This window comes from Emys orbicularis, chromosome 4 (genome assembly GCF_028017835.1).
Source record: "Emys orbicularis isolate rEmyOrb1 chromosome 4, rEmyOrb1.hap1, whole genome shotgun sequence".
In the NCBI taxonomy this organism is placed as follows: Eukaryota; Metazoa; Chordata; order Testudines; family Emydidae; genus Emys; species Emys orbicularis.
In genome coordinates, this window is record NC_088686.1 from 2,055,705 (window position 1) to 2,127,793 (window position 72,089).

Genomic DNA, 72,089 nt, shown 5'->3' on the forward strand with positions numbered 1-72,089 from the left:
CTGGTATGACAAATGTGCTTCTTAAAAAGCTGGAAGATACGGGAATTGTGCTAGCTGACATGAGAGGTCAAGGCTACGATAATGGAACCTTTTGGGAAAGGAGGAGCCTGTACAGGAGGGGTGCGCTCCACCTAAACCAAACAGAACCAGATTTCTGGCAGGTAAAATTAAAAGGTTGTAGAGGTGTTTTTAAACTAAGAGCTGGGGGAAAGTAGACAAGTGTGAAGGAGCACTCAGTTTGGACAGGCACATCACTTAGAGGAGGATTTAGTTAAAGGGGTACTCTTTAGCCTACTAAAGAAATTAGGATAGAAGTTGACAGAGTACAGGGAGGAACTGAAGAGAAATAGTCAAACAAAAAAGAATCCCATTCAATTACATCATATTAAGGCAGACAGCTAAATATTGACAGACTTTATAAGTGCTTGTATAAATGCTAGAAGTCCAAATACTAAGATGGGTGAACTAGAGTATCTGGTATTAAATTAGGATATTGATTTAATAGGCATTACAGAAACTTGGTGGAACAATGACAGTGAATGGGACACAGTAATACCATGGCACAAAATGCATGCGTGAATAAATGAAATGAATGCTTGAATAAGAAGAGTATAGCAGTAGCCATTGATGGCCCTATCTTCCATGAACTTATCCGTATTCTTTGGGCCTTCACAACATCCCATGTCCAGGATGGTGACAGTGACTGTGAAATGCTCAGGGAGATCAGAGAGGCTACAAAAAACAGAAAACCCAACAATAATGAGGGATTTCAATTATGCCCATATTGACTGGGTACATGTCACCTCAGGACGGGATGCAGAGATAAAATTCCTTGACACCTTAAATGTCTGCTTCTTGGAGCAGCTGGTCCTGGAACCCACAAGAGGAGAGGTAATTCTTGATTTAGTCCTAGGTGACGCACAGGATCTGGTCCAAGAAGTGAATATAGATGAACCACTTGGTAATACTGACCATAATGTAATTAACTTTAACAGCCTTTTGGGGAGGGAAATACCAAAGAAATCCACCACAGTAGCATTTAACTTCAAAGGGGGAACTACACAAAACTGAGGAGGCTAATTAAATGGATATTAAAAGGAGCAGACACAAAAGTTAAATGCCTGCAGGCTGCATATCATTTAAAAAGAACCCAAAACACCATAATATATGCTTGAAATTTGTGTATTCTGAAAATAATAATAATAATAAAAAAGAGGAGCAATAAATAAATAATATGTCACCAACGCTAAACAGAGTAAAGGAGACCGAGACAGAAAGACATCCTTTAAAATTAGAAGTCAAATTCTACTGAGGAAAATGGAGAGGAGCATGAACTCTGGCAAGTCAAGCGTAAGAGTATAATTAGGCAGACAGAACAAAATTGGAAGAGTAACTAGCAAAAGACACAAAAACTAACAGCCATCTTTCTTTTAAGTAAAAAGAATGAGGAGTTCTTGTGGCACCTAAGGTCTCTAAGGTGCCACAAGGACTCGTTCTTTTTGCTGATACAGACTAACACAGAGACCACTCTGAAACCTTTAAGTGCATCAGAAGCAGGAAGCCTGGCATAAAATCAATGGGGCCATGGCACAATCGAGGTACTAAAAGACCACTCATGGAAGACACGGTCGTTGCCAAGAAGTTAAATGAATTCTTAGCATCAGTCTTCACTGCGGAGGATTTGAGGGAGATTCCCACACCTGAGCCATTCTTTTTAGGTGAAAACTCTGAGGAACTGTCCCAGATTGAGGTGTCATTAGAGGAGGTTTTGGAACAAATTGATAAAACAAACAGTAATAAGTCACCAGGACCAGATGGTATTCACCTAAGAGTGCTGAAGGAACTCAAATATGAAATTGCAGAGCCACTAACTGTGGGATGTAACCTATCATTGAAATCAGCCTCTGGACCAGATGACTGGAGGATAGCTAATGGGACACCCATTTTTTAAATGTGGCAATCCTAGCAAGTACAGGCTAGTAAGCCTAACGTCAGTACGAAGCAAATTGATTAAAATGATAGTAAAGAACAGAATTATCAGACACATCGCTGTACATGATAGATGAACACAGGGAAGAGTCAATACTGTTTTGTACAGGGAAATAATGCATCACCAATCAATTTTTTGAGGGTGTTCACAAACGTGGACAGGGGTTATCCAATGGATATAGTGTAGTGCATTTGGACTTTCAGAAAGCCTGCAATAAGGTCCCTCACCAAAGTGCTCTTAAACAAGGTAAGCTGTCATGGGATAAGAGGGAAGGTCCTGTCATGGATCAGTGACTGGGTAAAAGACAGAAAACAAAAGGCTAGGATAAAAGGTCCAATTTCACAGTGGAGAGAGGTAAATAGCAGGGTCCCCCAATGATACGTACTTGGACCTGTGCTATTCAACATACTCATTAACGATCTGGAAAAAGGGGTAAACAGTGAGGTGGCCAAGTCTGCAGATAATACAAAATTACTCAAGACAGTAAAGTCCAAAGGTGACTGTGAAGAGTTACAAAGGGATCTCACAAAACTGGGTGATTCATCAAGAAAACGGCAAATGAAATTCAAAGTTGATAAAAATGAAAAGTAACACACATTGGAAAACAATCCCAATTATACGTACAAAATAATTCCGTCTAAATTAGCTGGTACCGCTCAAGAAAGATCTTGAAGTCATCAGGGAGAGTTCTCTAAAAACATCTGCTCAATGTGCAGCAGAAGTCAGAAAAGCCAACAGAATACTAAGCAGCATTAGAAAAGGAATAGATGATAAGATAGAAAATATAATGCCACTCTATAAATCTATTGTATGCCCACACCTTCAATACTGTGTTCAGCTCTGGTCATCCCATCTCAAAAAAGATCTCTAAGAATTGGAAAAAGTACAGAGAAGGGTAACCAAAATGATTAGGGGTATGGAACAACTTCCACACGAGGAGGGATTAAGGAGAGTGGGACTGTTCAGGTTGGAAAAGATATGACTGAGGGGCGACATGATGGAGGTCTATAAAATCATGACTGGTGTGGAGAAAGAGAACAGGGAAGTGTTATTTACCCCTTCACTGAACTTATGAACCAGGGGTTACTCAATAAAATTAATAGGCAGCAGGTTCAAAACATACATAAGGAAAGATTTCTTCACACTATGCACAGTCACCCTGTGGAATTTGTTGCTGGGGATGTTGTGAACGTCCAAAGAATAATTGGTTCAAAAATAATCAGATAAATTGATGGAGGACAGGGCCATCAGTGGCTATTAATCAACGTGGTCAGGGATGCAAACCCAGGCTGTTGCTGTCCCTAAACCTTCAACTGCTAGAAGCTGGGAGTGAACATTAAGGGATGGATCACTTGATGAATTGACCTGTTCTGTTCGCTCCCTCTGACACCTGCCATTGTTGGAAGACAGGATACTGGGCTGGATGGACCATTGATCTGACCCACTGTGCTTCCACTTTAACTGAATTGTCTCGTTAGAACTGCCCCCCCACTTGGTAAGGCAACTCCCATCTTTTCATGGACTGTGTATATATAGCCGTCTACTGTATGTTCCACTCCATGCATCTGATGAAGTGGGTTATAGCCCACGAAAGCTTATGCCCAAATAAATTTGTTAGTCTCTAAGGTGCCACAAGGACTTCTCGTTGTTTGTGCTTCTTATGATGTTTATAGGTAGGTATTTCCATTAAGATGAGTAGATCTGTTCATATTTGTCATGCTAAACAGTATAGCGTTTCTCTGGAGTTCAGCAGGCTGTTGGATTGGGCCCAAACCTTTTTGGGGGTGGGGTAGGGTGGGATTGGCAATATTTCCATACCAAAGAGGTTGGACAGATACAATTACAAGAGTGTGACACACTTTTGCCATTTTCAGGGAGCGGTCCCATTATGAGTTAATGCAATAGTTCTATTTGTTGGCCTGTGCTTTTTACAGATCCTCAGTTCGTGTAAAACAGTGTCACTCCCCCGATGTCGCTAGATCAGTGCGAATTTACACCAAGGGATGAGGGTCTGGTCCATAAGACATTTCACAGTTGTTCACTATTTTCATAGAAATCACCCATTTACATGGGGTGAGCCCTTAGCAGTTCCGTCCAAGTCAGAACAGCTACCCAGGCAGGCTGAGATCAGAAGCAGGACCTTCACCTGGTGAACTGTGTCCCAGAGACCAGAGAGAACAGTGAAATCAATGCTGAACAAAAACCAAAACCAAAAAAACCCATAAAAACTAGAACCACACACACTGATCCCCATACTGATTGGCATTAAAATGTAGCAAAAAATATAACAAATCTGAATATACTTGGTGACCAAACCGGAATGTTAACTCATGTGGTTGTTTGTCTGGGTACAGGACCAGCCGTGTGGCAGCCTGAATCATGTTTCCAATGGGCACAGGGGACAATGAGAGAAACATTGCAGTCTAGTCTGTTGCAGGGCTAAGTTCAGCAAAGTCAGAAGCAGCATAATCTCCCTGTGATTATCCGCTTGAATAAGGTGGGAGCGGTGGCACTGGAGCACGCTGTGAGCACGTCGGTATGGTCTCACCTCCCACCTTAGGACTGTGTCACAAAGAAGGCTCCCTTAGGAGGTGTTATTGTTCTGGCCCTTAATCTGCAGAAAGTAATCGTGTGGAGAGCAGCCAGGCAAGCCACTGCATTTCCTGAGCCCAGCGCGGGAGCCGCCTTGCTTCCAGAACACGGCCCTTTGGTACTCGCCTATGGCAAACCCAGGGGCGTACACGTACAGTCTCTGAGCTGACCTGCCAATATGTCATTACCAAGACGCTCCCAGAAGAGTCCTGCTTCCTTTTCTCCATCCTCAATTTCACATCCTGCCCCACCCACATCAAGGCTCCCAGTTACCGCTTCCCAGCATTCACCTTGGTTGTGATGTCACAGCTAGACTAGCCACCATCAGAAAGCCAGCAGCTAGCAGGCATTGACTGCAGAGCCCTCCTGGGGGGCCCCACCCTGCAATGAGAGTATTGCTCAGAGTTCCTGCTGGGCCCCACTGAGCACTGGTCACCGTGACCGAGTCCAGCCTGGATCAGACCCGAGGCCCATCGGGCCCAGGATCCTGTCTCTGAGAGTCGCCAACACGGAATACTTCAGAGGAAGGTGCCAGAAACCCCCTCACTGGCAGTGAAATAGCTACCTGCAGGTTTGCCTCTCACCTCAGGAAATGAGCAACAGGGTTGTACCTTGAAGCAGGAGTGTGGATTATAGTTATTAATGTATATCTAGATCATTTCTTTATTTTGGATTCCTACAATCTACCCCGGGCTGTAGGCGTCTCTGTCTCTGACATAGATTCTAAAAAATACAATAGAATGTGTGTGTCGAGGATGCACTTATACTTACAGGCTGAATCTTGCCAGCTCATTGCCCTGCGGCTAGTGCAGAGAAGTGGCCATTGCTGAATGAGTTGGGGATTATTGTCAGTTTTTTAAAGTGAGGATGGTTGTGGAACGAATAGCAATTGCTCCAAGCTCCAGACCCAGCCTTTCCACTCTGTCAGAGCTTGTGCGCTCATTTCCGATAGTCATAGGCTGTGGGGACTCAACACACTTCGGCTCACATGAATCTCTCCTGGAGGTTGGTCTTCTAAGCCTGAGACCAGATGCAAAAATATGGCCACCTTAGCTCCTGCTGGGCTCATGCTTAACGGAGTACCCAGTCTCAATAAGCTGTGCCAACACAGCGTTTGCAGTCAGCCTGCTACCCGGGGTTCTTTCAACCCAAAGCTCTTGGTAACTTTTACTTTGTGCGAGGTGGTGTCAGGAAATAAATCAGGGGAGACACGGCTGTCCGACCGATTGATGGCTGGCACAAACAGGACAACACAAGAGTGCTTTCACTTAAAGCTACACTTGACTTAGACTCAAGCACTTACACATGTCCGCAACAAGATTAGTAAAACACCCCCAACCCTCGATAATTACCGAAGCTGAGTGTGGCTCTCAAGTGGCACAGTGGCAGCCCGTCTGCCGGTGGGGAAGACAAGATGCATCCAGAGGGAGAGACCAGTCCCGAAGAGTCCCCCCATCTCAAGCTTTTCCCCCTTATTTATACATTAGTAATAGAATGACATGTCCCTTAAAGAAAATTTCTCAAGGAAGCAGTTCCAATGGGCAAGCAAGAGGCTCCTTCTGATTATTGATTAACCAGGTGTGGGTCTTTCCAGAGTTTGCAGCCTTGAGACCCCAATAGACATTCCTGGGGCACATCAGCAACTTCAACACACTTCTTATCAGGAAGGACACGGGGTCGAGCTGCCCTTTCTGTGGCACCCAACGCCCCTCGCCTCCTGCCTTAGTCAGGCTGCATGGCCACTTTACAGCCTGCTGACTAGGCTGCCTTTAGCAATAAGTCATAGTGGTTTCAAACACTTTACTGGTTTGCCAAAGTCTCCCCGTACAAGCCCACATGCCATGGTAATGGAGACAGGAGCGCGTGCTGCAACCGTCATCAGACCATAGCTCATGGAGTTCATGAGAGTGACCGTCTGTGCAGTAAACAAGAGCGGAAGGAGAATCTATACTCACTACTGCATCCTGAGATTAAGCCAATAATGAGCTCAGAAGTGCAGATAAATGACAGGCAGCTGCTGTTCTCTTAGTTAACAGCCTGTTTCCAACTAGCTGCCCCAAACCAGTATCCCCAGCAATCATGGATCTCACCTTGCTGATCCTCAGAGCCCCCAGTCTGCAATGATCTGCCATCCCTTGGCTTCCATTAGCAGGTGCTGCAGCTGGGAACCCAAGTAGCAGGCTGCAGAACAGAACGCATTGGGCATAACAAAAACCAACTCCCCAGACAAACAAGCCAATCCCTCTATGACACGTGGGAGACTCTCTTCATGTGCCATCTGCACCCCAGGTGCTAGGCAGGCCGTCTAGCTATCCCCTCCGTGCACTGCCACTCATAGAAAAACATGCATCCCACACACTGCCCACCGGGCACTGTCCCGCTCCCGCCTTGCCTGGGCATAATGGGCAGGTGTTTCCAATTGGCTACTCTGTTGCGGAAGCCATGATAGGTGGGAGAAGGCAGGAGATCAGGTCACCACCCAATACTCCCCCTCTCTCATGGGAGTTCACAGGGACACTGTGAACAAAGTCAGACCAAGCCCAGGTTGCTCACAGCTCAGACCAAGGCATAAAACCCACCTTCTTGGTGCAGCCCTCCCTTAGCACCAATGTGCTGCCGAGAGATAAGCACCGACCCATGTCAGGCTTCTTTGCCCAGAGCCATGGAAAGAAACAAAGCCCTGCTCCTTCTGGGCTCGTTAGGCACTGAACAGAACGGGATGCTCCAGTGACAGGGGCCACATCAAACTGAGGGACAGACCGACCCTAATGTAAGGGCCTGAAACCAGCCTGTCTAATACTTGCTCTACAAAAGTAAAGCCAGGTTTCCATTTCCAGGCTGCCCTCTGGAGCCCCGGAGAAGGGAATGGGGGTCAGGCAGATCTCTGAAGAACAACCCAAGTGGCTCAGCTCCCTAAAGCTAACCAGCCAGAACCCCACACCACCCACAGGGGGGAGGGCAACACGGGAACAAATGCATGCACCCACCTGGCGACTATGGCTGCAGTCCAGCAAACAAACACACCAGCAGCATGATGGCAGCATAACAAAGCTCCCAGGGCAAAATCAACCTGTTCCCTCAACCCTGACAACCCTCAGCCTGCTGGCTAAGGTACTCCCTACAGTGTGGGGAGCATCTGGTCAGTTACCTCTGCCCCCCCCCCCAAAGCAGGGACTTAAACAGGCTGCTGCTAGCTCTCAGCTAAGTGCCCAAACCACTGGGCTATAGGACAGGCTGATGTAGGGTTTTCTTGTTGAAGCTGTTCCACTGTGTATAAATAATTCAATATTAATTGGGCTAGAAAAGGAATGAGAATAACACTATGGTTCAGGAGCTAGGAGTGGCACCTGACAAGGGGCAGATCCCTGTTCAAACACTTTCTCCCTAGCAGGCAGAGGAGGGAATTGAACTAGGGTCTGTTAGCAGCCTACATGAGCAATGGGGGAATACCAGACCCTCCCACAGCTGTTAGGTGTGTTCTGAGTACAACTAGTGGATCGGGCCCTGCAGGCAAGAGAGGTGTTACCCTGTCTATCTTCTTCTGCTCTGAGGGTTGCACAGGGGCATCGCTGTGAGTCAGATGCAGCAACATGGGGGCAAGGAACCTTTTGCAGCAAAAATGTTGGCAGCAGCTGAATGGGGGTTTGGTGGATTGCAGCAGCACCTACGTCCCTTTGTCCATCAAGCCCTAACTCCTTCCAGTCACTCTCACCCTAGCAAGATTCAAATTGGTCATCTGCAAAAGAAACAGCCCATTACCCAGCCCCAGAGCCACCCAGCCCCCTAAGAGCAAATACATGTTTTGCTGTGCTTGGGTGTATAATCTCCAGTCAGCTACTGACGGGGAGAGAGGGAGGATCACAACTATATGCCATTGGTGCAGAGGTCAAAATACCTGCTAATGAAGTCACTGTGGGTGGATGCAGCTGTAGTGAATAATGTAATTCCACCAGGACACTGTAAGAGGGATATATACTCAGGGCAGTCTGTTTTAGCTCTGGCTGAGGGATAGAGCCTTCTATGGGGAAAGAGAAACTGTTAACTAGAGAGAGATTGGTAGAACAAACCCAGTCTTTGATTGATTTAGTATGGGCTGGAGGAAGCTTTCTTGGAACAGCTGATTTGAAGCTCTAGCTGAGAGCCACTCTTTTCTGTTCAGCACTTGGGCTATTGGGTCTCTAATATCCCTACCTTAGATAATGTGTCAGACTGTAGCTAGACAAATAAATTGTTTCTATCTATCTATCTAGCCCCCTGCCTGATTCATGCAGATGAATGTATCTGGACAGCCAGCTCGAACTATTTCTAACAGAAGAAATATCACACACACACAAGGAGACATAAAATGTCCTAAACTATATTAGAGAATTTAGCCTTTCACTTTCAGAATGATTCATGAGTTATAATCCAAACTGCAGGTTAAAGATACTTTAGAGTGCCTTTTATATATTTACCACAGTATAATCACCAATATAAACAGCACTTAACTAAAAATATCTTTGTTTATGCTCTTTGATAGTGAATTAGAGTGGGCTGCATTATTTAAATAGAATCACTCCCATAAGTACCAGGAATACAAGCTGCCATTCTGGCACTAGTTTGTGTCATTAAACACACATTCCTTTAAAAACCCACCCATGCAATTGGCTCTGGAGTCATTCTGCAGGGGAGGTTGCTGCTTGCCTGAGTTTATGAGGTGACAGCTGTTTGACTAACAGATGTCTGTGCTGGAGTCACGGGGGTGTGTGTGCGCTTTCATTCTGATGAAGCAAACGCTCCTAAAAGGAACTTATTCAGATGTTTAAATAGAATTAACCACATAATTATTTTAAAGGTTTTAAGGCTTTTACTCAATGAGCCACCCACTCTATTAACGTGAAACAAGCCAATGCCAGATGAACATGTGATAACAGCATTAGTTGCTGTTTAGGAGATCTGTGCTCAGGAGCAGAATCAGAACATCTGTTCTCTAGGCCGGGGACGGGTGGCACAGACTTAGCTCCTGAGCACCTCAGGGGGTGTTGCAGGAGCTCTGGATGTATCAGGATCCCACCCCTAAATACCTACTCAGTGGAAAGAGCATCTGGAGTCAGCTTGGTGAACTGCTAATAAGAGAGTGTGTGTGTGTGTGTGTGCGCGCGTGCACATCTGCCTGGATTTACTGCCCAACTGTGACATAGACAAGGCCTCAGCTGCCATGAAGAAATTTCCTGATGTTTTGCCACGATTAAGGTGAAGCTTAGAATTGTTCTGAACTTTGAAAGAGGTTCCCCACATGCACAGCTCTGATCACATGATCTGCTGCTGCCATATATCTGTGTTTGAGCTGCTAGAAAGATCTAGTCATAACAAACCTGTGAAAGTGCAGACTCCCGCTTCACAGCCACGAGTCCTGCCAGTGGCTGTTTCCGAGAGGGGGAGCCAATAGCGAAAGGGAATAAGAAGTTGGTGAAGTGAGAGGCCGAACCTGCAGCTCTGCTTTAGAGTCAGCCGCTGATACAGTTTGAAGACAAAGGTTCCACAGTATATAGGGATAGCAGAGTTTAGAAACAACATGCCCTCCAGGTAACAAAGGAAATAGTGGATAGTAATGTTGTTGAAGAAACGGAATCATAAGCTGATAATTATATTGTTTCATTTAACACCTTAGGTGACACTTGGGTTTTCATGACAAAGATGAAAGTGGAGGCTGGTTCTGATACTACACTGAACTATATTAGACACTATGGCTGCATGGCAGGTCCCAGTAACACCGGGCAGAGAGTCTGCCTGTTGAGTTGGGAAGTGTTAAGCCGTTCTTTAAAAAAGCTTCAAATCCCTTTGCAAGGTAAAGGGAGAGAAGAGACAGAGCCGTAAAGCAAACAAGGGGATTGGGAAGTATATTTAACTTCTCAGCAGGTGAAAACTAAACTACACATTTTCTTCTGAATGCTTTATAGCCTCAAATTCTCAGTATAATCTACAACCTAAATACACTGAAAAGATACAGAAGGAAGGGTCAGGAGGTAGGTGCTAAATTTAAGATCATGGGTCAGAGTTGTAGCTATAAATCAGCATGTTTCCATTCCCCATTCTAGTTCTATATTACCACAGGGCTATGGGGTAATATGGAGGTAATCAGAGAGAAAACTTGAATTTCTTGTGACTTTCTATAGAGAGAAAGCCCTTGTCTACTGGCTTCTTCAAATAGCCTTTTATGTGCCCCTTTTAAATGGACTTTTCTGCTCTGTTAGCAACATTTTAAGGGAGAGTTTTTGTTGCTTTTATTCCAAATTGCTAGCCCTCGTAGACAGCTCCTCTCCAATCTGGCAGATCTGGGTGAATGTAATAACTTTCACTTCACAAATATTTTCATGTGAAGAATGGTGCTGTGTCCATGAATATTTCACCATTTCTGGAAGTAAACAGCACTTTTAGGAATGTGAAAAGTGAAATTTCACCTCCCTCAAAAAACAAAAACAAAAAACCCTCTGAATTTGCCACTAGCTAAAACTTGATTTTCATAGATAAATTTAATCATTCTCAGCAGAAAGAGCTTTTAGAAGCAAGATGGCATATTTCCACTGGCAGAAATTGCCTTTCATAAGTGAAAAGAGGTTCAAAGCATTTTTGTGCCCCAGCTCAGCTGAGATTTCCCTACAGCTGTGCCAGCAATGAGAATGTGTTAATTGAGTAAATGTAGGCTACGTGCATGTCCTTGGAGTGAAAGGAGCAAAGCGTGTCCCCTCTCTCCGCTTTGTGGTTCTCAGCAGATTGGCATTGTTGGCAGGCTATAGATAACCTGTGGCATTGCCAACCTGCTTGGCAGATTGTAGATAAATCAGAGGGATGGTGCTTTGGTTTAGGCACAGAACTGGGCCTTGGAAGTTCTGGGTTTAATACAAGTACTGACAAAGACTTCCTGTGTGACCAGAGGCCACTCACTAACCCTCAACTCCCATCTGTTAAATGGGATAATCATTCTACTGAGATTGTAAACTTTCAGGAACTATCTTCCACTGCACGTATGTCCAGCACCCAGGGCAAGGGGTCTGCAATCTTGATTGGTCCCTCTAGGTGCTACCTCAATATAAACAACGAGGAGTCCTTGTGGCACCTTAGAGACTAACAAATTTATTTGGGCATAAGCTTTCATGGGCTAGAACCCACTTCATCAGATGCATGAAGTGAATAATACAGGAGCAGGTATAAATACATGAAAGGATGGGGGTCGCTTTACCAAGTGTGAGGTCAGTCTAACAAGAGAACTCAATTAACAGCAGGATACCAAGGGAGGAAAAATCTCTTTTGAAGTGGTAAGAGAGTGGCCCATTACAGACAGTTGACAAGAAGGTAACAGTAGGGAGAAATTAGTATTGGGGAAATTAAGTTTAGGTTTTGTAATGACCCAACCACTCCCAGTCTTTATTCAGGCCTAATCTGATGGTATCCAGTTTGCAAATTAATTCCAGTTCTGCAGCTTCACATTGAAGTCTGTTTTTGAAGTTTTTTTGTTCATTGTTTTTGCTGATACAGACTAACACGGCTACCCCTCTGAAACCTACCTCAATATAAATACCCAAAATAGACACACCTCAATAGCATAACATTATTTGTATTTCATAATCAGTATGAAATGCTGCCCTCACCACTGCTCTTCTTTTGAAACATTACTTCTTGGTGACAGAAAACATGACTCAAGAGAGGTCCTAGGAAAGGTGATCCGCGATCTCTGGCTCGCGTGTAATTTATAGAATATTGTTGGAAAACAATGAGTGGAAAATCTTTTGGATTAACAGTTGTGGCCCCATCCCAAATTTATGTGCGCTCCAGATGATGTTAATCCTAGCTGGACTGGACTGTGTAAAGGGGGTGAGCAGGAAGTGACTTGTGTTAGCAACCCAGAACAAGGCACCTTGACATAAGAACACCTGAATTAACTTAGCCCCAGAGAGGTGTTAGCTGATCATAAACTCCCAGAGTTCTTTGATATCAAACACCCAGGTTCGTTTGTGCATGAACCAAAGTGCTGATGATCTGCATCTATAAGTGCAAAGTGCCCTGAAATTAGGCTGAACCTTAGCACGTGACCAAATGATGGAATGTCTGTAATCTTGTCCCATGGAGAATGTGTCCAGAAAGGGCCCACTTGCAGTGTGCTCTGTGACTGATGAGATAATGAGTTATTGAGAGATGGTTTTAGTGCAACAGGAATTAATTTTTAGCACAGGTGCTTCTGTAATAATGATGGGTTGAAGGTGTCTTTATCTTGTAGATTATGTAAACTGAAATCGCATAAAAGGAACTCCTGGGTAAATCACTTATGGGAAAGGAACATTCTTGGCCTAAAAACATAGTATACCTTGCAGAGAGTTTCTGTGAGTTAGTTGGGAGTGAACTGAACTTCAAGAATGTATCTCCAGTTTGGTTTAATAATGTATAACCTTCCTTTCTTGAATTCCTGATTTAGTCCTAAGTGGAGCAGGAGCCCTGGTCCAAGAGGTGATATAGCGGAACTGCTCAGTAATAGCAACCATAAAGTAAATAAATGTAACATCCCTGTAGGGGGAAATACCAAATAAACCCACCTCCGCCGCATTTGACTTTAAAAAGGGGAACTACAGAAAAATGAGGAAGCTATTTAAATGGAAATTAAGAGGAACAGTCACAAGAGTGAAATACCTGTAAGCTGCATGGAAACTAGTTTTAAAAAAGCCATAATAGAAGCTCAAACCAAATATATATCCCAAATAAACAAATAAATAAAGTCAGAGAACCAACCAAAAATGCCACCATGACTAAACAGCAGATTAAAAGAGGGAGTTAGATGTAAAATGCATCCTTTAAAATTTGGAAGGCAAATCCTACCGAGTAAAATAGAAAGGAGCATATATTCTGACAAATCAAGTGTAAAAGTATAATGGGGCAGGTCCAAAAAAAAAAAAAAAAAAAAAAAGAATTTGAAGAGCAACTAGGAAAAGACGCAAAACTAACAGCACTTTTTAAAAAAATTACATCAGAAGCAGGAACCTGTCAAACAATAAGTGGGGCAGCTGTTTAGAAGACAAGGCCATTGCAGAGAAGCTAAATGAATTCTTTGCATCACACTTCACTGCAGAGGATGTGAGGGAGATTCTCCCACATGAGCCATTCTTTTTAAGTGACTGATCTGAGGAACTGTCCCAGATTGAGGTGTCATTAGAGGAGGTTTTATGAAATTGCAGAATTACAGTCTGGGGTATGTAACCTTGCATTTAAATCAGCCTATGTACCAGATGACTTGAGCATAGCCAATATAATGCCATTTAAAAAAAAATAGTTTCCAGAGATGAGCTTGCTACTTACAGACTGATAAACCTAACTTCTGCGTGAGGCAAATTGGGTGAAGCTACTGTAAGGAACAAAATTATCAGATGCATAGATGAACATGATATGCTGGGAAAGAGTCAACATGGCTTTTGTAATGGAAAATCATGCCTCACCAAACTATTTGAGGGAGTCAATAAGTGTGGAAAAGGGTGATCCAGTTGCTGTAGTGTATTGGACTTTCAGAAAGCCTTTGACAAGGTCCCTCACCAAAGGCTCTTAAACACAATAGGCAGTCATGGGATAAGTGGGAAGTTCTCTAATGGAACAGTAACTGGTTAAAAGACAGGAAACAAAGGGTAGGAATAAATGGTCAGTTTTCAGAGTGGAGAGGTAAATAGCACGATCTCCCAAAGATTAGTACTGGGACTTGTGCTGTTCAACATGCTCATAAATGATGTGGTAAAGGTGATAAACAGAGATGTGGCAAAGTTTGCAGATGATACGACATTACTGAAGATCATTAAGCGCAAAGCAGACTGTAAAGAGTTACAAAGGGACCTCAGATAACTGGGTGACTGGGCAACAAAATGGCAGATGAAAATCAATGTTGATAAATGCAAAGTAATGCACATTAGAAAACATCCCAACTGTTCATACAAAATGATGGGGTCTAAACCAACTATTACCACTCATGAAAGAGATCTTGGAGTCACTGTGGATAGTTCTCTGAAAACATCCACCCAATGTGCAGCGGCTGTCAAAAAAGCGAACAAGATGTTAGGAACCATTAGGAAAGTGATAGATGATAAGACAGAAAATATCACATTGCCACTATATAAATCCTTGGTACACCCACACTCAAATATTTCATGCAGTTCTGACAGCCCCATCTCAAAAAATAAATATTAGAATTGGGGGGAGGGGGGGGAGTGCAGAAAATAGCAACCATGATTAGGAGTATGAAATAGTTTCCTTGTTCAGAGAGATTAAAAAGACTGGGGCCTGTTCAGCTGACAAAAAGAGACGACTAAGGGTGGATATGATAGAGCTCTAGAAAATCATGATTGGTGCGGAGACAGTGAATAAGGAAGTGTTATTTACTCCTTCACATAACACAAAAACCAGGGGTCACCCAATATAATTAATAGACTACAGGTTTAAACCAAATATAAGGAGTTACTTCTTCACATAACCTACAGCCAACCTCTGGAACTCATTGCCAGGGGATGTTGTGAAGGCCAAAAGTACAACTGGGTTCAAATAAGCATTAGAGAAGTTCATGGAGGTTAGGTCCATCAATGGCTTTTATTCAAGATGGTCAGGGCCACAACCCCATGCTCTGGGTATCCCTAAACCTTTGACTGCCAGAAGATGGGACTGGATGATGGGATGGATCACTCAATAATTGCCCCATTCTGTTCATTCCCTCTTAAGCATCTGGCACTGGTCACTTTCGGAAGATGGGATACTGGGCTAGATGGACCTGGGCTGGGTCGACTCTGTTCATATTGGTCAGGTGGGGATGGAAGTTGTATGGCTTCAGTGCGCTCAACATTGCCAGGAGGGGCTATTTCTTACTCACGTGACTGGTCTTTACACATGAGAGTAATCTTGCTGATTTCAATGGGGCTATGCCACTGGTAAAAGGTACCTCAGACCACTCAAGAGCAGTGATCATGATAGAGAGATTCAAGGGTACTCAGGGGAGGATAAAAAGGGAGAATTTCTTGTACTCTGTAAGAGCCACAAGAGACTCCTACTGCTGTATCTTTATTCCACTTGCAAGAGTCCAGGGTCCAGTTAGGGATTAGAGCCCCATTTTACTAGACTGGCACTGTACAAACAAGTAAAACAAAGAGTCTCGTCCCCAGAGAGATCACAATCCCCTTCCAGGAGAAGGAAACGTAATAGTACAGTAAATGTTAAGAAAAGCAACTGCTCTGCATCAATTGCTTGCTTACAAGCCTTTAAAAATCACAGCTGTTTCCTAACTTTAACCCTACAAAATATCCTCTTGAAAAGTTTTACTGTCTCCAACTCCAATATATATCAAACAGAGTTCACAAATGGAATAAGCTCTGGATCTCACAAAGCAGCATAGTGACTTTCACACTTTTTTTAATAAGAAAGAAAAACTAAAATCATTACATTCAGCAATTTCTAGGTTTTACTTTCTGCCAAGTGTGATTTGAAACAGAAAGGAGGTCCAAATTCTGCTCTCAGACAGATTCCAATCCCAAGTACCTCTATTGGCACCTCCAGGGATGAATCAGTGAGCGAGAGAAGAATTTGCTTTGAAGTATTTCCAATGTTACTACACACACACACACACACACACACACACACACACACACACACACACACACACACACACACACACACAAAATGAGGGTTTGCAACAGAAAAAAACAAATCAACTCTAAATATAGCTGTACCATCGGCACCACTATAATTTTCAGAATGGTTCAGAGTTCTGTAAAATTGCTCTTCACTTGGGGAGGTCTTCAGTTCAGGGGAAAGGCAGTTCAAGAACACAGAAATGAAGCTAAAAGAATTTGTATCTTGCTTCTGTCCAGCAGAGATGGCTAAGGCAACTAATATTATGATTAGAGCTATTAATTATCTATATATACACACACACATACACACACAATCCCACATTTTCTCTGTTTTAGCCTGCTCTCTTCTTTCTCCAAACAAAAACCTAAAATTTGCCACTTAGGCCTGGTCTACACTACGACTTTAATTCGGATTTAGCTGCCTTAATTCGAATTAACGCTTGACCCGTCCACACAACGAAGCCAGTTAATTCGAATTAAAGGGCCCTTTAATTCGATTTCTGTACTCCTCCTCGACGAGAGGAGTAGCGTCAAAATCGGTATTATTAATCCGAATTAAGGTTAGTGTGGCCGCAATTCGATGTTATTGGCCTCCAGGAGCTATCCCACAGTGCACCATTGTGACCGCTCTGGCCAGCAATCTGAACTCGCATGCACTGGCCAGGTGGACAGGAAAAGCCCCGGGAACATTTGAATTTCATTTCCTGTTTGCACAGCGTGGAGAGCACAGGTGACCACAGAGAGCTCATCAGCACAGGTAACCATGCAGGCTGATAATCGAAAAAGAGCACCAGCATGGACTGTACAGGAGGTACTGGATTTGATCTCTATATGGGGAGAGGATTCAGTGCTAGCAGAACTGCGTTCGAAAAGACGAAATGCCAAAACTTATGAAAAAATTTCCAAGGGCATGATGGAGAGAGGCCACAATAGGGACACAGATCAGTGCCGCGTGAAAGTCAAGGAGCTCAGACAAGCCTATCAAAAAGCAAAGGAGGCAAACGGTCGCTCCGGGTCAGAGCCGCGGACATGCCGCTTCTACGCTGAGCTAAATGCATTTCTAGGGGGGGCCGCCACCACTACCCCACCTCTGACTGTGGATTCCGAGCTGGGGATAATCTCATCAGGTACACCTGATGATTCCGTGGAAGGGGAAGAGGAGGAGGAGGAGGACGAGCTGGCAGAGAGCACCCAGCTCTCCGTTCTCCCCAACAGCCAGGATCTGTTTCTCACCCTGACTGAAGTACCCTCCCAAGCCTCCCAAGCCAGCACCCAAGACCATGACCCCATGGAAGGGACCTCAGGTGAGTTTACCTTTTAAAATATAAAACATGGTTTAAAAGCAAGCATTTTTAATGATTAATTTGCCCTGAGCACTTGGGATGCATTCGCAGCCATTACAGCTACTGGAAAAGTCTGTTAACATGTCTGGGGATGGAGCGGAAATCCTCCAGGGACATCTCCATGAAGCTCTCCTGGAGGTACTCCAAAAGCCTTGCCACAAGGTTTCTGGGCAGTGCAGCCTTATTCCGTCCTCCATGGTAGGACACTTGACCACGCCATGCTAGTAGCAAGTAATCTGGTATCATTGCCTGACAGAGCCTGGCAGCGTATGGTCCCGGTGTTTGCTGGCATTCAAGCAACATCCGTTCTTTATCTTGCTGTGTAATCCTCAGGAGAGTGATATCGCTTAGGGTAACCTGGTTGAAATAAGGGAATTTAATTAAGGGGACAGAGGTGGCCGTTCCTACTGGGCTGTTTGCCTGTGGCTGAAAAGAAATCCTTCCCTGCATTTAGCCAAGTGCAAAGGGGGGGGGGGGAGGATTGGCCCAGAGCTTTTCGCGTTTTGCTAGCAGGGATGTTCCCTGATACCAGCCACGCGGTGGGGGGAGGGAGAAAGCACTCATCCCAGAGAATTCATGGCGGGTGGTGGTGGGGGGGTGTTAGTTTGGTTCCTGCAGGGATCTTCCCTGATACCAGCCACGCGGTGGGGGGAGGGAGAAAGCACTCATCCCAGAGAATTCATGGCGGGTGGGGGTGGGGGGGTTGTTAGTTTGGTTCCTGCAGGGATCTTCCCTGATACCAGCCACGCGGTGGGGGGAGGGAGAAAGCACTCATCCCAGAGAATTCATGGCGGGTGGTGGTGGTGGGGTGTTAGTTTGGTTCCTGCAGGGATCTTCCCTGATACCAGCCACGCGGTGGGGGGAGGGAGAAAGCACTCATCCCAGAGAATTCATGGCGGGTGGTGGTGGGGGGGGTTAGTTTGGTTCCTGCAGGGATCTTCCCTGATACCAGCCACGCGGTGGGGGGAGGGAGAAAGCACTCATCCCAGAGAATTCATGGCGGGGGGGGGGGGTGTTGTTAGTTTGGTTCCTGCAGGGATGTTCCCTGATACCAGCCACGCGGTGGGGGGAGGGAGAAAGCACTCATCCCAGAGAATTGGATGGGGGGGGGGTGTTAACCTTCAGCAGCAGAAAACAAGCTAACAGGAAAACTGCAGCACAACGGGCTTTGCAGGGTATGTGGGAAAGCAGGGCGCAGAAGCCTAAAGACAGTGGCTTACCATGGCAGCATGCAAAGTGAATTCTGTTGCCCGGACCTGCGTCTGTGATCTCTAGCAGCAAAGCCACAGGCACTCAATATTAAGAGGTAAAATGCGACCTTGCACTGAAATCACATGTGCTATGTAATGTGAATAGTATACACCGTGAAATAGTATAAGCATTGTTCTGAAAAATGTATCTTTTAAAAAAATTCTCTCCTTTTTTCACTCCCTCCAGCAGGTGCAAATGTTTCAAGCCTCCCTCCTCCTTCCCGAAGGCTATCCCAGATAAGGCGTCGTAAAAAAAAGACGAGAGAAGAGATGTTTTCCGAAATCATGCAATCCACCAGGAATGAAAGAGCTCATCTGAATGAGTGGAAGGAGACGGTTTGCAAGTATAGGAAAGAAGCCAGTGACCGTGAGGACAGGAGGGACCAACGTGAGGACATGAGGGACCAACGTGAGGACAGAAGGGACCAACGTGAGGAGAGGAGAGACGCTCGAGATGAGAGGTGGCGGCAGGAAGATCAGAGGAGTCGGGAAGAAACGCTGGGGCTGCTGCGTGAGCAAACAGACATGCTCCGGCGTCTGGTGGAGCTTCAGGAACGGCTGCTGGAGAACAGAGTGCCGCTACAGCCCCTGTATAACCCCCCTACCTCCTCACCATGTTCCATAGCCTCCACACCCAGACGTGTAAGAACACGGGGGGGGAGGCTCCGTACACCCTCCCATTCCACCCCAGTGGACAGCCCAAGCAAAAGGCTGCCATTTTTTTAACCTTTTTTTACTGGGCTTTTCCTTCCCGCAGATCCTCCTCCCAAACCCCACTCAGGTTCTGTGCCGCTACAGCCCCTGTATAACCCCCCTACCTCCTCACCATGTTCCATAGCCTCCACACCCAGACGTGTAAGAACACGGGGGGGGGAGGCTCCGTACACCCTCCCATTCCACCCCAGTGGACAGCCCGAGCAAAAGGCTGCCATTTTTTTAACCTTTTTTTACTGGGCTTTTCCTTCCCGCAGATCCTCCTCCCAAACCCCACTCAGGTTCTGTGCCGCTACAGCCCCTGTATAACCCCCCTACCTCCTCACCATGTTCCATAGCCTCCACACCCAGACGTGTAAGAACACGGGGGGGGGAGGCTCCGTACACCCTCCCATTCCACCCCAGTGGACAGCCCAAGCAAAAGGCTGCCATTTTCTTAACCTTTTTTTACTGGGCTTTTCCTTCCCGCTGATCCTCCTCCCAAACCCCACTCAGGTTCTCTCCCTCTTTTTATAATCAATTAATAAAGAATAAATGATTTTTAAACAATGGTGACTTTATTTCCTTTGAAAGCAAGCTGGGGTAAGGGGGAGGGTGGGTTCCTTACAGAGAATGAGTCAATAAAGGGGGCGGGTTTTCAGGAAGGATAAACAAACATAAATTTCACACTGTAGCCTGGCCAGTCATGAAACTGGTTTTCAAAGCTTCCCTAATGCGCAGCGCTTCATCGTGTGCTCTTCTAATCGCCCTGGTGTCTGGCTGCGAGTAATCAGCAGCCAGGCGATTTGCCTCAGCCTCCCACCCTGCCATAAAGGTCTCCCCCTTGCTCTCACAGAGATTGTGAAGCACACAGCAAGCAGTAATAACAATGGGGATATTGGTTTGGCTGAGGTCTGAGCGAGTCAATAAGGATCGCCAGCGACCTTTTAAACGGCCAAATGCACATTCTACCACCATTCTGCACTTGCTCAGCCTGTAGTTGAACAACTCCTGACTCCTGTCCAGGCTGCCTGTGTATGGCTTCATGAGCCATGGCATTAAGGGGTAGGCTGGGTCCCCAAGAATAACAATTGGCATTTCAACATCCCCCACGGTTATTTTCTGGTCCGGAAAGTAAGTCCCTTGCTGCAGCCGTTTAAACAGATTGGTGTTCCTGAAGACGCGAGCGTCATGAACCCTTCCCGGCCAGCCCACATGGATGTTGGTGAAACGTCCCTTGTGATCCACAAGTGCTTGCAGCACCATTGAGAAGTACCCCTTGCGGTTTATGTACTGGGTACCCTGGTGCTCCGGTGCCAAGATAGGAATATGGGTTCCATCTATTGCCCCACCACAGTTAGGGAATCCCATTGCAGCAAAGCCATCCACTATGACCTGCACATTTCCCAGAGTCACTACCTTTCGTAGCAGCACCTCCGTGATTGCTTTGGCTACTTGCATCACAGCAGCCCCCACAGTAGATTTGCCCACTCCAAATTGATTCCCGACTGACCGGTAGCTGTCTGGCGTTGCAAGCTTCCACAGGGCTATCGCCACTCGCTTCTCAACTGTGAGGGCTGCTCTCATCTTGGTATTCTGGCGCTTCAGGGCAGGGGAAAGCAAGTCACAAAGTTCCATGAAAGTGCCCTTACGCATGCGAAAGTTTCTCAGCCACTGGGAATCGTCCCACACCTGCAACACTATGCGGTCCCACCAGTCTGTGCTTGTTTCCCGGGCCCAGAATCGGCGTTCCAAGCCTATAACCTGGCCCATTAACATCATAATCTCCAAAGCACCGGGGCCCGCGGTCTCAGAGAATTCTGTGTCCGTGTCCCTGTCCTCATCACGCTGGTCGCTGCGCTGCAATCGCCGCCTCCTCCTCCTCGCCTCTTTTTTCTGGTCCTGTGTAAGCATAAACTCCACGAGAAAGCGCGAGGTGTTTATAATGTTCAAGACTGCGTTCTGGAGCACAACGGGATCCATGCTTGATGCAGAATGGAGTCTGCAGAGTTCACTCAGGAAAAAAGGCGCGAAATGGTTGTCTGCCGTTGCTTTCAGGGAGGGAGGGGGAGGCTGTACCCAGAACTACCTGCGACAATGTTTTTTGCCCCATCATGCACTGGGGTCTCAACCCAGAATTCCAAGGGGGGTGGAGACTGCGGGAACTATGGGATAGCTATGGAAAAGCTACCCACAATGCAACGCTCTGGAAATCGATGCTACTATGGTAGCTTGGACGCACACCACCGAATTAATGGTGCCTAGTGTGGCCGAATACATTCGAATTTATAAAATCGGTTTCCTAAATTCGAATTATATAAATTCGGATTAATCCTGTAGTGTAGACATACCCTTAAAATGCAAGTGACAAACAGAGCATAAAATGGACTCAGAATGATGGGATTTTAAAGGTAAAGAAGGTTTTGCCAGAATATTTGGGCAAAGAGAGCGTGTTCTGAATATTTTCTTTTGAATCAAAGTCAATACGGGTCTTGTTTCTCAACACCCATTCACAGGGCCTCTCCTGTTTATGCACATTACAAATGCTGAAAGCCCTTTTACTATCCTTCAGCACTGACATGGCTGTTCTCGATATGCAGCCAGGCTCAGATAGTGTACGCCGCAGGAGCTAGAGGACTCTCATCCAGCTGAAAATCTCTGCAAGTCCCAGTGTGAAGAGTGACCCTATGGGAGTTGTGGGCTTTCTCCAAGTTAGGACACAGCTGGTTGAATGCTGCAGGAACCGTGCTCAAAATCCCCAGTGCAGCTGTTCAGTCTGAGTGTGTTCCCAGGCCTGTCTGTTTCCTGTTCCCAAACTGCTACCGAGGGCTGAGGTGTGGGAGTAAGTATTGGTTTTAGGTACAGCGACAGCTGTCAGCTTGGAAGGAAGCGCAAGCCAGGCACCGTATGAAGCACCAGCACTTCTTGACTCCGAGGATGTGGAGATGGGAGGCCTGCTCTGTGGATCTTGCTGAGGCCTTGAGTAGCTTTACAGCCAGGCAAAGACGCCGTTTGGGGGAGAAGAAAAACTTTTTCTGACCAATTTTTTTTCGTATATTTGAGTTTCATCCTCTGGGGGTCAGTGCCATCCAGTGAATGGCACTTTCATCTCATTTATTTTAGGTGGAAAAATTCAGGCTTGTGTTCAAGCTTCAATTTTATATGTGGCATAGAACCTTGTAACCTCAGAGTCAATGATTCAGAGAAACATTTAGTATGTAGGAGCCTAGTGCATGTTTGGTGTTATCTCCACTGAGGTGGGGAAATGTCTGTAGATAAACTAACAGGCCAAGTGCTGCATGCTGAATTCCCACGCACAGTTCCATGGAAGTCAAGCGAGTTGTCCAGGGAAGAATTTGGCTCAATGAGCATTAATACCAAACTGACTAGAAACAGACAATAAGATTGAATGGAGAAAAATATTGGCAAAGAGTCTTTCTTTGGCTACAAATAGGTTTACCTGCCCAAATTCTTTAGGTCTCACAGATGAAGCTGGACTGAATTTGGAAAATAGGAACTTGGTTGATATTTTCCATGGGCACAATTGCAACGGACAGAAAAAAATACAGATAGTAATGTAATTTCAAGTGAAAAAATAACTCTAGGAATAATTGAATTTTCAATACATATAAAGTGATGCCTTATATGTATTGAATTCTCATTGTTGTTGTAATTATTCTCTTTTCTTACAATATCCACCACTGAAAACTATCACTACATCTATTTACTGAAATGGAACGTTAAATGCTGCAAAGAATAGGAATTGCATTTACTGAAGTCCTTACACATGAAAACGGTTGTTATTCATTACTCTTTTCATTAACCCACATTCTCGGGCTCAAGTTGCATTTCCCATTGCTAATACAGAGTGTTTATCTGTGTATCGCACCAGGCACTGCTTACGTGTTGTTCTCCAGTTGCCTTAGAAGATGTGGCATTATCTATCCCCATTACTTAAAAAAACACTAACATATATCAGACATTTCGGTGGCATGCAAAGGAAAATATAGTTCTAAATTATTTTGCAATTTGTACTGAAAGTTTGTGTGAGAGAAACTCAAACTAACCAATTAGAAAAAAATAATTTAAAGAGGATCTCTCTCGTACTTGGGAAGAAGAATCAATATTCTGATATCAATCAGTTCTCGTCAATATGGAAACAGGGAGAGTTATTTTTCCCTAAGATATTCGTTGTTGAGGTCTTTAAAGAGTAGAGCATGAAGTACGAATGAATTCTCATACCTGAGCAGTGCAACAAATCACCAATATAATTTATTTCCTCTAGTTTCAGTGGGATATTGAAGGCTCTGTAATCGCTGCAATTAAAAGCGCTAAAAACTAATTACACAAATAATTAACAGCAAACAGAGGCTAAAGAAATGTGATTACAGAGGAAATGATAGGGGAACAGACCATGCTAGGCTTGTTGGTTCTCCTTTATAGCTCTTGCTGCTTCCTGCCTTTCCCATTCTGTCTCCTCTTTGAACAGCACTGCATCTGACTCCTTCCGCTCCCCTCCGTGTTGCTGTCATCTACCATCCACCCAGCTCCTTCCTCTGTGACTGCCGGCTCTCTCCCCCTCCTCACAGTCTCCCACACTCACTCAGTGACTTCAACTTCCATACCGATCAGACATCCGACCCCTGAGCTGCATGTTTCAACTCCCTCTTCTCCCTCTTCCTTCCACCTGTAGCACTGGTTCAGCTCATCGAAAGGGCCGTTCACTGGCCCTGGTCTTCACCAAGCCCTGCTCTCTCTCTGATCCCTGTGTTGCGGAGTTACCCCCTCCGATCATCACCTGGTCTCTTTCAGCATCACCTACCAGCCCCCTTCCTCCGCCCTGTCCTTTGGCCTGTCCATAACTTCCAGTCCATCGGATAACGTCTCATCTGGCCTCTGCCCTCTCCTCCCTTTCTTCCATTGAGATTGTTCTTGATTCTCTCTGTGCTTCACTCTGCTCCGCTCGTGAGTCTTTTGGCCGGACGGTCCATCACAAGGTCTCTGCCCTGCCAAACCCCAGCATCTGCCCAGCTCTCATCCCTAGCATCTGTTTCCTCCACTCCTGCTCTTGTGCGTCAGAGCACCTCTGGCAGAAATCCTGTGACTAGGCCGACTTCCTCTGCTACAAATCTGAGTTCCTCTCTGCCTATTCCATCCCAGGCCCTCCGCAGTCCAGCTTTCACCCTTTGCATTTCACTGATGCTGCTCTCACCAAAGTTCTCTAATGACCTTTTCCTAGTTAAAGCTCCAAACCCGTCCTCCATTTTCATCCTCCCTGACCTGTCCCCTGCCTTTGACACAGTCAACCATGCTTTTCTGGAAATCTTGTCCTCCCTTGACTTCCATGACTGTTTTTTTCCTGGTTCTCTTCCAACCTCTCTAATTGCTCCTTCAGCCTGTCTTGCAGGGGATCCTCTTCATCCATCCTCTCAATTTCTGTGATCGTTCTACAGGGCTCTGTCCTTGGTCCCCTTTTCTCTCCACTTTTCTCTGGGTAATCTCATCTGCAAGCACAAATTCAACCACCATCTCTATGCTGACGACTCATAGCTCTACCTCTGACCTCCAGCCCTGTGTCCCTTCTGTCCAAACTAAAATCTCAGCTGGTTCTCTGACACCTCCTCCTGTCTGTTTAGCCATAGACTCCATCTCAGTGTGGCAAAAGCAGAATCTTAATCTCCCCTCTCCTCATCCCAAACCTTCCCCACTACCTTTTTTCCCTCTACCACTGTGGACACCACCACCATCTTGTGTCACTCAGGCCCACAACGTGGTTTCATCTGCAACTCAGACTTCTCTCTAGCTCCTCACGTCCAGCCTATGTCTAAATTTTGCAGACTCTTTCTGCGTAACATCTCTAAGATACGGCATCTCTGATCCGTCCACACAGAGAAACTCCTGTCCAGGCTCTCATCATTTCACACCATGGTTATTTGCAACGTCCTTCTCTCTGGCCTTGATAAATGCAACCTCACCCCGCACCTGTCCATTCAGAATGCTGCTGCAAGGGTTGTGTTTCACTGTTGTTCCTTGCCTTAAGCTCTTTGAGACTGGGACGATCTTTTTGTTTGGTGTTTGTACAGCGCTTAGCACAATGGGATCCTAGTCCAGGATTGGGTGCTACAGTAATACATATAAACAATCATCATCATAAAGCTGGACAGTTATGGAGAAGGGTGATGGTCCCAATCAACAGCAATCAGTCTCGTTGTGCAGACAGTATAAGTACAATTATTTGTTCCTACACTAAAAGAAAACATAATAGTCGGGGACAGACAAATGCTGAGTATAAATATTAACTGTTTCCTACTTATTCAACTACAGAGTTGAATTTGGCATGCTACAGCTAGTCATGTCAATGTTTCTGTTACAAACCCATATGCTCAGGGTATAAAATTCCACGATAGAAGTGCATCTCCAGGCTGACATGAGGCTTACAAAGTTGCTTCTGAAGAGCCTTTTCCCACCCCCCTGAAAACTACTCAAACATAGGAATGTCCATAATGGATCTGACCAGCAGTCCATAGTAATGGAGTTCTGGACCAGGCCTGGGGCCTCCAGGAACTCCCATAATACAAATATATAATAATAACCCAGTACATACTCCTGTCTCCACCAGAGCCCAGTACCAGATGGTTCAGAAGGAGAGAGAGAGAGAAAACAAACCACATGGAATGATTCTGAAATACCTTCTCAGAGGGAAGTTGGTCCTAACCCTACTGATTAGTGACAGGGGTCAGTATGCTGTGAGCCAGGGGGGTTCTCTCTCTCCTTACATCTCCCACACAATGTAACTTTGGATATTCTCAATAGCCGTATAAATGTCCAGCTCTGTTTTGATTCCTACTGAGCTGTTGACCTCAGTGCTATCTTTTGGCAATGAGTTCCACAGGTTCGCTGTGTCTCAAAGCCCTGCTCTTTTGGGAGATGATATAAGCTCTGGTTTTCCTGTCTCATTTCTTTTATCAGAAAAAGGAGATGCACTCTGCTATTGTGAAGCAATCGTTTTTGGCACGGCCAAGGTTTTAACCTTTATAAAGTTTTGTCTTATTGATTAATTGGTGTACTGATTAATTTCTTCAACCTCAGTGGTCAATAAGGGCTCAGTCTCCTAAACGGCTACAGCATCAGGAAGAATGCTTCGGACGTTATTAGAGTGGGAGACCGGAGGAGCACACCAGAAAGAGTCACAATTGATCACAAGTCCCTTTATTAGCATATCCACTGAGCAGATAAACAATCCCCCAAACAGTGAAATATCACAGCGGAGAGAGAGTGCAAAGTGGTTAGCCCTATGACTGGCATCACTCACACCTCCTGCTGTGAAATCCCAGATTCTTAGTCACTATCTTCCTCCTCAGTACCACCAGTGGCTGTTGTCCTGGGCTCTCCCCAGGCATGCAGGCCTGGATATAGCTTTGATAATGTGTTGCACTGATGCCTACTAAGGTTCATACATATCGATGAAGATTTCAACTCCTTTTCCTTATTTGAACTTCCACACCCCACTACTTTTGAGGTGACCTGTTTTTTCATAGGCTAACTTGTTAGCTGTCCTTATACGCATTAATATTGTTGTTACTCAGTTCCATAACAACTTGGGGTTAGCACATTGCTGATACCCTATGTCTGCAAAAATCCCTAAAATACTCTAACCAGCTTTAATTGGTACATTGCAGCACACATTTCCCAAATCTCAGCAGTTTAACACACTCCCTTAATGCAGCAATCTATTTTATGATGTATGGTCATTGCTCTCTCGTGGCTACATATGATCATAGAAGATTAGGATTGGAAGACACCTCAGGAGGTCATCTAGTCCAACCACCTGCTCAAAGCAGGACCAATCCCCAACTAAATCATCCCAGCCAGGGCTTTGTCAAGCCTGACCTTAAAAGCATCTAAGGAAGGAGATTCCACCACCTCCCTAGGTAACCCATTCCAGTGCTTCACCATCCTCCTAGTGAAAAAGTTTTTTCCTAATATCCACCTAAACCTCCCCCGCTGCAACTTGAGACCATTACTCCTTGTTCTGTCATCTGCCACCACTGAGAACAGTCTAGATCCATCTTCTTTGGAACACCCTTTTAGATAGTTGAAAGCAGCTATCAAAACCCCCTCATTCTTCTCTTCTGCAGACTAAACAATCCCAGTTCCCTAGCCAATCCTCATAAGTCATGTGCTCCAGCCCCCTAATCATTTTTGTTGCCCTCTGTTGGACTCTTTCCAATTTTTCCACATCCTTCTTGTAGTGTGGGGCCCAAAACTGGACACACTACTCCAGATGAGGCCTCACCAATGTCGAATAGAGGGGAATGATCACATCCCTCGATCCGCTGGCAATGCTCCTCCTGATACAGCCCAATATGGCGTTCGCCTTCTTGGCAACAAGGGCACACTGTCGACTCATATCCAACTTCTCATCCGCTGTAACCCCTAGTTCCTTTTCTGCAGAACTGCTGCCTAGACACTCGGTCCCTAGTCTATAGCAGTGCATGGGATTCTTCCGTCCTAAGTGCAGGACTCTGCCCTTGTTGAACCTCATCAGATTTCTTTTGTCCCAATCCTGTAATTTGTCTAGGTCCCTCTGTATCCTATCCCTACCCTCCAGTGTATCTACCACTCCTCCCAGTTTAGTGTAATCTGCAAACTTGGTGAGGGTGCAGTCCACGCCATCCTCCAGATCATTAATGAAGATATTGAACAAAACCGGCCCTAGGAGCGACCCTTGGGACACTCCGCTTGATACTGGCTGCCAACTAGACATGGAGCCATTGATCACTACCCGTTGAGCCCGATGATCTAGCCAGCTTTATATCCACCTTATAGTTCATTCATCCAGCCCATACTTCTTTAACTTGCCGGCAAGAATACTGTGGGAGACCGTATCAAAAGCTTTGCTAAAGTGAAGGAATAACACATCCACTGCTTTCCCCCCTAGGGTCATTTACTGGTTAGTTGTTTATTAAAAATCTTTCTTTAGGCCTGAGGGCTTGTTTGGCTAATGCCTGAGATGGTAGGCTTTTGTGTTCTTGCCTTAATCCACACCTATACCTTATTTTGCATAAGCCCATATATCTACAGCAACAGAGCAGGCTACAGTGCCAACAGAATATTTGCAATAATAACTTTTAGTCACCTCTGAGTTCACGTTACTGATTGCTGTGAGGACTATCACTTACCGAAGAGTCGCATAGATTTACATTGAGAAGGAGCAGCTTGAGCAGACCGCCAGAGCAGGTTAGCAATTGACCAACTTCTACACACACACACACACACACATCTGTGTTAAACTCTACTGATTGTGGTGTATTCACCAGCTTTTGGAAATTATATTTTCTCTGATCACCTTTAATCCCTCCATGTGCAATTCCCATGTCTCACTCTTCCTGTAAAAAGCGACAAAGAGTCCTGTGGCACCTTATAGACTAACAGACGTATTAGAGCATAAGCTTTCGTGAGTGAATACCCACTTTGTCTGACACATGCGAACAATACGTCTATTAGTCTATAAGGTGCCACAGGACTCTGTGTCGCTTTTTACAGATCCAGACTGACAGGGCTACCCCTCTGACTCTTGCTGTAAGTACTTCTGGTGCTATCCCACAGCAGAGCAATGCTAAGCCCGTGGGTGGTAGCCTGGCTGAGGTTCTCTTTCAACAGTAAATCAAAACGGCTTAATACACGTGTTTCAATGCACTTCTGCCAAGATCCTGCCATTGTGTATCGTGACAGTAATGTTGTACATGAGTAGTCCCATTTCACGCTATGGGATTATGCATTAGTGCCTCTGAGCCCAAGTCATGGACCAGGACCCCACTGTGCTAGGCGCTGTACAAACACAGATCAAAGAGCTGGCAAGCTAAATATTTAATGTTTCTCCATTTCCTCCCAGGAGTAAGTGTGCTTAAAATCAGGGCTTACAAGCCTGGTGCAGAAGACAACTTTGAATAAATATATACAAATGGAAGATGTGAAATACTCATGACAAAATGGAGAGATACTTATCCCATTTTGTGTACTCCAAATACAGCTCCATATCTGGGAAAACGCTGCTTTGGATATACATATATATGAATGACTGTGGCTTTCCAAAAACCAATAAATAATAACAGAGAAAAAAAACCACTTTCACATACATTAGTTGTGCCTATAGTCTTTTGCTGAAAACAGCATTTTAACAGCACCTTGAAGGAAGATACTAATATTGTGAAATTACGGAGCTTTACAAAAAGTCAGTTAAATATTGTCTGGAGTAACAATAAAAGCCTGGGGCCTCCAACCCACATGAGGTATATTTCCTAGATGTATTTTTATATAGTTGCTATGCCCTTCATCATGTCTATTTCCTGTCTGCATTGAGCCCCAGAGCAGCTTGTACAATACAAACAGTGCTGAGACTGTGAACTCTGCTGTTATCAAAGAATTCTCTCTCCTTCCTTCCACCATGTAACTTCACTATAAACCTGAAAACCTGTATATTAGCACGGGCTGGAGAAACAACAATGGTGACAACTTTCTGTTGTTAGTGCTGTGGAGTTGTTAATGCTACTAGTGCTCTGGTGTTAGCTTCATGCGCAGACAGTGAGCGTGCTGATTCCACGGACCTTGGTGGTGTTCCTAAAGAAAGGCCACAGGCTTGGTTCGGTGGCGAAGGTGCTGGGCCAGGTTTACTGTCAGCCAAGCAGGGTGCTAGCACCCCATAGGAGCTACAGGTACACTTACACACATGTGCACACCACTAGGTACCAGTTCACTCAGCACACCAGGATGTTGTCCCCTAGGCTAACACAAAGATGCCCCTCCTTCTATACATCGATACAGACAAGTTACTTATTACATTGCAGATGTTGTTAGTTACCACCCTGATCCTTGTAGCTTCTAGTTCAAACAACACATCCTCATCCATTAGCCTGTCATCGAGGGGTCAGTGTGTTCCTGTACCATCTTTTGGGAATTTGTTTATGTAACTACTTGAGAACTCTGGTGCCAAGTATCAGAGGGGTAGCCATGTTAGTCTGTATCCACAAAAACAATGAGGAGTTCAGTGGCAACTTAAAGACTAACAGATTTATTTGGGCATAAGCTTTCGTGGGTAAAAAACCCACTTCTTCAGATGCATGGAGTGAAAATTACAGATGCAGACATTATTATACTGACACATGAAGAGAAGGGAGTTACCTCACAAGTGGAGAACCAGTGTTGACAAGGCCAATTCAGTCAGGGTGGATGTTGTCCACTCCCAATAATTGATGAGAAGGTGTCAATACCACGAAAGGGGAAATTGCTTTTGTAGTGAGCCAGCCACTTCCAGTCCCTATTCAAGCCCAAATTAATGGTGTTAACTGAGCAGAGTCCACCCGGCCTGAAAAAACCTTCCCATTGAAATCAGTACTTCTCTGCTAAATGCTTCAGCTCTGACAAAACGTTTTTTGATGAAAAAACGTTGAGTTAAAAATGTTCTGACTGTTGTCAGTGGTTGGCTGTGTGTCTCTCTGTGGGCTGTGCCAGCTCTGCGCGGATAGCTGACGCAGCAAACCTCGATCGAACTGCCTAAGAGGAGGACAGACTTGATTCAGTAGAAAAGGCGCTCGGCCACGTTTACAGCCAATGCAGTACAGTCCTAGTATCCTGTAGACGCTGTAGGGTGACTAACACAGGTCTGCCTGTAACAATGGACCAGTTCAGTGAACAGCAGGACTTTCCATTCCCCCATCAGGCAGACAAAGGTACCCCCTCTGAGACACCTCTTTCATACACTGATACAAACATGTTACATATTGCCCTGTACGGGGAGACTTTGGCAAACCAGTAAAGTGCCTGAAACCACTATGGCTTATTGTTAAAGGCAGCCTAGTCAGCAAGCTGTAAATTGGCCATTCAGCAGTCTCCGCTTGACCAAGGCAGGAGGGGGGGAGTTTTGGGTGCCTCAGAAAGGGCAGCTTGACCCCACGTCCTTCCTGATAAGAATTGTGTTGAAGTTGCTGATACATGCATTTTAGAAGAGCAGGATGTACCCCAGGAATGTCTATTGGGGTCTCAAGGCTGCAAACTCTGGAAAAACCCACACCTGGTTAATCAATAATCAGAAGGAGCCTCTTGCTTGCCCATGGGAACTGCTTGCTTAACAAGTTTTCTTTAAGGGACATGTCATTCTATTACTAATGTATAAATAAGGGGAAAAAGCTTGAGATAGTTGGACTTGTTTGGGGACTCTTTTGGACTCTTTTTGGACTCTCCCTCTGGATACATCTTGCGGTCCCACACATCAAACTCTAACCAGCTGTATGCGGGTGGGTGGAGAGAGCTGAGCAAAGAACTGCCCACAAAACACGTCCACCATGTAAATCGGCAGCCCCAGTGGTACTCTGCTTTCAACAGCATGTAACTTTGCAAAGATATTGGATGTATTGATACACCTGGCCAGATCCTCAGTAGGAACTACCTCCACTGAGTGCACTTCACTATGTGGTGAGTCACTGGTATCAATGGAGCCGAGCCAGTTTACACCAGCTGAGGATCTGGAGCAGATATTTGGATTCCCTGTAGTGTAATTTCATGCAAAGTGGTGGGGAAATAAACACATATTCAGGATCTCCGCTTTGCAGAAGCTAAACACACATTTACTGGGTAGAATTTTGTCCTCGGGGGACAATCTTACTTCATTTCAATTAATCGTCTTCCTGCAGGAAACTGTTTTTCAATTGCCCCTGCACCTAGTGAATGGCTTCCTTTTGGATCCGTTTTGTTAAATGGTTGATGATGCCTACAATCAATATCAGTAATACTGACTCTAAAAAGACTTCTTCTTCAAGCTTTCCGAGAAATATGCTGGATTTCCTGACCATCTTATTTAATTATAATACACTGCACAGTCAGTTATCGCGTAACAGAGTAATTGACAAAGGAAATGTACTTAACTAGAACTTTGGGATGAAATCATCACACTAAATCGTCATAATGTTATGACACGTTCAAGCAGATGAAAAATGATCCCTTCTCCTTTTGATTCACCGTACAGCACACTGCCCTGAAACCCATCCCTGCCCCCACAATACACAAAACACCACCCTTCTGAGCACCTCCGTAATGCTAAGGGATGCTGCTCCATGCTGTGAAATACTGTCTAGAGCTCATCTGAACATCCCAATACATTGAGGCCCTGGCCATGGTTGGGGTTTCTAGGAACTACAGTAAAACATATAATAATTATGGAGACATTAGTTGCAATTCCATTGCTAAGGTTGAGCTCCCCCACCCCCAATTAAAGCAGTGATTCAGTCTCTTTGTTAGGCCTGGACCCAGCTTATACCCCCCAAACATCTGCTCGAACTCTTGGAGTTCACAGTGTATTTTCTGAAAATTTACAAGAAAATCCATTTATTAGTTTGAGTCAAAATTAATAGAAAACTGGGTCCTTTAAGAAATTTTGCATGCCAGTGATTTCTCTGTCCCAAATGAGCTTTTTTAAAAAATATAACAGACTTTTCAAACTTTCCATAGAGTTAAAGTTAATTGAAAACTTATGTATAGGCTATATTTGAAGAAACTAGGTTATTCATAGGGCTGGTCAAGAGTTTTCTGTCAATTGTTTTTGATGGAATATTGAGTTTTTCACGAAATGAAGTTTCCACAGAAATTTTGTTTGTTTGTTGTTAAATTAAAAACAAATGTTTAAAGTATTTGGCTAAAAATGTTGGTTTTGGTTTTTCAACAAAAAGTAAAAATGTCCTGCGGGAATTTTTCTCCCAACTAGCTCTGGTTATTAACAATTGTTATAATTAATTGTATTGATTAATTATGCTACTGAGAAAGTCATGTAAACAGATCAAATCACTTAAAGTAGGGCTATCGTGACATCTGTGGTAACCCAACCTACCATCAGGCTTCCTCCTAATTTGCATGCAATAATTCTATTGTGATTATTCAGTGGAATGAGGGCAACAGAACACAGGTATCTTGATCAGCGATCCTCAGACCTCAATGTTTCAGGAGCTAAATTAGTGATCAATGTTACCAAAAAGAGCCACAGTCGTGTGAATTCATTGTTTCATTTACTAGATATATATTATTCTCACAGCAAAATGACTGACTGAGTATTCTACAATTGGTTAATAACATAGTAAACGAATCCGGATTGGTTAATAACTTAGACTGGCTAATAATTAACTCTCACAATGTTTTAATACCATGTGCTGCAAAGAGCCACAGGAGATGCAATAAAGAGCCACTTGTGGCTCCCGAGACTCAGTGCGAGTATCACTGATCTAGAGTTTTCATTGGTAGGTTACATGGCCCAATGTCACAGTTTAAGAGTTCACACTGCATTTTTAGATCACTGGAAGCTTGGAGTCTAAAACCTTTTCTCTACCTTGCCACTGACCACTCTTCTTCTGCATTTCCCTCTTACACCTCTCCGTTTAATTTTTTCTTCAACTTCTGGAAATCGAGACTCTCAGTGCTTATCTACACAGGAAAGTTTTACCAGTTATACTGGTATAATTAGAACAATATAGTTATACAGGCCTTACCATACCAAGTCCCTGAAGCTATTTTAATGCTTTTTTAAAAATTCACCTTCCTATCTGTCTTGAATGTGGACCTTTATACAGTAAACTTATCATCCCAGGATTCTGCAATTCTGGGCTAAGAGCACAGGGCTGCACCAGATTTTTAAAGACACAAATTTTATAAAAGCTCATACAAATGTAAATAACTGCTGCTTTTTTTGTTAATTACATGTCTATGCACTGCCTGGCTTTCCAGAAGCCGTACCCAGCATTTATGGCTGTGTATGTGTATGGGATTAGACACAACATTTTGCTTTTTCCTGCTTCCTATTCTAGTTAAACTCTCTGTTCTACCAAGAGGCTGATACTGTCCTTTGGCTAAAACAGCAGCTGCATTATAATGATGAACCGCACAATGGGGAGTATCTCTCCAGCTTCTAGGAAGCCAGCCTTGCTGTTCTGATAGCTTCTTAGACAGCATGGACTGAGAGGGAGAAAAAGGATGGTAATTGCTGTGCCTGCATATCCAGGGATGATGCACCAGCAATTGAGCTGCCATGTCATTATCTCCAGAACCAGGCCAGGCCAGGTTAGCTGTATGACTTTTCCTTGCCCCCTGTCCAGTGGGTAGGACATTAGCCTGGGACTTCGGAGACCTAGTTTAAAAACCCTACACGCCACAGATTCCCCATGTGAACTGATTATTTTTTTAACCAAGATTGGATGTTGTCGGGTTTTTCCCACCAAAACATCTGCTCTAGCAATTATTTGGGAGAAGTTTGATGGCCTGTGTTGTAAAGGAGTACAGATTGTGATCATCTAATGTACCTTCTGTCCTTGGAATTTATGAATCTACAAATGCTGTGCAAATACATGTGTCTGAGTTCTCATGGATTGCGCCCAGAGCCTGGCTGCCTTTCCTTAAAGCTGTCTCTTTAAATTTCCAGAGAAAATAAAATTACAACATAGACTACAATTTTGGATCTGAAGAAGGAAGAAATAACAAATTATTTTGCATGTTAACGTGACACATTACTGTTACTATTTTTGTGCCAGGTAGAAGGATATAAAGCTGTGCTAGTGAATGAGTAATATACCAGGTTTTCCTAGAAAGTGTGTCTACGCTAAAAGATAGAAACATCAGTCAGTATGAAAAATGCATTCATTTCAGTAATAAAACTTTTAAGGAATAAATTATGTCAAGAAGTTTCCCATGAATAAGCTAATTTATCGGAGTGATATAAGCCAAGTTATTTCTTCTAAAACATAGGCTAATTCTTCAATTTATCACAGTTATGAAAGAATTTCTACAATAATCTTTCATCAACAAATACTTATCTCCAATACACAGTAGCTTTTCTTAGAGTAGCATGCCCACTTACAGCATTTCAGAGGGATGTCATTACTTACATTGTCATTTACAATGGGCCAGATCCTCAGGAGACACTTTGATTTACACCAGATGAAGATTTGGCCTGCTGTGTCCACACAATGTTGGAAAGCCGTATTTTCATTTTTATTTTCTCTAGGGGACGTTAGTGGGAATTAGTAATGACACTGCATTTATATAGAACATTGCAGCCTCAAAGATCTGGGCAGATATTCACCAATCCCTTTGTATGAAGGAGGCGGGAGTATCTGCCTTGTGCGGGGAGGGAAGCCAAGGCCTTGCTAACACTGGGAATGTGCCCTACTCATAGCTAAGTGCCTGTGTAGCTGCATAGTTGCACCCCCCTGCGATGAACAGGGTATAATACTATAACTAGGCTTGTATGCAGTGATTTTGTAGCTGTGTCCATCCCAGGATATTAGAGAAACAAGATGGATGAGGTTGGAGAGAGTCCGGGATATGCACCTTAACACAGTCAAAACTGCCTTCACCAAGCAAGGACACCCCACCAGAGAAGTAGATCACATCATGAAATGGGCCTTCCTAATACCCCGAGAGAACCTGCTTCAATATAGGGAAAAAAACTTCTGACCACATACCCCAAGTTGTCACCTACCACTCCACACAGGAACCCATATGGAGTATCAAACAACTTATAACCTGTGATAGATGGGGACCCCATCCTGAAAGAAATCTTTCCTGATCCCCTTCTTCTGGTTTTCAAATAACCATCTAATATCTTCAAGCTCATCATCAGAACAAGCTCCCAGACCAGGACACATCAACTTAAAGCAGCACCAGACCCTGCCAGGACAACGGATGCAAAACCTGAGGATATTTCTCCACTGCTACAATGATCAACACCCCCCCACAACACACCTTTCAATATCCTACACATGCCTATCACAACATGTGGTGCACCTCAGCCAGTGCACTAAACACCCCAACAACAACCGTGTGGATGAAACCAGACAATCCCTCTGCTCCAGAATGAACTCACACAGGAAAATGATAAGAGAAAAACACCATATCAGCTGTGTGAACACCTTTCACAAGCGATCACTTTCTGACATCTCAGTCCTCATACTCAAAGGAAGCCTGCACAACACTTTCAAAAGACAAGCCTGGGAGCTTAAATTCATATTTTCTAGACACTAAAAATCATGGACTGAGCAGAGACACTGGATTTATGGCTTATTACAACAATCTATAACCCACTAACAACCTCTCCCCAGCTATTCCCCACCCCCTTCCTTTCCTCCCTATGACTGGAGGGGTGTTAACGGGCTACTTCACCTTGATTGGTCCCTTGAAATGTGTTAACTCCTTATGCTAAACAACTTGTTCCACCTTGCATTTAGCTGTGAAACTCTGCCTACATGTCCCAGCCCTGAAGAAGAGCTGTGTGTAAGTTAGAAAGCTTGTCTCTCTCACCAATGAAAGTTATTACCTCACCCATCTTGTCTCTCTAATAAGTAGGTTGGCAGAATTCAGTTTTATTTTGTTATAATCTCAGCAGCTAATACTGGTTAATTTTTAACCATTTTTCCAATATTTGTTTGCCTTAAATTATCCCAGTGGCACAAAATTAGGGAGTTGAGGCATTTTATAAATTGTATCTATTTAAATGTTCACAGTTGCAGGAAATTATGGATGGGTGTCAGACAAAGGGGGCCTCAGACAATTATTTAATGACAACAGACATTGACATTCAAAAAGTTAAAGCTTCATAACCATTAAAGCACATTGTCAACATCATGTGTCAAACTGTACAAAGTAAACATCCTTACATCAAACTCTAAGGGTATGTCTACACTACGAGAGTAGTTCGATTTTACTTAAATCGAATATGTGGAATCGATATTACAAAGTCGAACGTGTGTATCCACACTAAGGACAGTAATTCGACTTTGTGAGTCCACACTAACGGGGCAAGCGTCGACATTGGAAGTGATGCACTGTGGGCAGCTATCCCACAGTTCCCGCAGTCCCCGCTGCCCATTGGAATTCTGGGTCGACCCCCCAATGCCTTCTGGGGAAAAAAATGTGTCAAGGGTGGTTTTGGGTAACTGTCGTCATCCAACCGTCACTCCCGCCCTCCCTCCCTGAAAGCGCCGGCGGGAAATCAGTTCGCGCACTTTTCTGGTCAGTGACAGCGCGGACGCCACAGCACTGCGAGCATGGAGCCCGCTGCGACCATCGCTGCAGTTATGGCTGTTATCAACACCTCGCACGTTATCATCCACCTTTCCCAGAGGCAGATACTGAGAAATCGGGCGAGGAGGCTACGGCAGCGCGATGAGGACCTGAAGTCTGAGAGTGGCACAGACCTGTCACAAAGCACGGGACCCCGCGCCGAGGACATCATGGTGGCAATGGGTCATGTTGATGTTGTGGAACGGCGATTCTGGGCCCGGGAAACAAGCACGGACTGGTGGGACCGCATAGTGCTGCAGGTCTGGGATGAATCCCAGTGGCTGCGAAACTTTCGCATGCGGAAGGGGACTTTCCTGGAACTTTGTGAGTTGCTGTCCCCTGCCCTGAAGCGCAAGGACACCCGGATGCGAGCAGCCCTGACTGTCCAGAAGCGAGTGGCCATAGCCCTCTGGAAGCTTGCAACGCCAGACAGCTACTGGTCAGTCGCGAACCACTTTGGCGTGGGCAAATCTACCGTGGGGGTTGTTGTGATGCAAGTAGCCAACGCAATCGTTGAGCTACTGCTCTCAAAGGTAGTGACCCTGGGAAACATGGAGGTCATCATAGATGGCTTCACCGCGATGGGATTCCCAAACTGCGGTGGGGCTATAGATGGAACTCACATCCCTATCCTGGGACCGGACCACCAGGCCAGCCAGTACATTAACTGAAAGGGCTACTTTTCAATGGTGCTGCAAGCACTGGTGGACCATAGGGGACGTTTTACCAACATCAACGTCGGATGGCCGGGCAAGGTTCATGATGCTCGTGTTTTCAGGAACTCTGGTCTGTTTAGACGGCTGCAGGAAGGTATTTACTTCCCGGACCACAAAATAACTCTTGGGGATGTGGAGATGCCCATAGTCATCCTCGGGGACCCAGCCTACCCGCTAATGCCCTGGCTCATGAAGCCCTATAGAGGCGCCCTGGACAGTGAAAAAGAACTCTTCAACTACCGGCTGAGCAAATGCAGAATGGTGGTGGAGTGTGCTTATGGACGTCTCAAGGGGAGATGGAGAAGCTTACTGACTCGCTCTGATCTCAGCGAAACCAATATCCCCATTCTTATTGCAGCTTGCTGTGTGCTCCACAATCTCTGTGAGAGCAAGGGGGAGACCTTTATGGCGGGGTGGGAGGTTGAGGCAAATAGCCTGGCTGCTGATTACACCCAGCTAGACAGCCGTGTGATTAGAAGAGCCCAGCGAGACGCGCTGTGCATCCAGGAGGCTTTGAAAGCTAGGTTCCTGAGTGAGCAGGGTAACCTGTGACTATTAAGTTTGTTTACAGAGAAGCTGAACCTGCCCCCCTTTCTTTACCCGGTTAATGTTCACTATCCTCTCCACTTACATACCCTGTTCACCCCGTTCCCCCCCTTCCAACACACGTTTAAAAATAAAATCACTTGAAATTTGTTAATGAACACCGTTTTCTTTATTACTGTTTTCGCGGTAAAGTGTTGAACCTGGACGCAGACTGTGGTGGGGAGCGGGTGTAGTGTAGTGATGCAGAGGACACTTCTAAACTCGAGGAATGACAGGCTCTGCACTGGTGGACTGGTTGTTTCAACGGAGCCTGCCACCCCTCCTGTTCGGGACTCTGTGTGTGTGGGCTATGTGACTTTGTGGCAGGGGGAGGACGGTTACAGATCCCCAGCTGCGTGGCTCTGTGATCCAGGATAAGGACCGCTGCATAAGATCTCTAACCGCCCTCCCCCGCCACAAAGTCACATAGCCCCCCCCCCCCCCCCCACGCACAGAACATGAAAACCACCTCCCAGACTCACCAGGGTAACTAGTGACTGCAATGTGTGTGTGCCCTGCTGCTGAACCTGCCCCCGCCACTGTACCCTGGTAAAGGTGACTGTCCTGTCCAATTACCAACCCCCTTTCCCCCCTTCAAACAGACTCTCCTCTAAAAGAACATGATGGAAACAGTAATTAACACAAACGTATTTTTTATTAGCAACTACACATGAAACTGGGGGATGAAACTTGGACGGGGGCTTGGGTGAGGCGGGAAGGAAAGGACTTATCAAATTTTGGGGAATGAGAGCCTTCTGGTACTTGAGCAGTCTGCAGGGGTGGAGTGAGAGTTTTCACGGACTCTGCCGCCCCTCCTTCTTGGGACTTTGGGTGAGGGGGGTATGGGACTTGGTGGCGGGGGAGAGCGGTTAGAGATAGACTGCAGCGGGGCTCTGTCCTCCTGCCTCCGGTCCTGCAGAACATCCACAAGGCGCCGGAGCGTGTCCGTTTGCTCCCTCATTAGTCCAAGCAGCGTTTGAGTCGCCTGCTGGTCTTCCTGCCGCCACCTCTCCTCCCGTTCAATGTGTGATCGGTGGATTTGGGACAAGTTCTCCCTCCACTGGGTCTGCTGGGCTGCCTGGGCTCGGGAGCTGCCCATAAGTTCCGAGAACATGTCCTCCCGTGTCCTCTTCTTCCTACGCCTAATCTGCGCTAGCCTCTGGGAGTGTGATGCCAGGGTAGTTCGGGAGACAGTCGCAGCTGTGGGATGGGAAAAAGGGAGTGAATTCCTCAGAAAGATAAATTTTTGGGTGAGCAAAGAACATAGTCTTTCTCTGTGAACAAGACCATGCACTGCACCTATCACATGCGCACTCAGGACAAGGTCGAATTTTCGGCCTTCGCATTCAGTGCCTGGGGTCTTGCAGTGCAGATCAGACAAGCGGGGCAGGACAGCGGAATTTGGGTAGCAGGCCGACATGGTAAGCCGTAGACTTGTGGCTGCTTAAAACTTTAATAATAGCACTGGCCTCCTTTCAAGTTCAAAGCAATGCCAGTCCCTGCTGCCAGCAATCCGGCAAGCATGAACTCTGCCCCGTCCCACCCCCTCGCGGCTGTCCCAGGGAAAGAGCCCTGTATGCTGCCCCTCTCCCGCCTCCACCGCGTGGCTGTAAACCGCCGGTTACAGTTCTGTAAAGGAACAGGCAAGCAGTCCCAATACTAACATTCCCCTACCTAATTCAAAGCAGGTCACCATGAGCGACATCACTCTGATGAGGATTTCAGAGACGGGAAAAGAAAGGATGCTTCGGGAAAGCCTGCAAAGACCAGGGCCATATGCCGCCATGCTCTGCAAGGCGATGATCCCGGAGTACTTGCTTTCTCCTGGCGCGGAAACGTTTCCTACCACGGAGGACCCAATAAGGCCGCTCTCCCCAGGAACCTGATGCAAAGGCTTTCCAATTACCTCCAGGAGAGCTTCGTGGAGATGTCCCAGGAGGATTTCTGCTCTATCCCCGGACATATAGACCGGATTTTACTGTAGCTGCACTGGGAGGGACTAAACAGTAGAGCGCCTAGGGCAAACAAATCATGCTAAAGCGGACATTGTTAGATTTTTTTTTCAGTAGTTGCACTGCCAAGGACTGAAACGTTCAGCGCCTAGGGCAAAGTAATCATGACAAACCCATTGTTAATATTGTTAATATTCCTGTTCTGTTAAAAATAAATGTTTACATGTTTAAAACACTTACCGACTGATCCTTCCCCTGATTCTTTGTCCGGGTTAACGCCTGGGGACGGTTGGTAGGGGATGTCTGTAAGGGTGATGAAGAGATCCTGGCTGTCGGGGAAATCAGCGTTGTAAGCGCTGTCGACAGCCTCGTCCTCCTCATCTCCTTCCTCATCTTCCCCGTCCGCTAACATGTCCGAGGAACCGGCCGTCGACAATATCCCATCCTCAGAGTCCACGGTCAGTGGTGGGGTAGTGGTGGCGGCCGCACCTAGGATGGAATGCAGTGCCTCGTAGAAACGGGATGTCTGGGGCTGGGATCCGGAGTGTCCGTTTGCCTCTTTGGTCTTCTGGTAGCCTTGTCTCAGCTCCTTGATTTTCACGCGGCACTGCGTTGCATCCCGGCTGTATCCTCTCTCTGCCATGGCTTTAGAGATCTTCTCATAGATCTTTGCATTCCGTCTTTTGGAGTGCAGCTCGGAAAGCACGGACTCATCGCCCCACACAGCGATCAGATCCAAGACTTCCCGATCAGTCCATGCTGGGGCCCTCTTTCTATTCTGAGATTGCATGGCCATCTCTGCTGGAGAGCTCTGCATCGTTGCCAGTGCTGCTGAGCTCGCCACGATGTCCAAACAGGAAATGAGATTCAAACTGCCCAGACAGGAAAAAGAATTCAAATTTTCCCGGGGCTTTTCCTGTGTGGCTGGTCAGAGCATCTGAGCTCGGACTGCTGTCCAGAGCGTCAACAGAGTGGTGCACTGTGGGATAGCTCCCGGAGCTATTACCATCGATTTCCATCCACACCTAGCCTAATTCGACATGGCCATGTCGAATTTAGCGCTACTCCCCTCGTTGGGGAGGAGTACAGAAGTCGAATTTAAGAGACCTCTATGTCGAACTAAATAGCTTCGTTGTGTGGACGGGTGCAGAGTTAATTCGATGTAACGCTGCTAAATTCGACATAAACTCCTAGTGTAGACCAGGCCTAATAATTTCTCAATCAGCATTTTTTCCTTCTTTGTCTGTAAATTTGGATGATCATCAATGGACATATTTTCCATAGATTTGTGTGTGTGCACGACAAAATTGATATTCACTGATAAAAATCTAATTCTTCCAAGTCTAATTGTAAACCATGACTTCCATGGGTGCAGCTGCAGTGGATGCTGGCCATTAGTGGCTGGAAAGCCCCATGCAGTAGGCCTGAGGTGGAAAGAGAGCAGACTGCTCAAAGGTGCAGAACAGGGATGAGGTCTCTGGTGTTCCTGGCTCCCTGGTCTGTGCTCAATGCCGTGCCCCATGCTAAATCACTAACACAATGTCTCTGTGTCTGAAACAACACTGTATAGCAACACTGGCCCAAAGCCAGCCTCTGGATACAAACGCCAGGCAAACGTTGCAGTTGAGTCCAGCCGTGAACTTCCCAGTTGTACAGACTGGACCCTGCTCTAGCGGGGTGTTTAGAGGGAAGCAGAGGAGCGGTTTGAGTATGTGCTATAACATTGTCCTAGAAAAAGGCAGGGCCTAGTCATGATCCATTTTCAGGAACCTTAAAATATGATCATTACTAGGGGCTAGATTGTGTGGTGGCCCACCTGCCTGCACAAGGGTGTAAGATTCCCCCTTGGCTCTGGGCATGTAAGTCTAAACAGAGCTACCCACTCCCCACTGATACCCTCTCCAGAGCAGGTGGGCAGCTAGCTGAATGGCCAGGGGCCAGGGCGCTGAGCCAGCATGAGGTGGGTGGCAACACGTTGTTGGTCTAGGACATCATCAGATTGCTCTCCCCTCAGGCAAGGAGGGATCCAGGGAGGGATTGTGGTTCAAAGGTGTGTTGGAGGCACAATGCCTTCAGGGACTAGTCCTGGGATGGTGTAATTTACCCCAGCCCTTGCTTGGAGCTCTGCCAGAACTCAAACCTGTCCAGGCAAAGGGGATGTTGGGAAGGCTAAAAGTATAACTGGGTTCAAAAAAGAATTAGAGAAGTTCATGGAAGATGAGCCTATCGGTGACTATTAGCCAAGATGGGGACACAAGCCCATTCTCCGGGTGTCCCTAAAACTCGCACTGCCTGGGGCTGGCAATTTCTGCCAGGGGATGAATTACTCAATAATTGCCCTGGTGTTTGTTTTTTTTTTAATTCCCTTGCAAGCATCTGGCACTGGCTGCTGTCAGAAGACAGGTTCATGGGCTAGATGGACCATTGGTCGACCCAGTAAGACTACTTTTATGTCAATGATGTTTGTAAGTGAATAAAGGCTGATTTTTGCTAGCCCCTTTGGCACTAATGTGGATTTCATTAACTGGCCACATTATACGTGATAGCCAGTCCCGCAGACCTTAGGTAAAAGACAAGAGAGAGGGAAACATTGATAAGAATTTAAGGAAACCTACACTAAAGACATCTTGTTTGGAAGTGTCAAAAATATCTCCAAGGTTTCCGGTACAATTTAGTTTGACTCTTTATTTAAAGCTCATCTCTACTCTTCAACCGTCCCTCATGTCAAACGGTCAACACCAGACATGCATGCCATGGAAATTCCACCATTCAGCCCAGACTTAGAGCCTGATCCTCTGTCTAGTAGAGTCAATGGGAGTCTTAACATTCTTGGCTTTGGACTGGTCTCTCGATGAATCTCACTGTTGCCTTTCAGGTGCTGGAGGTGTTGGGTTTGTGTGTTCAGCTCAAGCTGGTTAAATACCGGCTGCCTGAGACCCAGCATAACTCATTTTGAAAATGTAGGAAGCAGCCTGATCTAGGGCCAGACTCAGTGTGACTCTGCATGGAGAAACGTGCTAGTCATTGGGAGTAATGTGGCAGACCTGGGCTGTTAACAGAGTCAAATAATTTGCTCTAAAAATCTGTGCTGAGTTTGGAATGGATGAAGTGTTAGCCCAGTGAGATGTCTGGCATTCATTTCCCCCAAATAGAGGTTTATTATAAACACATTCAACTGATTTATCATTAACTATCTTCCCCCATAGGTCCTTCCATGGTAAATGGAGAGTTAAGTGGGGAGATCTGGAATTCTCAGATGGAGTCATTTTGCTGTTTTTCCTGTGAAAGGGAGCATCTGTGTTGGAGCAAAGGCTATCAAATCAATTGGCAAAACTGATGTGTATAGTTGTAAAGATCGGTCATTAAACTAAATGGTCTATTTAATCTTGAAAGTCTCACTTTCTAATGAGCATAAAATCATAGGGCACACTAATGCATTAACTGAAATCCTGAATTCTCAAATCCAAGGCATTTATCTGACATGAACTTACCTACCTATAAATTGTGATGCATCAAGTCTTCTAAAAATGACTTTAGGGCAAATGATCAACAGGGCGCTAGGAAGATTGCGGATGTGTCTCTCTGAATCACACTGCCCTGCATAGCATGGATCCCTTGATGCCTCTTGTCTAGTGGTGAAGGTGAGAGATTTACATGGCTGCACACAAAGACATATGGAAATGTCACAGTGCAATCACATGCATGCTCAGATATTTTATAATTCTACAAAAGCAATGGGTTGAGATTGGCACTGACCCATTAACAATCTGACCACAAGCAAGTTGAAGATCATGTACTGTGCAAGCACAGTTAATAGCACAACTGTAAATAGTACCGTTTGGAGGGTTACACAAATGATGCCTTACCCCACGGCATGCAGCCATGTTCCTTAGAGCAAACACAACGTGGTCATGTGGGAGAGAATGAAAAACACAGGGGGCCAAATTCTTTGTTGGGGTAAGTGGGAACTGTGCCATTCACTGCAATTCAGCAGCACCAGTTACACCAATAGAGAATTGGGCCCCAAACACCTTATATCTGATATTGCCATAAGGACATGTTAATTTAACTTCATTTTTTTTAAGCAAAAAACTAAACATTCCTGGTGGTGTAATCCTGCCCCACTTAATGACAAGAACGTCCCTCCCATCCGCGTAGGTAGTGTCTTCCCTTCCAGCTGCACTGCAAGTGTAGACAAGCCCTGAGACCGTGTTGTTAGGACTTCTGCTGGTGAAATCGCTGATGTACAGCCATTGTCACTGAATTAAACACACACACACGCACTATTTGCAGCTTCATCATTCGGCACATACTTCTACCTGGATGCACAAATCTACTTTCCTTCAAACGCAGCTGTCCTGACAGCAGAATACTCCAAGACCCATGGTTGCTCCTCCAGCCAAAGGGAGCAAACCTGCTCTGGAGCAGGGAGTAGTCACTCTCTTCTGCCACAGCACTCCAGAAGCAGAGTTGAGAACCGCACTGCTATTTCTGTATTGCCAAGGACAAAGGAAAACGCATCCACTCCCTCACCCCCCGTTCATTTGGATTTGTATGTTCTTTTGTTCCATTTCAGTGGGGTGGTACCCACTTTAATAGATGCTGTCATCATTTTCTTATTTGCTTTGCACCCTGAATTCACTTGCCGAGTGCTAAAAGGGCAAAAGGCGTCTGGGCAGTAATTTGCAAGCATCCAGATTTGTGTCTGTTCCCATTCTGAGGCACTGTCACTGTGGAAAGGCAGAGAGGTGAAGAAACCAAAGGGAGTTAAGAGTATGGAGACTCCTGCCGTTTGGTTTGCTTGTGGCCAGGCAGTGAGAGCTGTGACGGTCAGCGAGAGCTAAGGGGCAAACACAACCGGCTGTATTTGCACTGCCCAAAGAGCTGTGAGTGCCCTTTCTGGTCCCAGTAGTCAAGGGGACGCTCTGACGGAGCATTTCCATTGAAGCTGGATATGAGTTGGCAGTATGCCCTCGTTGCCAAGAAGGCCAACGGCATATTGGGCTTTATTAGTAGGAGCATTGCCAGCAGATCGAGGGAAGTGATTATTCCCCTCTACTCAGCACTGGTGAGGCCACATCTGGAGTATTGCATCCAGTTTTGGTCCCTCCACTACAGAAAGGGTGTGGACAAATTGAAGAGAGTTCAGCGGAGGGCAACAAAAATGATTAGGGGGCTGGAGCACATGACTTATGAGGAGAGGCTGAGGGAACTGGGATTGTTTAGTCTGCAGAAGAGAAGAATGAGTGGGGATTTGATAGCTGCTTTCAACTACCTGAAGGGGGGGTTCCAAAGAGGATGGAGCTCGGCTGTTCTCAGTGGTGGCAGATGACAGAACAAGGAGCAATGGTCTCAAGTTGCAGTGGGGGAGGTCTAGGTTGGATATTAGGAAACACTCTTTCACTAGAAGGGTGGTGAAGCACTGGAATGCGTTACCTAGGGAGGTGGTGGAATCTCCATCCTTAAAGGTTTTTAAGGCCCGGCTTGACAAAGCCCTGACTGGGATGATTTAGTTGGGGATTGGTCCTGCTTTGAGCAGGGGGTTGGACTAGATGACCTCCTGAGGTCCCTTCCAACCCTGATATTCTATGATTCTATGATTCTTCTATGATTTCTGTTCTCTCTGATGCTGCCTCCTGAGATGGAAACTGAGCCGGTCTCTGAGATTTGAATCGGTGCTGGTGCCCCCAAAGCGCAGTGTGCCAGTCATATGTGCAGCTCCTGACTCATACTAGGCCTGGGTGCAGCTCTCCTGAAGAGAACAGCTTGGGCTCAGGCTGCCAGGTGCACACAGGTTGCAACGAACTCTAAACGAAACGAGGGAGGGCAGGTGCCAGCCCAGCACATGGGCAGCCAGAGGGTGGGGAGACGGTGCTCTGACCCCAGTGAAGACAGCAGACACAGCTGCTAGCTAGCATTAGCATCCCAAAGGGGAGCTTTGTGAAGATGGCATAAAATGAGATCAAACTAGCTAGGGACATAAAAGGTAACAAGAAAACATTCTACCATAACATTAGAAGTAAGAGGAAGACCAAGGACAGGGTAGGCCCATTACTCAATGAGGGGGGAAAGACAATAACAGAAAATGTGGAAATGGCAGAGGTGCTTAATGACTTCTTTGTTTTGGTTTAAAGGTTGGTGACGATTGGACATCTAACATAGTGAATGCCAGTGAAATCCCTCATCCCTGGCCCCACCCCAGAGCCTGCACCCCCAGCCCTGACCCCAATCCCCTGCCCCAGCCCTGAGCCCCCCAAACCCAGAGCCCCCCTGCACCCCAAATCTGTCATTCCCAGCCCCAGCCCAGAGCCATGACTCCCTCCTGCACCCCAACCCTCTGCCCCATCCCTGAGCCCCCTCCTGCACCCTGAACCCCTCATTCCTGGCCCCACCCCACAGCCCTCACCTCCATACCCCAACCCTCTGCCCCATCCCTGAGCCGCCTCCTGCACCCTGAAGCCCTCATTCCTGGCCCCACCCCACAGCCCTCACCTCCATACCCCAACCCTCTGCCCCAGCCCTGAGCCCTCTCCCACAGCCTGAACCCCTCATTCCTGGCCCCACCCTGCAGCCCTCACCCCCACACCCCAACCCTCTGCCCCAGCCCTGAGCCCCTCCCACATCCTAATCCCCTGATCCCCAGCTCTGTTGTGTCACAGGCATCAACAATTTTCTTCAACTGGGTCCCCAGAAAAAAAGTTTGAAAACCACTGACCTAGATGGAGGTACTATAAGGTGGGTGCAAAACAGGTTGGAAAACCGTTCCCAGAGAGTAGTTATCTGTGGTTCACAATCATGCTGGAAGGGCATAACAAGTGGGGTGCTGCAGGAATCAGTTCTGGGTCCGGTTCTGTTCAATATATCCATAAATGATTTAGATAATGGCATACAGAGTACATTTATAAAGTTTGTGGATGATACCAAGCTGGGAGGGGTTTCAAGTGATTTGGAGATAGGATTAGAATTCAAAATGATCTGGACAAACTGGAGAAATGGTCTGAAATAAAGGACAAATGCAAAGTACTCCACTTAGGAAGGAACAATCAGTTGCACACATACAAAATGGGAAATGACTGCCTAGGAAGGAGTCGACTGCGGAAAGGGATCTGGGGGTCATAGTGGACCACAAGCTAAATATGACTCAACAGTGTAACGCTGTTACAAAAAAAGCAAACATCATTCTGGAATGTATTACCAGGAGTATTGTAAGCAAGAACATCAGAACATAAGAACGGTCACACTGGGTCAGACCAATGGTCCATCTAGCCCAGTGTCCTGTCTTCCGACAGTGGCCAGTGCCAGGTGCCCCAGAGGGAATGAACAGAACAGGTAATGATCAAGTGATCCATCTCCTGTCACCCCTTCCCAGCTTCTGGCAAACAAAGGCTAGGGAAAATATTCCTGCCCATCCTGACTAATAACCATTGATGGACCTATCCTCTATGAATTTATCTAGTTTTTTTTTTAACCCAGTTATGGTCTTGGCCTTCACAACATCCTCTGGCAATGAGATCCACAGGTTGACTGTGCGTTGTGTGAAGAAATACTTCATTTTATATGTTTTAAATCTGCTGCCTATTAATTTCATTTGGTGACCCCTATTTCTTGTGTTATGAGAAGTAGTAAACAACACTTCCTTATCTACTTTCTCTACACCAGTCATGATTTTACAGACCTCAATCATATCTCCCCTTAGCTGTCTCTTTTTCAAGCTGAAAACTCCCAGTCTTATTAATCTCTCCTCATACGGAAGCCGTTCCATACCCCTAATAATTTTTGTTGCCCTTTTCTGAACCTTTTCCAATTCCAATATATCTTTTTTGAGATGGAGCGACCAAATCTACACACAGTATTCAAGATGTGGTTGTACCATGGATTTATATAGAGGCAACATGATATTTTCTGTCCTATTATCTATCCCTTTCTTAATTATTCACAGCATTCTGTTAATTTTTTTGACTGCCGCTGCGCATTGAGTGGATGTTTTCAGAGAACTATCCACAATGACGCCAAGATCTCTTTCTTGAGTGGTAACAGCTAATTTAGACCCCATCATTTTATATGTATAGTTGGGATTTTGCTTTCCAGTGTGCATTACTTTGCATTTATCAACATTAAATTTCATCTGCCATTTTGTTGCCCAGTCACCCAGTTTTGAGACATCCTTTTGTAGCTCTTCACAGTCTGCCTGGGTCTTAACTATCTTTAGTAATTTTGTATCATCTGCCAATTTTGCCACCTCACTGTTTACCCCTTTTTCCAGATCATTTATGAATATGTTGAATAGGACTGGTCCCAGAACAGACCCCTGGGGGACACCACTATTTACCTCTCTCCATTCTGAAAACTGACCATTTATTCCTAGCCTTTGTTTCCTATCTTTTAACCACTTACCAATCCAGGAGAGGACCTTCCCTCTTATCCAGTGGCAGCTTACTTTGCATAAGAGCCTTTGATGAGGGGCCTTGTCAAAGGCTTTCTGAAAATCTAAGTACACTATATCCACTGGATCCCCCTTGTCCACATGCCTGTTGACCCCCTCAAAGAATTCTTGTAGATTGGTGAGGCATGATTTCCCTTTACAAAAACCATGTTGACTCTTCCCCAACAAATTATGTTCATCTCTATGTCTGACAATTTTGTTCTTTACTATAGTTTCAACCAGTTTGCCCGGTACTGAAGTCAGGCTTACAGGACTATAATTGCTGGGATCACTTCCGGAGCCCTTTTTAAAAATTGTTGTCACATTAGCTATACTCCAGTCATCTGGTACAGAAGCTGATTTAAATAATAAGTTACAGACTACATTAGTAGTTTTGCAATTTCACATTTGAGTTTCTTCAGAATACTTGTGTGAATAGCATCTGGTCCTGGTGACTTATTTCTGTTTAATTTATAAATTTGTTCCAAAACCTCCTCTGATAGCTCAATTTGGGACAGTTCCTCAGATCTGTCACCTAAAAAGAATGGCTCAGGTTTGGGAATCTCCCTCACATCCTCAGTCGTGAAGACCAATGCAAAGAATTCATTTAGTTTCTCCGCAATGGCCTTATCATCCTTGAATGCTTCTTCAGCATCTCGATCGTCCAGTAGCCCCACTGGTTGTTTAGCAGGCTGCCTGATTCTGATGTACTTAAAAAAAATTGCTATTACTTTTTGAGTCTTTAGCTAACTGTTCCTCAAATTCTTTTTTGGCCTTCCTAATTATATTTTTACACTTCATTTGCCAGTTTTTATGCTCCTTTCTATTTTCCTCACTAGGATTTAACTTCCACTTTTTAAAGGATGCCTTTTTGCCTCTCACTGCTTCTTTTACTTTGTTGTTTAGCCACGGTGGCTCTTTTTTGGTTCTCTTACTATGTTTTTTAATTTGGGGTATACATTTAAGTTGAGCCTCTATTATGGTGTCTTTAAAAAGTTTCCATGCAGCTTGCAGGGATTTCACTTTTTGCGCTATCCTCTTTAATTTCTGTTTATCTAACCTCCTCATTTTTGTGTAGTACCCCTTTCTGAAATTAAATGCTACAGTGTTGGGCTGCTGTGGTGTTTTTCCTGCCACAAGGATATTAAATTTAATTATATTATGGTCACTATTACCAACCAAGACATGAGAAGTCATTCTTCTGCTTTACTCCATGCTGATTAGGCCTCAACTGGAGTATTGTGTCCAGTTCTGGGTGCCACATTTCAGGAAAGATGTGGGCAAAATGAAGAAACTCCAGAGAAGAGCAACACAAATGATTAAAGGTCTAGAAAAAATGACCTATGAAGGAAGATTGAAAAAATTGGGTTTATTTAATCTGAAGAAGAGAAGACTGAGAGGGGACATGATAACAGTTTTCAAGTACATAAAAGATTGTTACAAGGAGGAGGGAGAAAAATTGTTCTTCTTAACCTCTGAGGATAGGACAAGAAGAAATGGGCTTTACTTGCAGCATGGGCGGTTCAGGTTGGACATTAGGAAAAACTTCCTAACTGTCAGGGTAGTTAAGCACTGGAATAAATTGCCTAGGGAGGTTGTGGAATCACCATCATTGGGGATTTTTAAGAGCAGGTTGGACAAACACCTCAGGGATGGTCTAGATAATACTTAGTCATCATAGAATCATAGAATATCAGGGTTGGAAGGGATCTCAGGAGGTCATCTAGTCCAACCCCCTGCTCAAAGCAGGACCAATTCCCAACTAAATCATACCAGCCAGGGCTTTGTCAAGCCGGGACTTAAAAACCTCCAAGGAAGGAGACTCCACCACCTCCCTAGGTAACGCATTCCAGTGCTTCACCACCCTCCTAGTGAAATAGTGTTTCCTAATATCCAACCTAGACCTCCCCCACTGCAACTTGAGACCATTGCTCCTTATTCTGTCATCTGCCACCACTGAGAACAGCCGAGCTCCATCCTCTTTGGAACCCCCCCTTCAGGTAGTTGAAGGCTGCTATCAAATCCCCCCTCATTCTTCTCTTCTGGAGACTAAACAATCCCAGTTCCCTCAGCCTCTCCTCATAAGTCATGCACTCCAGACCCCTAATCATTTTTGTTGCCCTCCGCTGGACTCTTTCCAATTTTTCCACATCCTTCTTGTACTGTGGGGCCCAAAACTGGACACAGTACTCCAGATGAGGCCTCACCAATGTCGAATAAAGGGGAACGATCACGTTCCTCGATCTGCTGGCAATGCCCCTACTTATACAGCCCAAAATGCCATTAGCCTTCTTGGCAACAAGAGCACACTGTTGACTCATATCCAGCTTCTCGTCCACTGTGACCCCTAGGTCCTTTTCTGCAGAACTGCTACCTAGCCATTCGGTCCCTAGTCTGTAGCAGTGCATGGGATTCTTCCGTCCTAAGTGCAGGACTCTGCACTTGTCCTTGTTGAACCTCATCAGGTTTTTTTGGGCCCAATCCTCTAATTTGTCTAGGTCCCTCTGTATCCGATCCCTACCCTCTCGTGTATCTACCATGCCTCCCAGTTTAGTGTCATCTGCAAACTTGGTGAGAGTGCAGTCCACACCATCCTCCAGATCATTAATAAAAATATTAAACAAAACCGGCCCCAGGACCGACCCTTGGGGCACTCCGCTTGAAACCGGCTGCCAACTAGACATGGAGCCATTGATCACTACCCGTTGAGCCCGACGATCTAGCCAGCTTTCTATCCAACTTATAGTCCATTCATCCAGCCCATACTTCTTTAACTTGGCGGCAAGAATACTGTGGGAGAGCGTATCAAAAGCTTTGCTAAAGTCAAGGAATAACACATCCACTGCTTTCCCCTCATCCACAGAGCCAGTTATCTCATCATAGAAGGCAATTAGGTTAGTCAGGCATGACTTGCCCTTGGTGAATCCATGCTGACTGTTCCTGATCACTTTCCTCTCCTCTAAGTGTTTCATAATTGATTCCTTGAGGACCTGCTCCATGGTTTTTCCAGGGACTGAGGTGAGGCTGACTGGCCTGTAGTTCCCCGGATCCTCCTCCTTCCCTTTTTTAAAGATTGGCACTACATTAGCCTTTTTCCAGTCATCTGGGACCTCCCCCGATCGCCATGAGTTTTCAAAGATGATGGCCAATGGCTCCGCAATCACATCCGCCAACTCCTTTAGCACCCTCGGATGCAGCGCATCCAGCCCCATGGATTTGTGCTCATCCAGTTTTTCTAAATAGTCCTGAACCACTTCTTTCTCCACGGAGGGCTTGTCACCTCCTCCCCATACTGTGCTGCCCAGTCCAGCAGTCTGTGAGCTGACCTTGTTTGTGAAGACAGAGGCAAAAAAAGCATTGAGTACATTAGCTTTTTCCACATCCTCTGTCACTAGGCTGCCTCCCTCATTCAGTAAGGGGCCCACACTTTCCTTGACTTTCTTCTTGTTGCTAACATACCTGAAGAAACCCTTCTTGTTACTCTTAACATCTCTTGCTAGCTTCAACTCCAAGTGCGATTTGGCCTTCCTGATTTCACTCTTGCATGCCTGAGCGATATTTTTATACTCCTCCCTGGTCATTTGTCCAATCTTCCACTTCTTGTAAGCTTCTTTTTTGCGTTTAAGGTCAGCAAGGATTTCACTGTTAAGCCAAGCTGGTTGCCTGCCATATTTACTATTCTTTCTACACGTCGGGATGGTTTGTTCCTGCAACCGCAATAAGGATTCTTTAAAATACAGCCAGCTCTCCTGGACCCCTTTGCCCTTCATGTTATTCTCCCAGGGGATCCTGCCCATCTGTTCCCTGAGGGAGTCAAAGTCTGCTTTTCTGAAGTCCAGGGTCCGTATTCTGCTGCTCTCCTTTCTTCCTTGTGTCAGGATCCTGAACTCAACCATCTCATGGTCACTGCCTCCCAGGTTCCCATCCACTTTTGCTTCCCCTACTAATTCTTCCCTGTTTGTGAGCAGCAGGTCAAGAAAAGCTCTGCCCCTAGTTGGTTCCTCCAGCACTTGCACCAGGAAATTGTCCCCTACACTTTCCAAAAACTTCCTGGATTGTCTGTGCACCGCTGTATTGCTCTCCCAGCAGATATCAGGGTGATTAAAGTCTCCCATGAGAACCAGGGCCTGTGATTTAGCAACTTCTGTTAGTTGCTGGAAGAAAGCCTTGTCCACCTCATCCCCCTGGTCTGGTGGTCTATAGCAGACTCCGACCACGACATCACCCTTGTTGCTCACACTTCTCAACTTTATCCAGAGACTCTCAGGTTTTTCTGCAGTTTCATACCGGAGCTCTGAGCAGTCATACTCCTCTCTTACATACAACGCAACTCCCCCACCTTTTCTGTCCTGCCTGTCCTTCCTGAACAGTTTATATCCATCCATGATAGTACTCCAGTCATGTGAGTTATCCCACCAAGTCTCTGTTATTCCAATCGCATCATAGTTCCCTGACTGTGCCAGGACTTCCAGTTCTCCCTGCTTGTTTCCCAAGCTTCTTGCATTTGTGTATAGGCACTTAAGATAACTCATCGATCGTCCCTCTTTCTCAGTATGAGACAGTAGTCCTCCCCTCTGCCACGAGTGCAGGGGACTGGACTAAATGACCTCTCGAGGTCCCTTCTAGTTCTGTGATTCTATGGAGTCATGCCCATTGGCCCGTGTACCGACAGGCCTGTAGGTGCTACCAGAATATAGATCAAGGTATTAACCAATGCAGATAGTGAGGAGAAGGAAGTTCAGTGCTGCGGTGTGCTGCAAGCTGATAGCGCATACTTGCTGAGATAAAGGCATCTTAATTCCTTAGATTATTCGTAAACTGCTTCATAGAGTGCTGAACTGCAGTGGCTCAGTACAGGCACTTGGAAGAGATGCCCTCCGGTTTTTAGAATGCACCTTGCTCCCCGAGTATCCCTCGAGTAAATCTACAGCAAAACAAGGTGTAGCCTCACTCCAGAGATTAAAATATTCCCCCCGTCAGTATGGATATGTAAGGACAGCCAAACAGGCTTAAACTTTCTATCTTACGGTATCTGGGCCAGTTCAGGTTTTTTTGTTAATCAAAATATACCTATCTCATAGAGCTTGAAGGGACCCTTAAAGGTCATTGAGTCCAGCCCCCGCCTTCACTTAGCAGGCTCAAGTACTGATTTTTGCCCCAGATCCCTAAGTAGCCCCCTCAAGGATTGAACTTACAACCCTGGGTTTAGCAGGCCAATGCTCAAACCACTGAGCTATCCCTCCCCCATGGGTTACCTGGCTTTTAAACCCACATGCAATGTAATGAGGAAAATGTAATTGGGATAACATTAGTATGCTGTACGCTACATATCTACAGCCTGAAGAGGGCCTTATAGTTGAAATGTTGTCTGCAATCTTCATTTCTATTCCTGGCACGTACCCTCCCAAGTAACCTTTGGCTAAGCCGGGCAGGGAGAAAGCAGCACAGTATCATTTTCTTTTCACTCCTGATGAATCCCTTCTCAGGCTCTCACAAGCAGTCTTGTGCCTTAATCTGTGCAGCAGTGGGGATGGGTCCGTTCTGAAATACCTGCCTTTCACTGGCAGCCCTTCCCCAGGTACCCGTGTGCTTCTGGTCGTGTGACCTACCCAGCTGACATGTCACTGCTGGATCTGTCGCAGGCCTGAAAGTGTACGAATGAGACATCTTTATTTTCTGTTGGTGTCCGCTGTCAGAGGTGGGGGGTTTTCAGTAGTTTTAGCAAGCATGTTCTGCTACAGGTTGCTTCACAGATAAGTCCCCAAATACTTCGGTATGTGAGAGACATTCAAACATGTTCTTGTGATCTGATCGTTATTCCATGTAACTGTAGTTTCATTTGGTCTTTTATCCCTGCTTCCCCCACACACCCATCTATCTTGTATTCACAGTAGTGGGTGACTCAAATGTCACAATTTCAGGTGCCTATCTTGGAAAAATTGGCCTGGAAATCTTACCAGATCATGTTATTTCCAGAGACGTACATTCCTTCCTTGCGTCTTGTCCAGGAGGAAATACATCAAGGACCCAGAGGTTCCAACAAATGAAAAGAATGACAATGACATTTTGAATGCCTCCAAAGAGTTTTGATGTGAGTTCAGGTCTGTGTTACTTATCTCAACTGGCAAACCAGTCCCAAGTTACATTATCTAATAATTGGCATCATCCCATAAACCAAGCTTCTTATCATTTTTGTTGTGTTTCTTGCAGAGCACCTCTCACTCAGAGACCACCAAAGAGTCAAAATGCCGGTCCACTTATTTCCTTGTGGCTGAAATGACCGAGCCTGCAAATGTGACATGTATTTGATTTACTCTCTACTCGTAGACTTCAGAGCCCTTAGCTCCAGAGACTATTTTTTCTGCACAATGGTACTCCTTTCAATGAAAGGCATTCATTAATCCCTTCACAAGCACTATTACAGCTGTGAGCCAGAGCCATCAGAAAACAGCAGCAGCCACTTGGAGCATTTGTGGTCTCACAGCCAGAGGCAGGTGTGCTGCAGATTACTTATGTAATATCAGTCGAATACAAACACCGCAGACAAGCTCTGAAATAAGTAGTGCACCAACTAAGAAAAATAAAAAACAAAACAAACAAACAAAAGTACGGATTGGCTAGAAAACAAGGCCCCAGCTGTGGCAAGGGCACACAGTGCTACTGCTGAGTGTGACATCTGGTAGCTACTGCCCTTTTCCAAAGAGTACTTCACAGCACTGGCAAGCCACCATCTCTTTCCTTCTCCAAAAAAGCCATCAATTAAAAATGCATTACCACTGTGCTCTAATGCAAAGCCAAAAGTGCCACACACTTATTTTGCAAACACTCAGAAAAAGTTTACAAAGACTTTTTTTCACATCACGTATATTTAAGAATTAATTGATCTCACCTGTGAAATGTTAGCAACAAGTGAAAATCTTCGTTTAGGAATAACAATGTCTCCTTCTGCATGAGTGGCTACTAATGCTACTTCTGGCACACAGCTGATAAATCCACAACCCTTTACCTTTTGATTCCTCTTCTCCAATTTGTTGATTGAACTGTGGTAACACCTAGAGGCCCCAAGCATTGTGCTCTGTGCTGTACAAAGTAATGAAAAGACAGTTCTGGCCCCGAAAAGCTAACAGCTGAGACATACACAACACGAACAGGTGGAGAAAAACGTACAACTGGGTGTGAGGAGAGGACAACTTACTGATAGTGTTACCCCAAGAACAGATTCAGGAATCCCAGAGTAGCCCTCATATTGCTTACTTCCCGGTTCCCCAGATGCTAATCTATTCATCTGTTCCCGCAAGGTGAAAGGAGGGGCCTGCCCTAGTGAAATTTCCAGGGTTTACCAGAGATCTCCCTATGCCCTTCAGGAAATTCCCCAGAACAGACTAGGTCTGTTCACCCCTGAGAGGACATGGCTACAGCCTTCTGCTCAAAGGATTGACACCCAGGCAGGACTTTCCAAAACAAAGTGTTTTCTTTATTTATTGTAATCAACCTTTCCTAATATGATTAATCTAAACCTAAATTGAAACATAAACATAACCCCCTTAGCACAGGTATACAAGCGAAAGTACCCAAGACTGTAATGTCATACAGCTGGAATGACTTAAGTGATTATGCTCTGCACATGGTGACCAGTCATATGTGGGACCCCGACAGCAACCTTAATAAACTGTAAACTTTATACATAGTAACAAACATACACATCACAGACACTCATCTTTAGTATCCCAAGCATACACATTCATTCACCCTATTTCTATTCTATAGCCTATACTCTGGCTAGCATGCTTACACTCCATGGGATTCTCTCCCTCTGTTCTTTCCATGTCCTCCTGCTCTGTCCCAACTATCCTGCAGTTGCTTCTTCCTTCAGGTCTCCTTCTTTGCTGTTCTTTGCTCTTGTAGGTTTCTCTGTTCTTCTCCTTCTTCTTCTCCTGTTCCTAATCAACTAACTGTTGCCTGCCTGCTCTCTATCTTATATACAGTTTTTGACCTTCATACCCTTTTTGATTTGTCCATATGTATAGACCAATCACAACTGCTAAATCTATGGTGAGTTAACTATTGCCTCTGAACCATTTCCCAGCATGCCCTCTGTCCTTGAGGAAATCCAGTGTTTGATGGACACCACCTCGCTTACATGCTGGCTCTCCGTTTCTGGCTAGCCTTCACTTCAAACCCCTTCCCTTTTAGCAGGGCGTGCAGGGCTTTCCCTGCCCCCCCTTTTCTCAGATGATGGTAATTCCTGGTTACACAGAGCAGGAGGGTTTCCCAGACTGAGGTTTTATTTTCAGTTTCAAGTTGTTTCAGTGTTCAACTTTAATGGTCCACCATTGTCTCTTCCTGGCTGGTCAAGGCTGGGTGCTTGGAGCCCCTTTCCTGTGAACACCTGGCCTAGGACATGCCCTCTCTCCCTTACGGCCTCACCACACTTCTGGTAGATGCTGCTGTAGTTCCACTATAGTTACAATTACAGTTTTCTACACACATATACAGGCAGGTCCACTGTACGGCCATCCCTATGGTCATGCATTCATAACCTTAACCTGTATACTTACCTTCTAATGAGCACCAAGTTCAGGACATTACAAGCTCTCATAAAATACCTTGCTTGACATATTTTAATACACAATAACATTGTCTACAACCAGGTTGATTCAATTGCTTACTTTAGGGGTTCAGGCTCCCCCTTTCCCCCTTGGGGTATCTGGACCCTGATTGTTACAACCATCTCATAGGTCTGTGTTTCACCTCAGTGGAGAAGTCCCTAAACCAAAAGTATTGATCCAGGTTTCCACAGATTCTAGGGGACTCTGGACCTGGATTGGGTCCTCACACATCTCCCCTATCTCTGTGGGCTGAGTTAAACACGCGATCTGAAACCATGATACCCAAACTTCTGGAAAAGTGGCTTCCAGCCCACTCCTGTATGTCACCTAATAGCGGAGCTGGCTGGAAATTTTCAATCATAAGTAATTTAAATGAAAAACAGAAGTGACAATTTGTCAGGGTTTTGTTCTTTTTCTATTTTCCAACCAGCTCGACATAAAAGTGTAAATTATATTTCCCATGAGTGCCCTGATATTAGTCCAATTCTAATAAATATCTCCCACCTCACAGATAAACTGGGCTGTTCTGGGAAAAGAATCCATGAACACTGAAATCAATATTGTCACTGAACCATCAAACTGCAACCTCAACCGTGACAACTAGCTACCAGGGAAATTAAAAATATTGTTTAGTTTAAAGAATCATCATCTGCATTATGTAGTGTCAAAGCGACTGTCATTTCAAAGGATATATTTTATAGAAAGAACATGATAAAGAAAGCAAACTAAATAGGTGACATTGGAAGTGCTGTATTTATGCTGCTGTTTAGGATTTTGCTTTCACACTATAAAAGCAGCAAAGAGTCCTGTGGCACCTTGTAGACTAACAGACGTATTGGAGCATGAGCTTTCGTGGGTGAATACCCACTTCGTCGGATGCATGTACATCATGCTCCAATACATCTGTTAGTCTATAAGGTGCCACAGGACTCTTTGCTGCTTTTACAGATCCAGACTAACATGGCTACCCCTCTGATACTTTCACACTATGACTCCTTTAGTACTGGATGTGTGATCTGCATTAATTAAGAATTTATGGGTCGGATTCTTTTCTTTGTCACACCAATTTAACTCAGTATAGTTTAATTAACTCTGTCCTAAATTTCAGTGCAAAATTAAATAAATTTGCAGCACACTGTAAGAAGCTATATGGTAGAACAGGAAATGTACATTTTACGTATTTTTTATGCAGTTTAAAAACAAGAATCTTTTGAAAAAGCTAAAAGTAAATTACATTGGCAACTGTATTTGAAATTTGGCAGTTTTCCAAGGCTTAAAGCTACTTACTTACTTTCTATCATTCAAGAAATACAGTATATTATGACAAAATGATCTGGACAGATTGGAGAAATGGTCTGAAGTAAATAGGATGAAATTCAATAAAGACAAATGCAAAGTATTCCATTTAAGAAGGAACAATCAGGTGCACACATACAAAATGGGAAATGACTGCCTAGGAAGGAGTACTGCGGAAAGGGATCTGTGGCTAATAGTGAACAACAAGCTAAATGTGAGTCAACAGTGCAACGCTGTTGCAAAAAAAGCGAACATCCTTCTGGGATGTATTAGCAGGAGTGTTGTAAGCAAGACACGAGAAGTAATTCTTCTGTTCTACACTGCGTTGATTAGGCCTCTTCTGGAATATTGTTCTGGGTGCCACATTTCAGGAAAGATGTGGATAAATTGGAGAAAGTCCAGAGAAGAGCAACAAAAATGATTAAAGGTCTAGAAAACATGACCTATGAGGGAAGATTGAAACAATTGGGTTTGTTTAGTCTGGAGAAGAGAAGACCGAGGAGGAACATGATCACAGGAACTGACTTTCCAATATTCCGGGGGGTGCTTGACCCCTGGCTCTGCCCTAGGCCCTGCCCCCACTCCACCCCTGCTCCCCAGTCCCCGTCCCGCATCTTCCCGCCTCTTCCCACCCGCACTGCACCACCTCACCGCCTCTTCCCGCCCCGTTCCACCCCCTCCCTGAGCGTGCCACACCCTTACTCCTCTGTCCTCCTCCCCAGAGCGTCCTGCATGCCACAAAACAGCTGATCACAGCAGGCGCGATGCGCAGAGAGGGAGGGAGAGGTGCTGATTGGTGGGACCCACTGGTGAGGGAAGAGAGGAGCTGATAGGGGGCTGCTGGTAGGTGCTCAACACCCACCAATTTTTCCCCGTGGGTGCTCCAGCCCCAGAGCACCCACAGAGTCAGTGCCTATGTACCTGAAAACTGTTATCATGTACATAAAAGGTTTTTGCAAGGAGGAGGGAGAAAAATTGTTCTCCTTAACCTCTGAGGATAGGACAAGAAGCAAGGGGCTTAAATCGCAGCAGGGGCGGCTTAGGTCGGACAATAGGAAAAATGTCCTAACTGTCAGAGTGGTTAAGCACTGGAATAAATTGCCTAGGGAGACTGTGGAATCTCCATCATTGGAGATTTTTAAGAGCAGACAAACATCGGTCAGGGATGGTCTAGATCAGAGGGGGGCATGGCGGGACCTTTGGGGGGGGGCGGGGAGGGAGAACCACCCAGCCCCTCCCTGCCCCAAGCTCTGCTCCAGTCCTGCTCCCAGCCCCAAACGTCACCCTGTCCCCAGCCTCGGACTGGCTGCACGCCCTGCTCAAGGCCCAGCCGCTGGCCCCCACCGTGGCCTAGCTGCGGCTCCTCTCCTGCTCCCAGCCTCGCACCTGGCCACCAGCCAGCCACCCACCCCGGCCTGGTTGTGGCTCCCCTCCATCCCCAGCCTCAGCCCCTGGCTGTGGCTTGGTCTCTGGCCCCACTTCCACAGCCAGACCCACCCCCAGCTGTGACCCTAGCCTTGGCCCCCTTACCCCATCCGTGTCTCCCCCCAGCCACATCCGGCTTCGGGGCGGTGCGCAGACAGGGGTAAGGGGAGGCATAGCCCTCAAAAGTTTGGGGACCACTGGTCTAAATGATACTTAGTCCCTCCATGAGTGCAGGGGACTGGACTAGATGACTTCCCCTGTTCTCTTCCAGTCCTATGATTCTATATTAAAAGACAATGCTCAAACTAGAGGCAATTGTGAAAAAAAATCAGTCACCTAATATACATCTTATAAATAGACCGATCATGAGTCAGTGTCCACTGACAGCAAAGCTAGCCTTTCCGCAGCAGCATCACCACCGCCTGGGGGGTTAACAAATGGGAAAGTACAAAAAAGAAAGAAATTGGTTGTTATGTCAGAAGTTGCTGGTGGGAAAGTTAAAAGTGGGACCGTCCCGTGGGGAGAAGGGCGCCTTGGCATCTTGCTGAAATTGTGGTAGCTGAGAGACAAATCTGGCACTAGTGCACTTACTCCTACTCCAGAGCAGTGCCTGGCACTAGGGTTATAATTATACAGCCGCCCTGGTCTCTTGCCCACATGCATATGTGGACAAATGATGTAATCCTGCTGTTTAAGCTATTTGGCATGACTACCAACCCTGGAGAGCTATGGCAGTTGAAATAAATAAAACTACTGGACATATGAGTATACTTAAAACTTACGTATCATTTGGAAGGCAAAAGTTGTCTGAGAGAAGAATCAGAATCAAAGCTGCTATGAGACATGACTAGTGAGTAGTACAGAATGGGATGTACAGAGGTGTCAGAGTGCTTGAAATTCACTGGGCTGCTGTTCTGAGCTCATGGCTCTGTTCAGAATCCGGGGATCCCATGCAACTGCTCCATTTATATGCACTGGACAGCCAGGCATGTGGGTTTCAGATCTCACAGAGAATGATAGACCAATGTGTACTATATAACCTGTTACTGTTACTGTTTGCCCTACCAGAACTGAATACAGAGCCTCATCACAATTCAGAATGAGGCTGGTGGACAAAGAGGCAAAAACCTGTCCAGCTTGTTGTCTTTTCCCTGACCCTGCTGGCTGGATTGATTCCAAACATTGTTGCAGGAGTTTATGTTCCAGGATCCATTTGTTGGCTCGAAATGTGCACTCTCAGTTCAATCTCACCAGCCCCTTGTAAAGCTCTAATCACAGTTACTTCCTCCTGCAACTTTGCAAACGAATCAGTGCAAGGAGCATGCTTTAGACATCTACCTGCAAAGCAGGATGTTAAGCATCCAAATTCCATGATTTACCAACGAGTGATTTGTACTTGCAAAACTGGGGGCACAATAAATTGGAGGAATAAATCTGGAGGCTGGGCTTTGTGCTCCAGCCTGACCAGACCATTGTGATTGGCCCATCCATGCTGCTGCATTGTCTTTAGGTATTGACCTGTGTCACGTGGTGGGGCTTCCAGATGTGGTACATGGACAGGGAGCTGCCTGCCTCAGCACACCCCTGTGTTTAGCATTGGCAGCACTGCAGTAGAGCCATGCATGTGCTAGCCACCCCACTCCTTCCCTCAGATGTCACAGATACATAGACTCGTAGGACTGGCAGGGACCTCGAGAGGTCATCTAGTCCAGTCCCCTGCACTCGTGGCAGGGCTAATTATCTAGACCATCCCTGACAGGTGTTTGTCCAACCTGCTCTTAAAACCCTCGTCTGACAGAGATTCCACAACCTCCCTACGTAACTTGTTCTATTGCTTAAATTCTGTGACAGTTAGGAAATTTTTCCCCCCTAATGTCCAACCTAAATCTCCCTTGCTGTCATTTAATCCCATTGCTTCTTCTCCTGTTGTCAGTCTTCAAGTACTTAAAAGGTTGTTGTATAGAAGAGGCTGATAAATTGTTCTCTTTAACCACTGTTATCATGTCCCTCCTCAGACCTCTCTTCTCCAAACTATACAAACCCACTTTTTTCAATCTTTCCTTGTAGGTCATGTTTTCTAGATATTTAATCATTTTTGTTGCTCTTCTCTGGACTTTCTCCAATTTTTCAACATCTTTCCCAGAACCGGACACTACTCCAGTTGAGGCCTCATCAATGCTGAACAAGACTCCTGCTAATACATCCCAGAATGATGTTGGGTTTTTTTGCAACAGTATATCGTTGACTCATATCTAGTTTGTGCTTCACTATAACCCCCAGATCCTTGTCTGCAGTACTCCTTCCTAGGCAGTCATTCCTCATTTTGTATTTGTGCAGTTGATTGTTCCTTCCTAAGTGAAGTACTTTGCATTAGTCCGTATTGAATTTCATCCTATTTACTTCAGACCATTTCTCCAATTTGTCCAGATCATTTTGTATTTTAATTCTGTCCTCCAGAGTGCTTTCAACCTCTCCCAGCTTGGTATCATCCACAAACTTTATAAATGTACTCTCTCTATGCCATTATCCAAATTATTTATCAAGATATTGACTAGAACCAGACCCAGGAAAGTTCCCTGCATGATCGCACTTGATATGCCCTTCCAGATACACTGTGAACCGATGATAACTATTCTCTGAGTACGTTTTCCAGCCAGTTGTGCTCCCACCTTATAGTATGTTTGTTTGGGCTATAGTTCTCTGTTTTGTTTGAGAAGGTCATGTTGAGACATATGTCAACTTTAGAAAAGGTTTTTGATACTATCACATCTACTGCTTCCCTGCATCTACAAGGCTTGCTGTCTTGTAGATGCAGACCCTGTCAAAGAAGGATATTAAGTTAGATTACTCAACAACAAATCATGACTAATGTTGACTGTTACTTATTACCTTATTTTCTTCTGGATGCTTACAAATTCATTGTTTGATTATTTGCTCCATTATGCTTCTGGGTACTAAAGTTAAGCTGACGAGTCTATCCTTCCCTGGGTCTTCTTATTCCCCTTTTTATAGATAGGTGCTATATTTACCCTTTTTCAACCTCTAGGATCTCTCCCATCCTCCAGGAGTTCTCAAAGATAATTGCTAATGGCTCAGAGATCTCTTCAGCCAGTTCCTTAAGTATTCGAGGATGTATTTCATCAGGCTTTGATGACTTGAAGACATCTAACTTATCTAAATAATTCTTAGCTTGTTCTTTCCCTATTTTAGCTTCACATCCATTTACACTGATATTCACTGTGTTAGTCATCCAATAATGGCTAAGATTTTTGATGAAAATTGATGCAAAAAAGCATCTAACACTTCATCCATTGCTGTGTTTTCTGTTACTGTCTTTCCCTTCTCGTTGAGAAATCAGCCTGCCCTGTCCTTGGTCTTCCTCTAACTTCTCATTTATTTGAAAAAAGGTTTTCCTGTTATCCTTTTTGTCTCTAGCTAGTTTAATCTTGTTTTTGCATTGGCCTTTCTAATTTTGTCCCGGTGTGTGTGTGTGTGTGTGTGTGTGTGTGTGTGTGTGTGTGTGTGTGTGTGTGTGTGTGTGTGTGTGTTTTAATATTCATTCGTTATAATTTGACCTAGTTTCCATTTTTGTATGACCCTTTTTTTGAAGATCTCCTTGTTAAGCGAGGGTGGTCTCTTACTATATTTCCTAACTTTCATATACATTGGGATAATTTGCTCTTGAGCCCTTAATAATGTCTTTTTTTTAAAAAAAAAAACCTGCCAATTCTCCTGAACTCTTCTTTCAATACATTTGCTTCCAATGGGATCTTTCCTACCAATTATCTGAGCTTGCTAAGGTCTGCCTTCTTGGAGTCCAGTGTCTTTATCCTGTTGTTTTCCCTCCTACCATTCCTTAAAATCATGAACTCATCATTTCATGATCACTTTCACCCAAGCTGCCTTGCACCTTCAAATTCTCAACCAGTTCCTCCGTATTTGTCAGAATCAAATCTAGAACAGCCTCTCCCCTAGTCACTTTCTCCACCTTCTGTAATAAAAAAAATTGTCTCCAATACTTTCCAAGAACTTCTTGGGTAATCTGTGCCCTGCTATGTTATTTTCCCAACAGATGTCTGGGTAGTTGGAGTCCCCCATCATCACCAAGTCCTGTGCTTTGGATGATTTTGTTAGTTGTTTAAAAAAAGCCTCATCCACCTCTGCTTCCTGGTTAGGTGGTCTGTAGTAGATCCCTACCCTGACATCACCCTTGTTTTTACCCCTTTTATCCTTACCCAGAGACTTTCAACAAGTCTGCCTCCCACCTCTATCTCAACCTTAGTGCAAATGTATATATATTTCATATACAAGGCAATACCCTCCTCCCTTTTCTCCCTACCTTTCCTTTCTGAATAAGATATACTCTTCTATACCAGTATTCCAGTCATGTGAATTATAACTGGCATCACAGAAACTTGGTAGGATATCATAATTGTGATTATTCATTTGTATGTCTAGCTTTTCCTGTCTATTTACCATAGTTCTTGCATTAGAATACAGGCATCTAAGATGTTCATTAGATTTCCCCTCTATATTCCCTCTTGTCCATGGCATGAATCCAAAGTAGGCAGGCATGATGCTCAGCTTGCTAAGGGACAGGACATTCCTGAATGGGACCCTCAAGATTGAGTTGCATGTGCACTCCCCTCTCTGCTTCCCCTGTTTCATGTTCAAGTTATAGAAGAGAAGGAGAGAGCAGTCCGAAAAAAACACTTGTAAATATCATTAACAATTTCTGTTAATTAATTCTTTAGGATTATATGTGAAATTAAGAACCTAAGACCTGCCATACTGTGTCAGACCAATGGTCCATCTAGCCCAGTATCCTGTCTTCTGACAGTGTTTGGTGCCAGATGCCTCAGAGGGAACAGAACAGGGCAATCATCAAATGATCCATCCCCCATTTCCCAGTCTCAGTTTCTGGCAATCAGAGGTTTAGGGACACCCAGAGCATGGGGTTGCTTCCCTGACCATCTTGGCTAATAGCCACTGATGGACCTGTCCTCCAGAAACTTCTCTAATTATTTTTGTTTTGAACCCAGTTACACCTTTGGCCTTCGCAACGTCCCCGGGCAACGGGTTACACAGGCTGACTGTGCGTTGTGTGCAGAAGTACTTCCTTATGTTTGTTTTAAACCTGCTGCCTATTGATTACATTGGGTGACCCCTGGTTCTTGTGCTGTGTGAAGGGGTAAAAAACACTTCCCTATTCACTTTCTCCACACCCCAGTCCTGATTTTATAAACCTCTATTATATTCCCCTTAGTTGTTTCTTTTGTGAGAGGAACAGTCCCAGTCTTATTTATCTCTCCTGATATTCAGCTGTTCCATTCCGCTAATCATTTTTGTTGCCTTTCTCTGTACTTTTTCCAATGCTAATATATATTTTTTGATCTGGAGCGATCAGAACTGCATGCCCTATTCAAGGTGTGGGCATAAAATGGATTTACATTATGGCATTATGATATTTTCTCTCTTATTTTCTATCCTTTTCCGAATGGTTCCTAACATTGTTTGCTTTTTTGACTGACACTGCACATTGAGCAGATGTGTTCAGAGAACTAGCCAAAGAATAATGTTTCCAAATCTTTCCTGAGGGGTAACAGCTAATTTAGAACTCATCATTTTATATGTGTAGTTGGGATTATGTTTTCCAATGTGCATTAGTTTGCATTTATCAACACTGAATTTCATATGCCATTTTCTTGCTCAGTCACCCAGTTTGAGAGATCCCTTTGTACCCCTTAGCAGTCAGCTTTGGACTTAATACAAAATTATCCAAGATAGTTGCCTTCAAACTTTGCCACCTCACTGTTTACCCGTTTACCCAGATCACTTATGAATATGTTGAACAGCACTGGTCCCAGTGCAGATCCTTCGGGGACTCTTTTATTTACCTTTGTTTTCTCTCTTTTAATGAGTTACTGATCCATCACAGGACCTTCTCTCTTTTCCCACTAACTTTGACAAGTTCTCTCACCAAAGGCTCTTAAGCAAAGGTTTTCTGGAAGACCTTGTCCACAAATGTCTTGGCCCCCTTAAAGAATGCTAATAAATCAATGAGGCATGATTTCCCTTTACAAAATTGTTCTGTTTCCTTCTGTAAGCACCACACCGACACTACTTAACATGTCAGGGAGCTTGTCCTGCAGATGCACACACACTGCAGAGCATACCAAAGGAGAAGGCAGTTCATCCTGCAGTTGGTACATGCTTGTGGCTCACACAGTAAACAAAGTTGCCGATCACAATTTCTCAGCAGAGGCTATATAACTTGTATTTCTACCTGCATAACTTGGATCCTGGAATTTTTGTTTTAATATTAGGGCCCTCAATAACTATTTTAAAATGACAAAGAAAATCTTACTCTTTGTTCATCACTCCTTTGTGTGTTTGGGTTGTCCTCTGGTTTTAGCACATCAGTCCCGTGGTTTAGTTTTTCATTTCTTTTCAGAAGTTGCTTCCCCAGTTTTACCTGGTGTATTTATAGCTAAGTGACTTGTCTAAAAGTGGAAAAGCTGTGGCACTATCTGAGACGCCACCTCCCTTTAAACATGTCCCAGTTTAAACCAAATGTGAATTGATCCAGAGAGGATCCCAGAACCCCTCTGAGTTTGTTCTCACTTCCTGTCTTGTTTATGACATGCTGATGATTTTAGAGAGAAATCACTAAAGAATCTGTCCACCTGCAGTTAAATGATCAAGAGCATCTTTAAACTCAGCGCAATGGCCAGGAGTCACTTTTTAGTGTCAGAGGTATTTTGTACTTCATTTATTTTACACCTACTTTATTGCAGAGCTGGCTGTGCAGTGTCATCAGGTGTTTGGAAGTTCAGAACTGCCCTTTAAGTCATCCTCACATGTAGATGAAGAATAAAAGGCAGAAATATTAAAGGCAGAAATTAAAGGCAGAAATATTAAAAACAGAATTATTAGGCCCCTTCTATTTTGCTCTTTAAAAAAAAACAAATCTCTAATTGACTTAGTTTGTAAGCTCCGTCTCTTACCCTGTGTGCACAGCACCTGGCTCAATGGGACTATCATCTCAGCTGGGCCTTGTAGGCACAAATGTAACTCAAAAAACAGTTGTTATTTTAGGAAAAGCAGAAGCCATTCATCTGCTCTATGCTGTGGAGTGCAGAAAACACGGTTCTGCGGTAACTGGAGGACCCTTCCCCTTCCTTCAATGACATTTTTGATTCCTCTCATGAATACTGGTGAAAATCCAGAATAACTTCACTGATGTCCTTACAGAGTTGCACCAGTGAAGAACTGGTTTTCATGGGCAGGGAATCAGGTCCTTTAGGCTCTTAATCTCTACAGTTGTACTTTATATGTGTAATTTTAGCTGGATATAGCAAAGGCTGCTATTGAAGTCTGATAAGAGTCAATGACAATAGCACCAGGACATCTTCTTTTGCCGTTTGATTATTACAGCTAACAAAGACCATGATCACACTCTTCCAATGGGTGTGTGGGGTTAGTAGTGCAGTGAGCTCACACACAGCTTCTGAGTCGGGCTGAATTCTAAATAAACTAAGCAGTAAATATCACCGGGAGGAGACTGCTGGAGATTATTTTAGAACAGCCAGTAATTTCATAGAAAGCAAACAACCGATTACAGGAGATCATTGTAGATTTTTTTATTGTCTTGAAATAATACTTTTTGTGTATTTATTGTATTGTGCTAGGAGAGTATTATGGCACCTTCAGAAAAATAACAAAATAATCGCCTTTGGCCATAACTATAATCAGGCAGGTTGCTCCAGACCCCTCTCTCTCTCTCTCTGTGTACCTACACGACGTCTGTGCATATACACATACACACCATTACAATGTGACTATGTACTCTCAGTTCCCATATAGCCCTAACAGAAAAACTCTTGTATTTCCTGTACTACATAGAGGAAATGCTGTTGCATCTAAGGCCCATGTCAGACTAGTTACGTGTGTGATGGGTTCGGTCACAGAGACCCCCTTGGGACTGTCACCTGATGTGCTGAGACTACCTCTGAGCTCGTTTTCCCTTCCAGCTTGGGACTCCTAAACCCTTCCTTGTTGAGCCAGACACGCTAGCCAGCTGCAAACACAGACCCAGGTCTGAACCATGCCCCCAAAGCTGCAGACTTTAACCAAAAATTGTTCAGCAGGTCACCTATCTCCAGCACCCAGACACCCAGCTTCCAATGGGATCCAAACCCCAAATAAATCCATTTTAATCTATATAAAGGTTATACAGGATAAACTCATAAATTGTCCGCCCTCTATAACACTGATAGAGAGATATGCACAGCTGTTTGCTCCTCCAGGTATTAATCACTTACTCTGGGTTAATTAATAAACAAAAGTGAGTTTATTAAGTATAAAAAATAGGATTTAAGTGGTTCCAAGTAATAACAGACAGAACAAAATAAGTTACCAAGCAAAATAAAACAAAACACGCAAGTCTAAGCCTAATACATTAAGAAACTGAATACAGGTAAATCTCACCCTTAGAGATGTTCCAATAAGCTTCTTTCACAGACTAGACTCCTTCCTAACCTGGGCCCAATCCTTTCCCCTGGTACAGACAGCAGGCATCTTAGGTGAAAAGCAGGGGAGTCCACATGACTGGACCCCCTTTGTTCTGTTCCACCCCTTATATAGCTTTGGCACAGGGCAGGAATCCTTTGTCTCTCTCTGGGTTCCCACCCCTCCTTCTAAATGGAAAAGCACCAGGTTAAAGATGGATTCCAGTACCTGGTAACATGGTCACATGTCCTGTGGGACTTCATCACCCACTCACTGGCACACACCTATACAGGAAGACTTACAAGTAAACAGAGCCATCTACAACCAATTGTTCTAGTTAATGGGAGGCATCAAGATTCCAAACCACCATTACTGGCCCACACTTTGCATAACTACAATAGACCTCAGCATTATATTTCATATTCCTAACTTTAGATACAAGAATTATACATACATACAAATAGGATGAACGCACTCAGTAGATTATACGCTTTGTAATGATACCTTACAAGAGACCTTTTACATAAAGCATATTCCAGTTACATCATATTCACACTTATAAACATATTTTTATAAAACATATGGAGTGCAACGTCACAGCATGGAAGGAAACATTCTGGGAAGAAGAATGGTTTCATGTCAAGGCACTGGCCTGGGACTCCGGAGATCTGGGCTCCATCCTTGGACATGCCACTTAGCCTGTCTGTGCCTTAGTTCCCCATCTGTACAATGGGACAATAGCTCTGCCCTGCCTCACAGGGGGGCCAGTCGGAATAAAGCCATTGATGCTTGTGAGGTGCGGCATGCTGTGGTGATGGAGGGTGTAGCTGTAGATGAAGAGTGCTAGAAGAAGAGCACAGGAGGGCTAGTTGAGGAGAGGACGGTCCATGAGTTGAGATGCTATTGAGACCAGTAACAGGTTGTAAATAAGTCACATGAGGGGAGGGAGCTGAGTAGTGACTCAGGCTCTGTTGAAGGCAAATATCAGGTTCAGTCCTGAGGGCCTTGGCTTTGCTAGTGTCTTTCTTGGGGTACAGTTGTGTGTGTGTTCTCCACATGCTTGCATTGCAGCAGTTAGTGGTGTAAGGAAGTGGGCAGTTTTGGGGACGCTCTGTGCCTGCAGATTTGCCACAGCTGGATGGGGTGCATGTGCCAGAATCATCCACAAACAGGGTGTCACAGGAACTAGGTGTTCCCATTAGCAGTTTGAAGCAACTTGGGTGATTTCCATTGGGGACAAACAGCCTAGTAGGATACCCCTAAAGTCACTGCCTGAGACTAGGACCAATGGGAATTCAAGGGGTGGGAGGAGTTGATAAAAAGGGAGGAGCAGGAGTCGTTCCCAGACTGAAAGAGCCCAGCCATGGAGCAGTGCAAGGCCCGAAGGCTCCGCTGTACGGATTGTGTTCCAGGGACTGGGCCAGCTTGTTGGATTTAGACCGCAAGCTCCCTCCCCCGCTGGAGAAGGCGAGGACTCGAGCTGCTGCAGGCTGTGCAAATTGCAGAGGGTCATTGCAAAGACTTCAGGGGAGTTTGAAGGAGACTGTAGGACTGTCACTTGTGGCCCAGATTTTAAGGCGCTGGCATGCCCTGCAGAGCGTGTGGACACCATTCCCCAGAGACCAAGAAGGGGGAAGCCTCCTGAGAAGAGCACTAGGGAAGTGTAGGTGTGTGTGCTGAAGTTTAATTTGCATTTGAATTTGTGATAGTAACAAATAATCAAACTTAAGGAAAACCTCCCTGAAAGTGTTGTCTTTACAAGAGGTGTTGTTGACAATATTTAGCTAGTTCATGGATTACAAGTAAACGGTCATTCCATTTTATATAGAAAATAGGCTAATATAGATATTTTGTTCCCTTTTCTATATATATATATAAAAGCTCTGATCTGTACCAGAGCAGAGAGGTAAGCTGAGGTACGGGAAAGGGAACAAAATATCTATATTGGCCTATTCTCCAAACCCATTACCCCCACCCAGGCATGTCTGACCATGGTGGTTCTCAGAAGCTGGACTCCATCTCGGTCCTAGCAGATGCTGCAAAACTGCTGAGAAATGATTCACTAGTGAGCAGTTCACATGATGCACCTTGGGGAATGGGCACGTTTAGATTCAAAGGTTGACATTCTGAAGCCTTAAAAATGCATCAAACATCCTTTAGCGTCAGGAAAGATGGTTCTGTGTTTCATACATTTGCCCACAGGCATGTTCAAGTGCACACAGATTTAAGGTACTATTAAAATCAAAGCACTTTATGTCTTCACACAATCGGCTTCTGTGCCAGGAAATATAGTGCGCTTGAATTCTGAGTATCAGTATTAACATTCTGTAAGCTTAGTGCTTCAAGTGCGGTGGAACTCACCAGAACAGATGCTTGATATCATTTTGTACCAGGTTCACAGCACCTAACCTGTTTACCTCATACCGCCACACATGTAAAGGCAGTGTCTCCGTGTGAGAACAGGGATAAAGCAATGCAAAATAAGAAATAATTGACTTATTCTAGGCCTTTGTCATAGTGGTGCTGTAAGATACATTTCCTCTTATGTTAGAAAACTGGGACAAGATGAGATGGTGATTGGTACCTTACATCAGGCAATAACACCAAGGAAGTCAATGAAAACAGTCATGTAACAAGGTGGTACTCAGACAACTAAGGGCATCAGAATCTATAATGGTATTTTTTCTATTCGGTGCTGTTCCAGGCAATTATATTGTGACCAGTTCTGCGGTGTCCGAGCACTTAACATATCTAAGATATTTTCATGAAAAGTGTAGGGTTTTTTAAAATTGATGTCTTTATTTTTGAGAGGGGATTGAGGCATGAAAACATCTTTATTAACAAGGAGGCAGCTCAGACACAAAGTAAATGTCGTTCATTTTGGCACTCTCTGTGGGTCATTTACAGAGAGCTCTTGCTACACTGCATGGACTGATTCCTGTGCATTGGGTGGAGTGATTCAGAAATTTACCATAGAATGGA